The 71377-nt window shown below is 37.5% G+C and overlaps 5 protein-coding genes and 1 long non-coding RNA gene across 10 annotated transcripts; 3 read left to right on the top strand and 3 right to left on the bottom strand.

The window, feature by feature from the left end:
• Positions 1-5527: 5527 nt before the first annotated feature.
• LOC145233920 (uncharacterized) lies at positions 5528-10797 on the bottom strand. Its single transcript, XR_013861211.1, has 2 exons — positions 10530-10797; positions 5528-6155 (listed from the first exon to the last, which is right to left on the bottom strand). It is a non-coding gene; the product is annotated as an uncharacterized LOC145233920 (long non-coding RNA).
• Positions 10798-17994: 7197 nt separating this feature from the next.
• LOC145232580 (complement C5-like) lies at positions 17995-48679 on the bottom strand. 4 transcript variants are annotated; one of them, XM_080097239.1, is made up of 38 exons: positions 48584-48679; positions 45674-45821; positions 45215-45461; positions 44470-44540; positions 43465-43607; positions 42452-42592; positions 41896-42049; positions 41252-41446; positions 40809-40922; positions 39908-40048; positions 39379-39489; positions 38812-38968; positions 38329-38447; positions 37379-37589; positions 36889-37017; positions 36466-36679; positions 36104-36238; positions 35127-35229; positions 34588-34737; positions 34121-34282; positions 33420-33653; positions 33002-33114; positions 32622-32758; positions 32072-32199; positions 31395-31519; positions 31072-31165; positions 30440-30549; positions 29985-30072; positions 29431-29592; positions 28576-28699; positions 28055-28203; positions 27531-27677; positions 26672-26831; positions 26174-26358; positions 20284-20446; positions 19854-20060; positions 18912-19131; positions 17995-18593 (listed from the first exon to the last, which is right to left on the bottom strand). In XM_080097239.1, the coding sequence occupies exons 2-38, from the start codon at positions 45713-45715 to the stop codon at positions 18458-18460; spliced, it is 5421 nt and encodes a 1806-aa protein (XP_079953365.1). In that variant the 5' UTR covers positions 45716-45821; positions 48584-48679; the 3' UTR covers positions 17995-18457. The 4 variants fall into 4 exon arrangements, with proteins under 4 accessions (XP_079953365.1, XP_079953362.1, XP_079953364.1 ...); XM_080097236.1 differs by lacking the exon at positions 48584-48679 and adding an exon at positions 48368-48493; XM_080097238.1 differs by lacking the exon at positions 48584-48679 and adding an exon at positions 48368-48493 and having other exon boundaries at positions 28588-28699.
• Positions 48680-50864: 2185 nt separating this feature from the next.
• On the top strand, positions 50865-51948 carry LOC145233405 (succinate dehydrogenase cytochrome b560 subunit, mitochondrial-like). Its single transcript, XM_080098125.1, has one exon. It carries the CDS (start codon positions 51168-51170, stop codon positions 51687-51689), a length of 522 nt encoding a protein of 173 aa, XP_079954251.1. The 5' UTR covers positions 50865-51167; the 3' UTR covers positions 51690-51948.
• Positions 51949-51979: 31 nt separating this feature from the next.
• LOC145233402 (SET domain-containing protein 4-like) lies at positions 51980-55284 on the top strand. Its single transcript, XM_080098123.1, has 8 exons — positions 51980-52040; positions 52099-52242; positions 52298-52399; positions 52602-52965; positions 53026-53215; positions 53896-54014; positions 54534-54771; positions 54841-55284. Exons 1-8 carry the CDS (start codon positions 51992-51994, stop codon positions 55066-55068), a joined length of 1434 nt encoding a protein of 477 aa, XP_079954249.1. The 5' UTR covers positions 51980-51991; the 3' UTR covers positions 55069-55284.
• LOC145233404 (KICSTOR complex protein kaptin-like) lies at positions 54801-57283 on the bottom strand. The gene has a single exon (XM_080098124.1). It carries the CDS (start codon positions 56457-56459, stop codon positions 55209-55211), a length of 1251 nt encoding a protein of 416 aa, XP_079954250.1. The 5' UTR covers positions 56460-57283; the 3' UTR covers positions 54801-55208.
• A 3930-nt stretch (positions 57284-61213) lies between these two features.
• Positions 61214-64557, top strand: LOC145233727 (uncharacterized). 2 transcript variants are annotated; one of them, XM_080098501.1, is made up of 11 exons: positions 61214-61455; positions 61518-61578; positions 61661-61754; positions 61845-62005; positions 62349-62468; positions 62587-62643; positions 62706-62799; positions 62859-62995; positions 63064-63174; positions 63253-63408; positions 63607-64557. In XM_080098501.1, the coding sequence occupies exons 1-11, from the start codon at positions 61412-61414 to the stop codon at positions 64228-64230; spliced, it is 1659 nt and encodes a 552-aa protein (XP_079954627.1). In that variant the 5' UTR covers positions 61214-61411; the 3' UTR covers positions 64231-64557. The 2 variants fall into 2 exon arrangements, with proteins under 2 accessions (XP_079954627.1, XP_079954629.1); XM_080098503.1 differs by lacking the exon at positions 63253-63408.
• The last annotated feature ends 6820 nt before the right edge of the window (positions 64558-71377 follow it).

Raw genomic sequence — 71377 nt, 5'->3', positions numbered from 1 at the left:
CATCTAACGATATAAATAACCGATCGGTTGCTGTGTTGGGCACCTTTACGGGGGCATTAAGTCTAGAACCAATCACCTCGTTTCCTTGCGCATCTATTGGATCTAAATCGGTAAGATCTATGCAAATGGGACTCAGACAACCTACTCGTCAACAAGACGCTACACCCCACGCATGGTGTTATTCTCTATTGATGCCTTTTACAGGGTAGAACGTATGTAAAGTTTCCATGACAAGCTCCTATATGGCGGTGTCAACAAGAGGGGTGGAGTAAGGTACCGCTGGAAATCTCCAATGGAAGATGATCAACGGTTAAGACAGCCATAAGTTTACGCACAAAACTGTTGTTTCCAACATTATGAGACTTCGTTGTATTTTCAAACAACATATACTCAATTTTTTTAAGCAGGGAAATTACACTTATTATTCATTTTTTTACTCAGGAAATTACAAATGGCATATCGTTAATTATTTTGTTCATGATCTGGGTTATGCGCATAACCCTTACGTGGTTTAAAAAGTATTTTTTAAACAAACCGAATAAAATACATTCGATGTAAATTCAATGAGTTTCTATCTGTCCCAATTACAAAACATGAGGGGTAATCACAAAAACTAATCACAGATGAACACTTGCATTTACAAAACCATTTCAACCAGTACTTCAGCCCTTGATCGAACAGATGCGCTACAAAACTTCTGTGACGGAAAATTACAAAATCACGACGAGCACCATCAATATAACAAGGATGTGCTAGCGTGTTTACCTTCAATAATTTCAATTACCAGCCACGTTACATAACCAGGCGATGAGGATCTTTTCAAGCACCCAAAACGCGCGTTTATCTCAGTAGCAAACCGACAAAGGGACGAGTGCTTTTGGTAACAATATCAAACACCAAATGACAGGTAGTCACCAAAGGGGAACAGGCGCTTTCGATGGCACTTTACTTGCACTGATGTCCAACTTTTCATCGTAACCAGGGCATATTGTGCTGCGCAAGAGCGTACGGATACAATCACTTGAATTTTGATAACAGTTTTAGTGAGCAGGTGCAGATGTTATGTTGCGAACCAATGACGAGGGCCCTTCAGTATTGGTACGTGAGCGGAACAGTAAATTGGGTTATTGTGAACAGGCCTCAATGGAGCTCGAAGGAAAACAGAACAACTTCTCCCTTAATCTGTTGACACGGTTCCCAGCGCCTTCCGTTTGGCCGAACACGTGTATGATGTGCGCGAAAACAAACACACGCATCTCAAGGTCAAATGTCACCATTTTATCAAAAAACACGCAGCTTGGTGTTTACTATAAACGAAGCTGTACTAAAAAAAATCCTTACGTTTAGAAAAGCCAATTTTCGTGAATTGTTTTGACATGACTGTGGTTAAAACCGCGCGTATCGTGCAATGAATTCGCAACCAACACTATTGCAAAATAAGTTTACACGTCCTACACAAAGTATAAATAAAAGAAGTAGTCCAATCCATTGTTACGCGATAGAGCCTCCTGGATGCCAGTTTGTGTCCAAAATAATACAGCAGGTATATATAGTGAAAAACACATGAATTGTCTGATTTTTACAAACTGCTGGGCTTTAACGCAAATTTGATAGGCCAAATCGAATAAAACTTTTGGGTTCTAACATTTGAGCGTAATAATTTACGTTTACATAAAAAATAAGCGGCCAAATTTACATGAAAACAAGCAATTTAGCTTTAAATAAACTCAACTCAACTTTGGTCCAACACAGATAAAGATGAACCGGTGAGAGACAACAACTCTCAATGCTGCACTTAACATTGGAGTGTCGACAAGATTGAAATTGAATCACAACACTCGACAATAGCAATAAATGCTGTCAATCATTGTGATTAAGTATGTTTAATCACTTACGTATGTTCTAGAGTCGCGTTACCGGATTCAAATCCACTGTCGATGAGTTGCTAGTGAACACAAGTATACACATGATACGCGGTTCGAGCCTTATTTTACAATGCCATTATCGATGGATTTTATTTCTAAATTGAATTTCAAAATAGCAATATATTTATATCCGGCGAATGCAACAAACCAAGAAACCGACAAAAACTAACAGACCATGCAATTTTAACAAACTACAAAAACATCTTGGAGTTTGGAAATTTGTGACTAAAAGTTGAAAAACATGCTGAGTATAATGCCGCCATAGGTCACGTGACTAAAGTTAGGCGACACAAGCTAAATCAACAAAAGTTCCGAATGTTTGTTCCACGTATTTTTTTTTTGCCTAAAATACCGATAACTGGTAATAAGACATTTACCATCAAAAAATGAAAATGGTTTACTGACCGTTAGCGCCACCTAGCAGCACAAAAACACCCTTGACCAGTGGTTCTCAAACTTTTTCATTGTCGGGGCCAAATGGTATTTTTTAAGTGTGTAAGGAGCCGCAAAAAAAACGAAACCTTCAGAAAGTCACTAAAGATTATTACCTTGAAAGCTAAAATAGCAATATTTGGTGGTTTTCCGGGGTTTGGTGGGAGCCGCAAAATAAGTAGTTGGGAGCCGCATGCGGCCCTGAGAGCCGCGTTTGAGAATCACTGTCCTTGACGCTAGACAGAACTAAAGCGCAGATTTTGATAAAAAAAAACTACAAAAATGCGCTTACGAACGTTCAGTGTTTGTCATGCAAACAGGTAAATATGAATTGTCTTAAAGAAGCAAATAAACATAAACTGTATTTCTTACAACAACCTAAAACATAGTTTGTTTGTTTTTTATTTTAACAAGTTAGCCATTAATCAGACAATAAATAAGATTAGAATTCATCAGCCATCAACCTATGTCAAAAACTTCAAAAGATTCGAAAAATTCTTAAACTTAAACATCGCGTATAAATGGGTTTGTAACTTTCCAAAACTAGAGTTACTTACCTTTTATTTTCTATCAGCATTTAACAGTCACATCTATCACATAACGCGTTTGAAAAATGACTTAATTTTTGAACAAAAAGCTGCTTGACTGCTATTTAACTTCAAACTCTGCAGCCAAAACCTAACTGAACTGTAGCCTACTGTGGGACTAATACATTGTAGACACAACGCATTCGATTTTTGCACAATGTGGCATCTGTGACGTAACTATGGGTAATGTTTTGCTTTTATTTACGGCTATCATGTCTTTGTGGCAAAGAAAACAATTAAAAGGGTAGGATGGAAATAAAAAATATATATACTCTGTCATGGTCAATTAAAATAAGTTGTGGCAATTTGTCTACAAAAACGGAAATTGATTACCTGATGTCATAGTGGTGTTCCAAATAAAGCGAAATATTTAAGTTGAGCCTTGAAGGAACAGGAAAGTTGTAAAACTCCTGTAGCTCACTGACAAACACACAGACCGAATTCTAAGCTACACTCGGTGGTGGGATTCCAATTTTTGTCAGCCGGTTCTATCACAAAAGTCATATTTTTCAGCCTGTTCTATTACAAAAAGCCATATACAGTAATCAGTAATGCTAAACGGTTCGCTGATCTCATAAACTGTCGTGAGACGGTTCTATAGAACCGGTGCCGGCTGAATCCCACCACTAGTGATACAGCCGCTACACTGTAGGAGCTATCAGCTTCAATTCAACAGCTGCTATCTAGGACAGCTTTCAGAATATTGCTTTCAGAATAATTTGCACGATTGTCAGGCACTGTTGATCAGAACAAACAGCCAATTTTCCTTTTGTGCCTCCAACAGTGTTTTGCAGGCACAAAGTAAACCTTTGTCTAAAGAAATCATTTACAGTTTTGGTTTGATGCCACCTTGTCGATATCACACGGAAAAGGGGGTTAAGAACATCGATACATCGAATTGCATCATAAGTTTAAATGGCTAGTTTCAACACATTAAATGGAATACGGTTAATGTTTGTTTGATGCGAGTGAAAATACACTTTAATGGTAATAATTATTACGTGCCATTATTCATCGGCATTACATGACAGAACTAGTCATTCACAGCAACTGGAAACTATGTCGTCACAAGATGACGCTCTGGAGCAAGATTCAGTAGGATTTCTGCACATTAATTTTTTGAAGATTTTGTTTGGTTACAAACTATTAGGGTCACAATTTAGTAAATACGCTTGTTTGTAAATTTGCGAAAATGCCTTTAAACGTGCTGTTTGTTGGTATCTACATTTTACCCCTCCTAGCTTTGAAGAAAAGATATAAAACAAATTTCCTGAAGCTATGTTTGTCTTTTTTATGCCAAAATGACGTTTAACTAGCTCAGTGGTTCTTAACCGGGGTTCGACATCGCCGAATCAGGGGTTCGACATCGCCGAATCAGGGGTTCGACGAAGGTCTTTTTGAAGTACAATACAAATACTCGTTTTTGTCAAACTTTAGGGTCTATAGTCGCTTAAAACGGCAATTTGTATTCGCTCAATATCAAAACAGTGGAATATTAAACTTAGGCAGGAGTGTTTTAAACTGCTCTAAATATTTTTGTGGTACTAAAAAGAGTATTACCAGCCATGTATTACCAGCCATGACTTTTTGTACGCCTATTGTGTGCCAACAATGCGAACAAAACAGGTACCACAAGCATCACAATATAGATTATGACATCGTAAATACTTAAGATTGATCTTCACACTGTGCAGCTCAATCTATGCACCGAGCTAGAAATTATTCTGGGCTTTTTGGGCGCTATTAGATGGTAAATAAATGATATAAACCACGTATTTTAAAACAAAAACAAGCAGGTAAATGGCGGCCGTTGGTGAAATAAGAATCTGCCGATGCGGCCGTCCCAGCAAAATGGTTCTGCACCCCTGCACTAAGGTTTCATTTTCTTTTTTTGACGTAACAAAGAGCATTGTTCGAAGGAGAAACACAACGAAATTTTTTTGGCAGCAAAAACTTATTACTTCATCTTTTTCATGTTTGTGCACAGATGCTAAAATGCTTAATTTTGGTAAAAACTAAAAACTACCGGAATTAAAGCAATCATGAAAAAAGTTGCCAAGTTATGATGTCAGAATTTAACAAAATTACAAACAGTAACTGTTGCCACTATGTGTGAACAAAAACTAATTATGACCAACCAAACAAAATGGGTTAAAAACCTGGTATGTAACTTTGGGGTTCGACCGAAGGCTGAAGAATATCGTAGGGGTTCGGCCGTTATAAAAAGGTTAAGAACCACTGAACTAGCTTGACCTTTAACAAGGCGCTGGTCGCTGATGACGTCAATCTACCAAAACACAATTTACCGTCTTCTACAACCGGCAAAGGTTGAGGAATGTCAAAACTACCACAACCTTTCAACTGAGTTCACAGGCTGATGGCACAATAAGCCTGACGCCTTCCACGCTAATTCCTAACCTCTAACTTGCCAAGTTTGGACAAGCAAGTCAGCTTGTTCAACCATCATTGCGTTTGGTAAATACCTGCATATTTTTGTGGGTATATTTTTGTCATGTGCTAGATTTTAAATATGTAACTATATTGTCGAACTTTTTCTTGACAGTTATTCTTTTCACAGACGACTAAAGCAAATATTTTATTGACAAGAAACGATTTGGTAAAACGGCAGAAGAAAAGTCGAAATCGATTTACACATTTTCTTTTCAAAACGAGCTTTATTCATATTTTGTAACTTTGGGGTGAATAATATCGAGAGTTAAGCAAAGTGCGCTGAGTCAAACTTTAAATAAGTGGGACATTTTTTTTACTGTTTACAATAAAACGTAAATAGGTTTATAAACATAGCAATTTTGATTTTAAAGACTATGCCGTTTTATGCAGGCATACTACTTTCTATTGTACAAGACTGTGGCACAAATGGCTGTCGAATGTACAAGGAGCGTTCATGCAGGGGCCAAAGTTGAAATAGGCGGATATTTGTATAACGAGCTCAAACAGTCAAATATATATACACAGCAATGTACACTTAAACACTTTTGAATATTTTTGTAGTGATTTGAAACAGGGTTTAGGCGCAAAATGCTTGGGCAAATATGTAGATTTTTCAAGAGGAACTTTAAATTGGTAAAAACAAGTGCAGTGATGACAGAAGGCTGTTAGTGAAGTTAGGAGAGAAAGAAAGACCATCCTCCTTTACTGCAAAAGTGCTTGCAACGGCGGCACAGCTTGACAAGAAAGTAATCACTTCGTACTGGAAAACAAAAATGCAATCGTAAGGAAAATGGCAAAGAATCACAAATGCCCTTGTGTTCAAATCCAATATTAAACAGCTTGATTGAAAACATTATAAAAACGTAAACATAAATAAAACAAACTATTTTGTCATTTTCCAAGCAAATAAATTATGCGATCGTAACAGACCGTAGAATTCGAAGACGTATAAATTTCAAATTTTACCCATTGCTTCCCGCTCTATTAAGTCAGTGAATGAAAATCATTTAAAATTAAGTCAATTTACATATTTCCATCCCATAATTTATTAGAATTACTTGTTACAAGCGGGTATTTTACAAACAAATTAAGATTATTGCAAAACTTTGGTAAAACAAATTAAAACTTACAGCAGAAACCCACATTTAAAATCAAATTATTGCGTGTGTGGGTTAAAAGAATTCAGTTGATTCGGATATTATTACATGATTATGCACAAAGATGAGCAAATTTCCGTTACTAAACCGCACAATCCTAAAATTCCCATTATACAAAGTAGCAATTAGAAGTTCTCAACCAAAATGTGGGTTTAAATATTGCGCAACTCTCCAAATACAATCGCAACGCGCCAATCGTAGAGCATCGTGGGATAGGCTATACTGATGGCTTTATGGAAAAACCTTATGGACAAAACATATTTATGGGCAACATATTTGCAATAAAAGTGAGTTTCATTATAGGTCGCAGGTCAAAAAGTCCTTTTCGTTTTGTTCATTTATCTATCTTATTTACTCTGCAGTCAAGTTGGTTGAGTTTGACTCGTAACTTTAATTAATGTACACACCAAACTGTCCCCATGCAATCTATCATACTCATCGACGTTCAACTTCGTAGCATACAGTGTACAAAACCGGATCTGGTTCGTTTGCGCGAAAGAATATGTCGATCGTGTTACACTGGCCATTACAACAAACTGTTGCTTTGATATGGTGACTTAACAGTCGTATGACGTTACAATGCAAAGCCCCTAAACTTACTGACATCGTTTTTGAACACTTACTTTCAAAACAACATACATGAACGTTTTTGTTTCGAAGCTTTTACTTATTTTGACTTTCCCAAAACTTTGTTATATTTATTTATAAATTGTCGGTTCAATCCTGAGGAATATTCATGTTTACCATACCGTCCTTATTTCTAAAATTTGTCCTTATTTTGAAGGGGATTTCTTAGATAAAACTATTGTTCTATTTCTGAGAAACGTCCTATTTAGTCATATTTTGAACAATTACAAGTCAAATACCTGCTACAAGTAATGGTAAACCTAGAACTGAGCTGTCGTGAGATGCACGAAGTATTTTTTACGAATAAGGAGTTGCTGAAACAGAATGTTTCAGTCAAAAGTATGGCATGTGATATGTCATGGCTCATATAAATGCAAAGATTTGTTCAGAAACGTTTGTTTTGTTTCGTAAGAAAAAAAATATTTTTCGGTTGTCCTTATTTAAGGGTCCATATCGATGGCAACCCAGGGTATGTGCATTGGTTTGTTTGCAAAGAGAGTAATTAGTTTCCCAAACATCAATACACTGCATAAAATTACCATCAAAATTGCACTTATGCAGTCTGCATGCCGTTTGAGCATAAAACAAGAGCTCGTTGATAAAAATGTTGCGGTTTTGGCCTGTTTGTGTTCAACGTCGCCGTCGGCGAACACAAGAAACGTGAATGCAAACGCCACGTCTGGTAAATTTGTCTGCTTAGTTTAACGCAGGCGATCACAACCGCTTAAAACATGAGTGCGAATCTATACGCAACATATCGAGCACAACACATACTGCAAATACAAACAATTTAATCAGTCTTTAATTTCTTGATGAAATGAATGGTCCAAGGGTCATAACAAGCACAAAACGCTTTTATACAACAACATTGACTTAACTTAATGAAACTACGCTGTCCTGCACGGGTTATGTTGACGTAACAATTAGCTGGACCAGGTAAACGTTATCAGCAAACTTGCAATTGCCCCTAAACCCTCGCTCGACATCATCTGTTTGTTACCTACACAGACGCTGATAAGAACATTGGTTTCGCAATATATTGTTGATTAAACTTTGCTGCGTCAGGGCTTCGGGTCTGGAATGTAACGGCTAGTGATCCAAACTTATACCGAACCATTAAACGTTCAATTTCAGTCCTATATTTTTTACCCTAGAATGTTGTAATGTAACATACTTAAAATTTCCAATAGTTTCTTATGCGATTACGAACATATGGGTATACAAAATATACAAAGTGAAGCTGATGGTTAATATTTAAGACAATTATACTGCTACAAAAGCTGGACGTTTAAGCCAAAAAGCAGTATCTAGTCGCATTGAAGCTGCGTAGAATAAAAAAAAACATTTAACGGGTTTTCAATTTGGGTTTTCCACGCACACGAAATGTTATGTAATTTAACAACATGTTTCAAATCAATATTATTCAGACCAGAATGACAAACTTTGAACGTCCTTTTTTGACGTGATGATTAATGCTTGTTAGTTGGTTGGGATACGTTGTTGAGTCGGGAAAATATTTGGTCGTGGTTTGCAGTTTTTCACGCGGCAACCGCTAAACTAACATACACCGTAAGGTTGCACAACCACCAAACCTGCTACACAATGTATGTGGGTTTCAAAGCAAATATTTTGCCCACAACCGTTAGGAGTTGTTTTTGTATCAGTTGTGAGAAGTCCTAAAAATTAAGTTTCACTGGGTTTGTTGTGCTATTTGTTGCTCATACACAAATAAGAAACGCGGTTTAAAGTGGTTGTTTGGGAATGTCTTACCAAGTCTTGGGTCAAATGCTTACTTTCAACCATAAAATTACGGGAGTTCAACACAAGATTCTGTCCCATCATTGCTTAAATTCATTGGGTGAAATCGGTAAATTGTAAATGAAAAGCCAATAAATCATATTTTTCTTGGTATTGGGTTGATTTTTTTTTTGAGTAAAAATACGTCCCTAATATACCTAAATAGCAACATGCTTTATTATATAAACGTTTAGGCAAATGCTTATTACATTGTTAGTAATATGCGTTGATGAGGTATTTGGTACTTCATGGTAAACATTTAACTATGAAGATGATAACTTTTTGTAAAACTTAAATTTTATTCTTTGTTGAGCTACTTTTAAAATCGTGTCTTGTGTATGTCTTTCTTGGACGTAATGATATTTCTTGCAAATCGCAATATAACCCAGTTTCGGGCTAATCTTTCAATGTTGAAATGAGGGCTTTTCACATTGTAGTTGTCAATTTCCGTCAGATTCGCCACCATATTTGGTCACTGGAGAGCTAAGCAGCTGCTGCTGCTTTGAAAAGCAATTATTAGTTGCAATCAAAGCGTTGACAGGCGAGAGCTTTTGGCCTTGCAGCGTAGTCAGGACTCTCGTGGATCTCAGTAACAAGCGATGATTTCACAAACAACAGGTAAGTGCATTTTTGTGGTCAACGACGATTTGCGGAACGCTCGCTCGAAAAAATAGATAAGTTTTTTGTTGCTGAATTGCTGATGAACTTCAAGATAAAATTTGGTCAGAAATTATCCCTTCATCATAATGTTTTGTGGTTTAAACATCACCGTTTTAGGCAATTATGCAATTAGGTGTACAGCTTGTGAGGCCTAAATTCTTATTACAGTTACGAGCTGTCCAGTATATGGAGATTTATAGCCTGTGATACATCACTGTGACCAATGACTGCTAATTATGTTACGTTACTTGGCAACAAAAGTTCACTTTCTTCAAATTACAAGAAAAAACAAACAAAGCCGAAATTGGAACAAAAACACATGTGTTTTTACTGCAAAAAGACCCCATTTTAGGAGTTAAAAAAGTTCACACTGTAAAACAACAAGTTTTTAGTAGTGGGCCACAAAGTTACAAAATTTAAATAATGTGGGATCAATATAGGTTTTGGTTTAAAAGTAACCAGCATTTCGCGCTCAAACCACACAACGAATTTAATACCTGTATAATATAGCATCATCTTATGACCATGGATCTGAAGTAATAAGTGTGTGATAGTGGTGATGTCGTCATTTTTGAGTTTTAGAACCACATACGTGAAAAAATTGCGCGTTACAGTAAAAAGTTTGTATTCTTTCAGTTAACTCTTTGGTTTCGGATTGTTTATTGTTTGTATTGGGCAAACAATTAAAATGACAGGACCAAATGTCTCGTTTGATGTAGTCATATGTTTTCACTTCGCAATGAGTTGAATGATTCATTAGCGTTTAATGTATCATTAGGTTGCAGATTTCGTCGAAGCAAGTTGATACAATCAAGATAGACCTAAAGACTAAAACTAAAACTACCCTTAACGTTGACCTATTAAGCCGAATCATGAGAAAGTGTCAAACTTACCATCACGCCTAAGGCGAGTGTATCCGCACCTTCCGCAAAATCTGCAGTGTTTGTGTTTCATTCTTCGTGCATCCGTTCTCATATCTGCAGCAAAGAAGTCTGCTGCCAGTAGCGCGACCACCAATACCAACATCCAATAACTTGTATTCATTTTGGGGCACCGCAAGACTTTGTCACAAGGGTCTTGGTTTGCTTTTAGCTGGCTACTTCCTAGCTTTGCTAAGTCAACAGTGGAGCCTTGGCGGTTGGATAGAATACACAACTATATACGGCTCTGCAAACACAGAAAAGATTGTACGTTAAACAGTTGCCCTGTGTTTGTTACACAAGCTTGTGTGCTGGCACCCTATGTCATGGGAATAGTCTTGAATTTGTGGTTTGCTGGGCACCTTGGATTAAATTAGTGGGATGCGGGTGACTGTTCTGAAACTTTGACGAAGCAAAATCGACTAGTCTGTTTTTTGTGCCAAATATGCATGCCTTAACAATTTGCAAAAATAGAATGCAAATTTGTGTTAACTTGCACTATTCGATTCAAATACCAAATTTCGTGTTGACGTAAAGATGCTGCACAGCTGCGCTGCCAAAACAAATTACTTCAGACCTCAAGTTCAATTAGTAGGGGCTCAAAATCCCGCAAGAGTACTTGATAAAGTTCCGATCACTCAACACGAAACACTAAAACAGCGCTATAGCGCACTTGTCCAAAACAACATCTTAACAAATGATGCGTTAAAAGTCTATTTCAAGTCGTGTGGTCCACCGTCCCATTGAAAGACGGATTTCGAAAAGGTTTTAAGCTAGGGTGTGCGGGGCCCTAAAAACTTCCAAAACACATTTGAGGTTTCAGAATGACAAACATACGACATTCTATTAATAGTGTTTTAGACAAACTTTGGCTCGTTTTGTTTCTCAATGAAGTACTTTAAAAAAAATTCATTCAGACACAAATGAACGCTGTAAAAAATAGTGACAATTGTTCTTTAACAGCATATATTGTGACAATATCTGTTGTTGGTATTCGTAAAACACGACACTAACAAGCATACAACGTAAAAGTTTCACAGCACAACTCAAAAAACCCAAAAGATATGACCTTGGCTCCCAACGCAATTGTTTCATTTTCCTTATATGTCCTTCAGTCTAAAATCGAACTTTTTTGACATTTAAAACCTGAACTTATGTACGCAGATTGAACTTTTTTGACATTTAAAACCTGAACTTATGTTCTGTGCTAACTTATTGTCTCACGCTGTACATTCCATATTTCTGTCACAGCATTACAGTTTACCTATTAGTGTGATATCAGGACTCAGCAATGCCAAAATCTTACTATCTCATAAACCACATGTAACTTAGTTCTGCTAGCATGTACAGCGAGGAGTAAATAACCGTCTGGGCAAACACGAAAAGAACTCAACCGAGTGCTTCAGCAGTGATTTTCAGAACGTTTATTGACATTCGTAACCACACATTTGTTTTGACCAACAACATTCTGGGCCTAACATTAAGTCGCGGCTGAGACTAAAAAGGGCCGACGCGTTTAGGCAGGGGTCACGCAACTTTTTTAACAGCGGGCCTGATAAGATTGAAAATAACACATGAGGTACACATGGGATAGCAAGACCTACAATCTCATTTACAGTCAAACAGTATTAAAGAGTATATTAAAGAGTATCTCTCATATCCTCATTCACAGTATTCTATTCTTCCATCACTAATGAAATGCATTTGTTTGCGCACAATAACGAAGACAATACTTTTGTCTTGTCTGTGATGTAACAAATTGTCTTTGGATCATTTTTGAGTACTTTGAAACTAGGTTAAATTAATCCTACACGTTGTACCTTTTGTTGGTGAAAACAAAAAAGTACCATGTACCCTTTACTTATTCCCGCCTATAATAGCACATTCAAAAAATGGGCGTAGAATCGCGATCTATATCTTTTAAACCTAAGCCATTAACTTTTCGTACGACAGAACACGTTTTCGGTGCAACTTATAACTTCAAGTTTCGCACTCTGAGCTGAGCCTCACAACTGTCCAACCAAAATGACTTCCTCTGTTTTGCGAATAGCAAGTAATTTCACTGAATCGAAAAAAATTTGCGTTCCGTATTAAGAAACGTCTTTCAGAGGCTTCTAAGGAACATTCTTCTAACACCGATTCTGTGTGAATGATAGGCCTGGGAGATTTAATTGCTGGTTATCAAGCAAGGCCGGTCCGCTGACAGAATTCTGCGGCATTGGCCTCAAGACAAGCCCGAGCTTAAATAGACTTTCTTTTACCGACTCAAATTGAATTGACTTTGAAGCGCTCAAGCAAAAGGCCCAATGACAACTTTTTCAGAGCTTTAGATTCTTGGGACAGGTGAAGCGTGACGAGTAAGTGCTATTTCGCAATCATCAATCTAACCGCGTCACCTCATTCGCCGAATGACGATACTCTCGACTTGGTGGTCGCACCTGCAAAATGTACCTTTATTCTCTATTGCTGACTTCGGGAATTTTTTTCTCATGTATATTTGCGAACAAAAAACTGACAATAAACGCATTTTTGATACCTTTGAAAATTAATAAAACAAACACTAAAGTTGTTCTAAATGTTGCAGACAAAAAAGTTACCGGTTTGTATCTATCTTTGAAAAAATGGTTTTAGTGTCAAAAGTATATCAACTCGAATAGATGTTTCAAATATGAATTTAAAGAGTAATCAGCCACCAAAAAAATCTTTAGAATTAAGTCCGGGATAAGTTTAAACCCAAATTTAAATTTTTGAAAGCAAGTAAAAGCCATAAGGTCGATTTGGAAATTATCAACCAGCCAATGCCCATATAAGGCAAATCGTTAAACGACATTTTATTCGCTACAAAATCGAGCCACATACTTTGGTGGCACTAAAACTGGTCATCACATCTGATGGGTAAATCAACATTTTAAAGAGAGTTCTGTCTAACGACCTTAACGTTTTCGACAGGACAAAGTCAATGATCGGCGGCGGCTGCAAAGGAGAGTCGACGTTCCAAACCATTGAGCACTCAAGAACACTTTAAAATGTCACTCAGGGCTGTAGCTCTTGAACCAGCACATGCTAAACACTTTAGACTGCCAATTATCGCTTTAGCATTAGACTTGACGAAGGCGAAGGTGGCCTTGTGCAACGTGGGTGTATGTAACTTCAAGCTAAATTGGCCTTTTCATGTTAGCATTAAAAAAATTAGGAAACCGAACACTTCAAAACGTTGCGATCGCAAAATACTTAGTCTTTTTTGTTCTACATATGGGAGAATTTTAAATGTGTCATATCCGTTACAACTCAGTAACACTTGACACTTTTCTTAAGCCGAATCCAAAAGTTTTGCGGTACATGTAAATTCTACGACTTGTTCGTTGCATTTTTGTTGTAATTAGCAATTTCTTATTTAAATTTAAAACAGGTATTATACATTTCGACAACGTATGCATCAAACCTTTCGTGTTTGGTGCTTTTGCATGAATTTTTCGCTGTCACAATCAAAGCTACAAAGTGGGTCCCAAATTGGTTAAACCGGACATGAACAGCAACGTACACGCGCGAAAAATGCCTATACCCGATTGGTTTTTAAATGACTCCGAATTATGCCCGAAAGTTAATTTTTCCAAATTTAAATTACGAGTCCAATGAGGCAAAATGTGAAAATAGGCCCGAATAAAGTGAATGTTATGCAAACTGAAGCCCGAACGTCGCCCAAACCTTAAACGGACTCATAATAATGTACGTATCGAAGTGATGCACTAAAAAACTGCCTCAAAAACATTCAGGCTGAAACCGAACGAATCGAAAAATCTCTTAACGTCTACTGAATTTGACTAAACCCATTGACAATCTCATAATAGTTAGACTGTTCAGGAAAAGAACGTTTGTTGTTTACCGTAATGCACGGGGTCGAGCACCCAAGTACTTGAAAACTAAGCACCCCCATTTTTTAAAGAATAAATAGTTTATTGTAAACAAATTCGTGGAAACCTGGCGTATCGTCCGTCGACAAATAAACATATTTTTCCCAAAATCAAAAACAACCAAGTAATCAGTTAGTATGACTAATCTGTCGTTACGTCGTAGCACTGTGATAAATAGTATCTAAGCGTGTTACACATATCACAGCACGTAGTTTGGTCCATGAACTCTCACATACCACAAACAGTTCCGCTTGGATATCATACAGAATGACATTGTGTTTAATGGATAGGCTGGCTGATACAACCCAACCAAGCGTTTCACATCATATCAAATAAATCAGTCTTCTATTGTACGCCTTGTTGGCCGATTCATAATTTGTCACGCGCACTACGCTTGGTAACCCGGCTGCAAAATGTAAAACACGTTCGCATACAGCCACACCGGTAACAGAACAACTCCTCATGAACTAGGCCAGGCTAATTCGTGGAACATGACGTCATGGGTACAGTGCATCGGGTCACGTATCTCATAAGAATGTTTGGAAAGCAAATACATTTTTCACAATAGCGCGCACTTTGTACAAAGATTTGCGGAAGGGTATACAACGTTTGAAATATGATTAAACGGACTGTGGTTTTTAGGTTTTGTTTTTATAGACCCAAAAATAGGTAAACTCAATTGAACTTTGCCGAAATAATTGGGTAACGGGCGTAACGAAATACCATCTTGCATTCAGGCGCCAATGAAAAAAAGAAAAAAAAATGCTTGTGTCAAAAACACCTCTTGGAAATATCTAACCAAACAAATAAGCATTTCCATACATTTTTGTCTGCTCCGATTTTTGAAAAACGCTCATAGCAAAGGCTTGATGATACCTTTGAAGGCAGGGAATTTGCCCGCCCCCTAATTCAGTTAATCCAATTCACCTTTAGTTTGGTAAAAGTACGGAGTTTTGTTACCGGAAAACATCATTCATTCTGACAGTCAGATTTGCGTTCTATAGCTTTGTTATTACAGCAGTGTATATGCAAGAACTCTTCATGTCGAAATGCGGTTAACTTAACGAAACCTCACTGTGGGTATGAGCCTCAGTCTAGGAGGCTCATACCCACAGTGAAATCTTTAACAAAGGGTACTGTCAATAAATTTTATGGTAAACTTATTTAAATGCTTTGTGGCCATGAGAACAACTTGTCTATTTTAATGTATTCCCGTCGCGTGCCTTTCAATTTTGGTTCCCTAAATAGAAGGTTTGACTGAAACCGCAAAGGCGGCGAAGCGACAGTGATTACGGCTGTCAGAACCATAATTTGCTTGGTATCAATATAGACGTCAAATCTGTCTGCCTGCCTGCCACCCACACCGGCTAATCTAAATCAGATTCTGGCTGCGGGATTACGAAATAAATCTGCGCTACTTCAAAGAAACAGTTAAAGCGAAACGTGTTAAAAGTCACGTAAACCGGATATCATAAATGGCACAAGTTTAACATTGATTCCATTTAAATCAAGAAGATTATATGTTTAAAATTGTAATTCCCTTGTTCGATTTTCTCAATGTCCATGTATCGCAAAATAACGTATCTAAAGTTTTAAACCAATAAACTGACCGCCGTAAAGTTGTTTAGAAAATTACATTTTCGCTGCCAATGTTTTATGCAGAGAAACAGACTCAGTTGCAGAAAGATGCAAAATTTTCCTTGTTAAACTTTTTATGCATAATTTTCCAAACAACAAAATTTGTGCATAAAGAGGCTCACGACGATTTCCGTGCTAAAGCCAATGCTAAGTCAACAATCAATTAATCATACTAGTAGAAGCCGCCTATTTTTCGCTCTTTGGTTTAAAAAGCCCCACAGCAATCCATCAAGATTGCAGTACAGCAGTAACAGTTTAATTACCTCTGCAAAGTTTTTGCCCTAAAACCAGTTCAAAAAAAAACTGTTACAAAAGAGGTAAAATATATATCACCATTAAGCAACGCTTTTGGCATGTTACGTAAACGTTAGTTTGATTTAATTTTGTAATCTCCCACCGTCGGTTCGGCTATTTCGCTATCATCAAGCCTCGTGGCCCTATGTAGCCGCCGGCGCCAAAGGTTGTACCACAAGCTTCTACACTTTGACATGTTGGGTATCTTTCTGACACAGCACAAGTTCGCGGCTGCACGTCCGCATCGAGAATCTAATCTTGCAAACTGATACGACTAAGGTCATGGCTTTCTGAAACCGAAGCATAATCCCTAAGAACGTTAAAGAGCAACACAAAAAATCGCTATTAAATTCGGCTAAAAGTTTAGATGGATTTTTAGATTTTAGCACACGTTAATATGATAGGCAAATTCTTGTGCATTTTTACGTTAAAAATGATAACTGAAACATATCACTGACAATCGATCGCTAAAATTCGAGACAAGCAAAATCTGTAGACATAGTTGTACATTGCTTCCTTAGCACTGGTAATGCATTTAGGATCAAGACAAATTTGCACACGATTTTTAGAAATTACGCCATCTTGAGTGAAAACTACTATGGGAAAAGAACAGCCGATTGGTAAAAGGTCTGACATGTGTTCAAGTAGATGCACTTGGCGTTTCAGTAACCTAATCCCGCTTGATAACTTTCACAGACCACAGTCTAGTACAATTATTGCGTCATTAGTAGATAAATATAGCATCAAAAGTGGTATGGGCTTGGTTGGTAAATGCTTATAAAAATGACGAAATACCTCCGTTTTAGAGAAATCAAATTTTGCATAATTTGCAAAATAGCAATGGTTGGTCTATAAATTAATGTATGTCGGTGTTGTGTCAAACTGCAAACAAAGCATGTTTTTAACCAATTCTGTCCCAATTATGTATTAAATCACACTATACCCCTCTTTATCAAACCTTAGCTGAGGTAAACTACTAATTAAATATTTTCGCATTCATGGATTTAAGTTTCTCCAATAACCATAATCGAACGTTAGTTTTGTTGAAATAAATATTTGTAAAAACCATAGTTCGGAAAATTACGGTGAACCATCTTTAATGGAAAAACTTTATCGTGGTCAAGACACAGAAAGTCCTTGTAATCGATTAGGTGCCGGATTAGATAAGTAATTTGGTTAATTACTTTAAAACGGTGAATAATGACTGAATTAACGGATTTTCGTAGAACCTTAAAACATGTTTTCTCCTATTGCATGACTTTTCTGAATGATTAAGATTTCGAATCAGGTACTTGATTTATGAATAACCGATTGGTGATTGTAGCAAACCACCAAGTTAAACCTGTTACGCAACTTACTAAAATCTAAGAAGGTGATAGCGCTGTCTATTTTTGATAATTTACATAGTCTTTTGACTTCGATTTCAAATTGCAAAAACCGTCAAGAATTTACAACAAAATATTGAAACTCCTGCATGACCAAGCAGTATAAAAACAGTACATAAGTTTGTTAAAATCTTGGTGTTTGGTTGTTATTTACCTTTTACCACAAATGGTTAAATATTTTGAAGTTTTGCTATAAATTTGTGACAAGAATTTCGTGTTTGTAAAGCAAAGATGTACTTCGAAAACATATTATTGCAGGCAAGAACGTGCAGAAATCAATGCGAATTAAAAAAATTCAAATACACTGAAAAACTTTGTGTTTGGTCGTTTTTCTCTTTTACCGCATATTTTTGAAGCAAAGTTTTGCTACAAAAAAATTGTCACAACAATTATGTGTTTTAGAGCGAACGATGTGGTATGAAAATATATTGTTACAGACAAAGAAGGTTCGAAAATCAATGCGCATTAAAAAAGAACATTAAAACATCTTCCTACTGGGTCTGGAGTAATGACTTATTTTGCTTCCTAACATTGTAAGCGATTCATGTCCAAGATAGTTTCCGAGTTTTGAACAAACTTTCAAATGCGTCACAAGAACGAGTGCACAAAGATAGTTAACAAACCCGTTTCGCGGAAAAAACAAGCAAGTATAAAAAACAACTGATATAAAAGCTTAACATGGCATAATATGTGTGTAAAAATCCAAAGAGTTCCAAATAGATCGTTTCGGTTCTGGACAACTTCCACAATCCCTGTCCTTTGGCCACCATTCGATCCTGGCTTCATGATCAAGCAGGTGTTTGTAGACCCTGCCATAATAATTTTTATTAGCCAAAGCATGAATTCACAAATCAAAAAATAATAAACAATTCAATGATGGCATGAGCATTTGCCGAAACGTTTAAAAAAAAAGCATGTCGCTTTTTTACGTCTATTTGGGCCGTTAATTTTATCATTAAACTTATAAACAGATCCATATATAGTGTTTCAAAGTTAAAAAAATCAGTTTTACCACAATAAACTACGGCAAATAATGTGGTGTTTCATGATATACACCCTGAAAACGCTTACCCTACAACCAATCCAGCTATATTCATACACGTTAACGTACGAATCCATTTACTCACCCGTCAGTGCCCTGTACCACCGTCTTCCCAGTCACGTGATATTCACGGTTCCGCCTGAATTTTGTACCTTCGTCACATTCGCCTTTTACCCAAAACGTGTGGTTTTCATTAATTCTGATGTCAGTAACTCCGGTGCTTTTAAAGTTGTTGCGAATATTGCCATCAAACTTAATCCATTTTCCCTCGTCAACTGGTTCGGTTACCACTCTTATTCTGTACGCTGTGGACAAAAGCATGTTTTTTTCAGTTTTAAGATTTAAATTTAGTAGTGTATGCAAAACGTGCTAGAGGTTGTTACGCATTGTTTCACCTTTGCGAGTAGTTAGTATCCAAATGTACTTTGTGTGTAAACTAGAAGTAGTTTTTTGGCTATAAGCAGGACTGCCATCGATCTAATATATTAATTCCGAAACATATTTAATATATATATATATCGCATTTTAAAGACAGTTGGCTGACTGGTTATGATCATAATTCGACCTAACCTAAACCTAATGATGACGGGTGATTCTTCTAACGTATTGTGATTTTTCTATCAAACGGATTTTTCGGAGAGTTGATACAATAAATAAAATAATTACTCAACTTAAAACTGGCCTTGTCATCTAAACTAGCTACTTTACTGTGTTAATGTAGCTAAAAAAAGTCTTTGTGTTCAGAATGAGAGCGGGCATTTATAATCCACGGTAAAATAATAAAATGCCTAGTTGTTGTTACTATGACAAATAAGGACGCAGGCCCAAATAGAGAAAATCAAAATATTTAAGACGTTGTGTAACTTTATTTAAACAACATGCCAACCCCGGTTGTAAGTAATGTCAAAAATGGCTATATTGGGGGTTCTTATAAATTTGCCTGTAAAATATCTTTCGAGTGAAAGTCTTTATATTGTTAAATTAAAAGTTACATAAATTATTTAAAAATAACGATTAAGAAATCTACCATAAACAGTCGCGGCATCACATGTGGCAATCTTTCTGTTGTTTCCACTCAGTGCAGCCGAGTCTTTCTTGCTCAGGAACTTGGGACACGCGCTCCCTGCTGCACATGCGCACACGTCACTGGATGACGTACTTGTGACGTCATCGGTGGAGCACAAAAGACTAAGGGACGATTCACGGAGATGGTAGAAAGTCGTACAACGTTGTTCTAAACAAAAAAGGGTTTCAAAGCTGTTTAATGTGAAATACGAACTATTCTGGTTAATCGCATTTCGAATAAACTAAAACTCCGAATAATCGCAAGAAAAAAATTGGCTAATTGGAAAAGTGAATAACCAAAAATCTTGTACTTGCCATATATTGCTGGTTTAAATCTCTACTATAATTTGCACAAAAGTCTTGAAACTCAGTTATTGGATAAATTGTGCTACCTGGATGTGCTGCAGGATAAACGCTGACTGGAAAATCAGGAAAATATTGATCATCTGTTGAAGTCAGTCGAAACTTGATATCTCTTCCACCAGTTATGTAGAGCAGTACAGATCGTTTGGTAAGCCGATAATGATCAATCCATTTCTCAACAGAATTTGATAACTGACGAACAAAAGAAGAATGCATTGACTACATTGCGACGCCTATAAATGCAACAAGGCCATTTATTGATAAAGTCTAGGCGAGGTTTTTATCACCGCCAATGGGAATTAGAATGCTATGTTAGATTTGCAAGCGGGTCAAAAATTAGGGTCAAAACTAGTGATGTACCGAATCGGCTAAATTTCGATTCGGCCGAAACCGAATATTCGGCGGTTTTGCCGAATAAATTCGGCCGAATCAACCGAATCATTTATGACGTCACGCGAAGTCGTACGCTACGGGTTTGACATGAAAAAATGTTTATCTACCAGGCAATTAGTGCAGAATAGTTCTGTTTCGTCCTCATTTAAGTTCTGTGAGGTTCACAATTGCCTCAAGAATGATTGGCAACCTGCCAATGAATTACTAATTTTTTTGACTACAGTGGGAAAAACGACAATGTGTTGAAAAAGGTAAAAATCGACGCGATTTTCGTTATGTTTGGGCTTGTGAAAGATTGCGTGGAGCTTAATAAGCAGCAAAGACACGTTTTACGCTTCAAATTTGTGTTCGTAAAAGATTCGGTTTCGGCCGGATCGCAACAAATTATTCGGCCGAAACCGAATCTTTGCACAAATGAGCGATTCGGCCGAATAAATTCGGCAAACCGAATATTCGGTACATCTCTAGTCAAAACCCAAAATGACAAGCCCACAACACCCAAACCGAATGTTTTTAAATAAAGCCCAAATTGGGCACGAAAGATACATAATCTTTAAAAAATATAAATATACATAAAATTTACATGTAAATTGTTGTGGTTCCGCTTCATGTACTGTCCTTCAGGCAGTAATCGCGTACGCGCATTCCACAGTCACGTGATTCGTTAATTGTACCGCATTCATTACTATTTTGCTTGTGGTGATTACTATTCGTGTGTGCTATGTAAATTGCCAATTATCCAAGCTATAAATGCTTGTTTCATTTATTCGTTAATCATTCTATTTTACTCTTCGAGCGAACAATACAAAGAAATACAACAGAGTTAATTGGCGACGAGGACGGGATCTACCAACTGAACACGTTGTACGCAGTTTGGTATCGAAGATAGTTCTTTCGAAGATGGAGAAAATTGCAAAGCTGATGCAAGAACAACTACAAGAGCAGCAAAGACGCCACGATGAACAAATGAAGCTAATTCTCGCCTTAGTTGAGAAAGCCGGTTCCAGTCAAAACGCTGCACCTTCCGTTGCTACGCCAAGCTTTGCCTCATTCGACTCAACATCGGAGCTGTGGGACGACTACTGGTCGAGGTTTACAACGTTTATACAAGCACATGCTGTACCAGAAACGAGGATGGCTCAAGTTTTTCTCACCAATCAAACCCCTGTGACGTACAAGCTTCTATCCAATCTGGCTGGTCAAAGCTCTCCAGTCAAGACTGTGAACGATCTTTCAATCAAAGAAATTGAAGGTTTCATGAAGGAACAGTTCGATCCGAAAAGGTTTGTTATACGGGAACGCTTTAAGTTTTGGAGCAACATGCAACGCAAGCCCGGGGAAACAGTGCAAGAGTTAGCTGCACGCATTCGTCACGACGCAGGCACGTGCGATTTTCCTTCAATTAAAGACCCGCTGGACGAAGCGTTGCGTACAAGGTTCATTTGCTCTATAGGTAACGAAGCAGTGCTAAAGGCAATCTTCAAAATCAACGCCGATGAGTTGACATTTACACGTGCTATTGAAGTTGCAATGCAAACCGAAGACGCTGCAAAGGTTGCAAAGGAAACCGTGTATGGAACTCGCGGATCGGTACACAAGGTACGGGATGCAAAGAAAGGTTTCAATACGTCCACACCTACAATTGACAAGTTTAGAAAGAATACAACTTGTTACCGATGTGGAAAACCTGATCACCTGGCACCCGATTGCCGTTATAAAAGAGCCACTTGCAAATTCTGTAAACGTATAGGCCATTTGGAAATTGTTTGCAGAAAGAAACAAGCGTCTGTTTTGCCAGTTCAACATGTAAATTCGCTACTTTCGATGAAGCCAGAAGCAGATATTAGTCCAAAACTCGAGGTAACCGTCAACATAAACGGTAAAGCTTGTCTGTTAGAGATTGACACAGCAACAAGCGGAAATTTTATTTCTGTAAATTTCTGGAAGAAAATTGGGAAACCGAGTTTGAAGGAAACCAATCAGCGTTTCAACTCTGCAACGGAACATCTGGTGCCGATACTGGGCGCATTCGAAGCTGAAGTCAAACATAGGACAACAACATGTAGTCTTACGATGTTTGTTTCCGAAATGCCGCATTTAAATTTACTTGGTCGATGTGGAATCGAGGCGTTGCGCATATCATTGGACAAGTTACTTTATCGTACCGACGATAAGGTAAACGTATTATCTGACGCCAGCAACCAAGCAGACGCATCATTACAACGTGCTTGCAAAAAGCTTTGCGAGGAATATCCAGACCTTTTCAAGGAAGATTTGGGGTGTTTGAAGGATTTTGCACTGGAAGTAAAATTCACCAAAGACGTAAAGCCTGTTTTCTGCAAGCCAAGGCCTGTTCCATTTGCTCTACAGGATGACGTCAATCAAGCATACGATGCTGGCATCGCAAAAGGTATTTGGACTCCGGCAAAATTTAACGAGTGGGGGACTCCAGTAGTTCCTATACGAAAGACACCACTTCCCGCACAAAGTAAAGCCAAGATACGAGTTTGCGGAGACTATTCTGTAACAGTTAACCCGCAGTTATCTACACACCGCCATCCACTTCCTCTTCCAGAAGACTTGATGCGCAAGTTGCGTGGTGGTTACGGTTTTACAAAGATTGATTTAGCTGATGCCTACAACCAAATCCGGTTGGGACCAGAGAGCCGAAAGCGACTAGCTATTAGTACACACCGTGGGGTGCTACTGCAAAATGTTTTACCATTCGGTATAACATCTGCTCCTGGTTATTTTCAATCAATCATGGAAGAGATTACAAGCGATCTACAAGGTGTTACAGTTTATCTCGATGATCTTTTAGTTAGCGGATCAACGGCTGAAGAGCATGTTTACAATCTTCGCCAACTTCTTCAACGGCTTAACGACAAAGGTCTACGCTGTCGTTTGGAAAAATGTAAATTTGCGTTACCTCAAGTGGAATACTTGGGTCATATTTTGTCAAAAGATGGCATTTCCAAAGGTTCTAAGGTGGATGCCGTTATTAATATGTCATCACCAAAAGATGTCTCAAACTTACGTTCTTTCCTTGGTTCCGTTCAATTCTACAGCAAGTTTCTGCCATCACAATTTTCCAGCGTTGCAGAACCACTGTACAGACTTACCCGGTCAAACATTGCATGGGAATGGGGTCCTAACGAGCAAGCTGCATTTTGCAAAATGAAAGAATTGCTGTCAGCTGATACAGTTCTGACACATTTTGACCCTACTTTACCTATTGGCATTTCCTGCGATGCATCAAATGTTGGAATTGGAGCAGTTTTGTTTCACCGCTATCAAGATGGAAGCGAGAGACCAATTGCCAACGTATCCAAATCACTAACTAAAAGCCAGCGCAACTACAGCCAAATTCAGAAAGAGGCTCTCGCTATAATCTTTGCGCTGAAGAAATTCTACCAATATATATATGGTAGGAAATTTATTCTACTGACAGACCACAAGCCACTGCTGGCATTATTCTGTCCTAATAAAGCTACGCCTGCTCTAGCTGCAAATCGCTTAGCAAGGTGGGCACTTTTTCTTGGCCAATTTCAATACGCCATTGAATATCGAAAGACATCGCAACATCAAAATGCCGATGCACTCAGTCGGTTACCAGTTGGTGAGGATGCTGACTTCGACAGGGAGGAAAGTGCACATGACACCGACACTGTTTGTGCAATTACCAGTCTTAGTTTACAAGTGCAACCCACCGATTCAGCGTTACTACGAAAGGAAAGTGGAAAAGATCCAACCTTATCCAAAGTCATGCGTTTTACGAGAGAAGGTTGGCCATCTACTATTGCATACAACGATCCAGTTGCAAAGTTTCGCAAGGTTATGGATTCGTTGAGCACCAGTTATGGGTGTCTACTGTATGGTTCACGGTTGGTTATACCGGAATCACTTTGTTCTGCTGTTCTTCAGATCCTTCATCAAGGACATTTTGGGATTCAACGAATGAAGCAACTGGCAAGAACTGCAGTCTATTGGCCAAATATCGATGACGACATTACTGTTCTTTGCCACAAGTGCCAGACTTGTGCTGAACATCAAAACGCTCCGCCAAAGGCACCTGTACATCCATGGATGATGCCGGAAAAGCCATGGAGTCGCTTACACATCGATCACGCAGTTAACTTTCTGGGAAGTAACTGGCTTGTGATGATAGATGCTCACTCAAAATACCCGTGTATACACCAAACGCAATCTATGTCATCGAGAACAACTATGGAGTTGTTGGAACAAGATTTTGCCCATTTCGGTTACCCTCATACTATTGTTTCCGACAATGCGCAAGCTTTTATGTCTGCCGAATTTCAAGACTTCTGTAAACAAAGGGGCATCGTTCATCTGACCGGAGCTCCGTACTTTCCTGCTACAAATGGCGCTGCAGAACGATTAGTGCAAACTTTCAAAAAGGCACTTAAGAAGTCTTCTAAACCTCCTAAAGAGGCGTTGCAAGAGTTTCTACTGCAATACAGGCGTATTCCAAACGCCAGTGGATTTTCACCAAGTGAACTACTTAACGGCAGACAAATTCGGGCGAAAATAGATACTCTGTTGCCTTCGCCAGCACACCTGATGCAACGTAAGCAAGTGCAAGCAACACGAAAACCCGTGAACATCACTTCTTTCAACATTGGAGACCCATGTTACGCTTTGTATCTTGGTCCAAGACGTACCGAGGATGCTCGCTGGGTTCCTGCCACGATTATTAAACTGTGTGGAAGTCGTACATTTCATGTTAAAGTTCTTCCACGTGGTCCAAATTGGAGACGTCATATCGACCAACTACGCGCTCGATACGCGTCCGACGAGGATTTGGAACCGGGAGCGGAAGAAAGTATTCCGCAGGCTCCTACTGCTGGTGCAGATTCAGACATGCCACTGAATCGTAGCTCTCCTTCATTCGGTCCCGACAATCCACGACGAACTAAGAGGTCGCGTAAACCTCCCGAGCGATTTCACTTCTAATCTGAGGGGGGATTCTGATCTTCGAAGGGGAGGTGTTGTGGTTCCGCTTCATGTACTGTCCTTCAGGCAGTAATCGCGTACGCGCATTCCACAGTCACGTGATTCGTTAATTGTACCGCATTCATTACTATTTTGCTTGTGGTGATTACTATTCGTGTGTGCTATGTAAATTGCCAATTATCCAAGCTATAAATGCTTGTTTCATTTATTCGTTAATCATTCTATTTTACTCTTCGAGCGAACAATACAAAGAAATACAACATAAATAATTATTAAACCAATAAATGATAAGTAAGCCGCAGACAGTGCACACTGTTTCGACCTATAAGGTCTCATCAGTGTAGCTGGTTGTTTTTGCCCAGTTTCCCTTGTGGTTTATGCTTAGTTGTGTCAGTCAACAGAATTGGTGAAACAGGGCTTTTCAACACGTTACTCCCAACAAACTGGAGTGCCGTTAGATGGCTACACCAACCAATACAAAGAAATGCAAAGATACAAGATGTGATCAGCAAAATAAATCTTTATCTTTGTTACTAACTGATCGAAACTTACCATTTCAAGGTCATCAAGGAAAGGTTCGACACCGGATCCCAAGCCCACGTCCACTACATAAGTGCTTATCCCATCCTCTTCACTTGTAGTTGGGTTTATGTAACTCACGTTAACATCGAGAACGTAAAGACTTTTACTTATCCGAGCTTGCGATGATCTCAACCTGGCTGTCCCCACAGATGAAACTGCAAAAAAAAGTTTAACTTAAACCAATACTGAAGAATAATAATATTTTACCACCGATTTGTAAATGACTTTTATTTGATTCCTATCTAATTTTGTGAGCTATTCTGTGAGGAAATAAATAACAAAAACAGGTGTATGCTTTAGTTTTATCAAATTAGGATCTGAGAATTACATCTATTCCGAAAAAAGGCTTTAATTGATACTATTCCTCCTGTAGGCCAAACAGTTTTTAGTAATAAATCTCCTTAACAAGTAAAACCTGGAAGCATCTGCTAGCAACTTAAATAAACCAGCATTGATTTTTTAACTTACATTCAGCCAGTGGTGGAATATTCTGGGCTTCGACTGACAGATCGTACGGGCAAACACTGACCACAGACTGAAAAGAATCACTGGAGTCAACAGATGAAAATGTTGAAGGTCGTCCGGCTGACCTTACGTTAGGCGTTGCAACGTTGTATTCCATGTCAAGCTACAAAATATGTGACATTATTTAAACATTTAAACCACGTTTGGTAAACATTTTATGTCTGGCAAAATACTCTAGGCAGATTTTCCGACCCTATGAAAGGTAGGAGCTAAATGAAATGTAACCAAATATAAAAAATATTTTGGGTGTAGCTGAATAGTTTAAAGACATAATTAGCAGGAATGTAAATAAAAGTGTTTATTTAAACACGTGGTTCTCACTCTTTTTCTGGACCGCTTAATTTTTAAATAGTTTTATACCGAACCCTAAACAGGATAGTTGAATTAAAAATTCCCCTTTCCTAACAAAACTTAAATATTTTTACGGACAATAATGCCAGATTATCAGTTCAGAGTTTCAAGCAAAAAGTATCTTATATGGTAAAAACATTTACGCAAATAACATAGATTGTACGTTTAAAGATATATTTTCCAAACGATTTTTCCCCTGCCCCTTTAGCCCATTTCAATTTTTTCACGGAGTTCGAACCCACGACGCACCCAAAGACGAATCCCAATGAAGTTTTTAGGTGCCCTGCACAATTCGGATAAGTTCACCTCTACTATTTACGATTGCTAATGACACCAGGTGGACGTTGGCGCAAAATTTGACAACCACTGGTCTAAACACGTTTTAACGACCTAAAGAACTAAAGACGGCAAATAATAAGATGTTAAGGAAAAATATAAAGTGGGTAGTTACCTCTAACCAGGCTTGTCCACGGCCAACAGTTGTCATGGAAACCTCGTTGTTTGTGACAGGAAGCGAAACACGACTCTCGGTCGCCCCCTGGCGTTCGACGTGGTCAGGATTGATGACCACTGGCGCAGAACTTTCTGGATTTTCAAGCTGCAAAAGTATTATTTTTAGACGCAATGCTTGGTATTTTTTGTCTTTATCTGTCAATATTAAGTGGACAATACTAATAACAAATGTTACTTACAGTTTACACAAATTAAATACTGATGGTTAAACAAAACGTCTGTAAAGAATACAGATATGTCAAAACTGATAAACAACCTTTATTTTCTAATGCAAATTTGTTTTAATTCGATTTAAAAATAAATACAATGTTTTGTCAAACTAAAAACTTAATATTTTACTTTAAACTTGTTTCAATAAAATTTAAAAGTAAATACAAAACTGAGTTTGTCAAAAAATATAGATGTACTTGCAACAAAACTACTATAAGGAAATATAATATCAAAAATTAAATATGTTCTTACTTCAACACGGAGTGGACTGGCCACAGTATTTCTTGCCACGTAAGCGCCTAGTGCTTGCATTGCTGCTATACCGTCCCGCAGCGTCACCCAGTGGTTGTTCGCATCTCGTTTTTTAAACAACCAGTTTGCATACTTCTCACTTGAAAAACCTTATAAACGATACAGCAACGTGTGATTCTTGTTTAAATCTAAGTGTGTATTAAAGGCCTATGCCAGCCAAAGATGTGTAGCATAATTCTGTAACAATTTTCAATTTTGAAACACACTTTAAAAGCACAAAGTAATAAGTACATCTAAATTGAGCAGTCGCGGGGGAAAAAAAAGAATTTACAACTTAATATGAGATAAAAACGTGCCCCAGATAAGTTTCTTCGCATTTTCAAATTAGCCTTTGAAAAGAGGAAATGTCTACAAATCAGGAAAACATAAAATCGCCATTTTTACATTCGATATTGGTAAAGTATGTTACTAAGTTACACTTCCAGTTAGGCATTTGTAAAGTCAATACACAAACGTTTTACCGACTCGGCCACCTCTTAACGCAGTTAGTTGTAGTTGGTATGCGGTAGCTTCGACTGTAGCGGACGCCATCTGTATTTCCTGCTTGGCTGTTAAACTTCCAGCCGCTGTACTCCTTCCGTTCGACTGAACGTTAACACAAAATAACCCCAATTAATTTATTTAATTTTTGCAATACGTATGCATGACTAATTTCCAAAGCATAGACCCCATTCTCAATCTGTTTACCTGATGCATATAGATCGTTAATCCTAACTGAAGATATTTGTTAGGAAAATCGTCCAAATTATCGCATAATCCGGATAATTGCATAAAAACGCTTGACAAAATGGTGATGCTCTTAACCAGATTCGTCTGTATTAATTCTTAGTTTATAATTACGTTCGTATACGAAATAACACACATTAACAACTAAATTTGTAACAGAAAAAAATTCTCATCATTTTAGTTTGCAGCTACATTAAAGTGTATGCAAAATTATCTTAGACGCTTGAAATCAATCATCCAGAATTATATCATCAAGTATCAGTATTTTTCAGCTTACTACTTGTGGCATTTACATACAAGCTATTGGGATCACAAGTGCTAACGACCCACTACAGAGGTGGGATTCATTTTTTTTTTTTTCAGTCGGTTCTATCACAAAAGTCATATTTTCAGCCGGTTCTGTTACAAAAAGTCCATCAACAGTAACCAGTAATGCTATCCGGTTCGCTGATTTCATAACATTTCATGAGACGGTTCTATAGAACCGGTGCGAACCGGCTGAATCTCACCACTGCCTATATAACAACTTACTAATCAGACTCCGAAGAGAATTTACTGAAGCGCATAATGCTGAAAAAGTTTGCACTCACGTTAATGTACCACGTGACCACCGAATCGAAAGTTTCAGTTTGCCGGAAAGTGAGTATGGTTCGATCAAGTGTGGGAAGAATACGGGAGCTGCTCCCCGACGTACGAAAAGTAGCGAGTGCTGCCGCTGTTAAGGTGATTGGACTTGCAGTTGTGCTATGGATCTGTAAGATAAAGAGATTTATTACAAATAAAGCTATATTAACACCTCACGGCGGACCTTAAATTTCGATAGGTTGCGCAATAATGAATTGTTAATTTAGCGGCTAAAAAAGGGTTAGGGTGAAGCAAGTTTTTGAAACTTTTGCATTAGGAACCTAATTTTCAAGTTAGTTGTATTGAATTTCTAATGGCAATGCCTTACCCCAACCCTAATAGCCCTAACCGTCAGATTTTTTGAAATATACTGTTTTAAATAGGTTTTTGTGCTCTTTGCGTCACCTATCGAAATTTAGCTAAATGCGGCTGCCGTGAGTTATGGTGTTAGTAGATTTCTTTATTGAAAGGGGTAAAGTACGAATTTGCTACTGTTACTACATTTGCTAACAATACTTACCCTTCTGAGGTGGTAGGCGATAAAGGAGTTTCCCAAGCGAAGAGAAGTTCTTACTGCTCTGTCGTTAAGCTTAAGTACTCGCTTTTCCCTGCCAAAACATTGAGGTAAATACTTAAATGTTAAAAGACGAGAAGAGGGATTACATAAATGTTTATTGCATTACATCGTTCATAAGAATCAGCTGTACAAAAATGCCAGAGTCATAAACCTGAAATTAGGTCCGTATATATGTTTTGTATTGCCATTACTACAATTATGAAGGAAATTTAAAATGTAGGATTTAGTAGAGTTAGTTTTAATTTCACGAAAAGGTATTTAGCCTACGTCTACAAAGACCAAGCCTGCAACCTTAGCACGAACAAATAGTTATTGATTTAGGCACGAGTTTGATTAAAAACACAATGGAAGTTGATTAAAACACAATAGACAAAATAACAAACTTTTCGAGACATTACCTGTCGATTTCGTTGTCAGTGCTGATTGGTTGTCTTGTTCCGCTTGACCAATCAGTGTACGCTTTACGAACCGCGTCCAATTCTGATGTTATTACGGAAGTTCTGTAAATCTGTCAAACAATACAAAGTTTGGCAAAGCGAAAGAGATCTCTAAAAGGTCGCAAAATCTTAAACGTAAAGATACATCCCCTCTAAACACAACTGCCACAAGTATAATACAGTATAAGCACAGTATAACGAGTATGACAAAAAAACTATGTTTTTTCACATTGTAAACGAAGTTATGTATGCATTTTAACCTAGGAATTATTTCGTACAGCGTCGTTGCAAATTTTTGGTTATAAAAATTCAAAAACGTTCTTATTCTAAATTGTATTTGTGGCTTTAAACCAGAATAATAAAAAACACTATCCAAGCATATTTGTTTTTTTATTATATGATGGTCTGGCTTGGCCATTAGATGCTCACAAACAACAAGTGTCTGTATTGCTAAACGTTTACTTGTAAGTGTGGGTTTTGTCCATTATGTTTTTTACAGTAAAGTACAACTAAAACATTTTTTACGAAAACCTAAATTACTAAAAATTCTCAAATGAAATAGTATTTGATACACAAGATTAACATTCCTGCACCTTTCGATCCAAAGGTTCATTGAAATTTGGAAGCCGCAAATTTCTCTTGGAAATTCTTCTGCGTTGTCGGCAAATTTTACGATCCGATTTTTGCCTGCGTATCAAAACATAGCAAAGGATAATGATACCGTCCATTATCACAAAACACAGAGAATTCGTTATCACCACAGCCGTGCTAAAAAAAGAACTATGAAAGGTAATTACATTGCTTCAAACTGCTTTTTACTATTCTTTTTGGGGCAAAATAGTTTTAGTTTAGAATGTGTGTTGTATGCAATTAAAATGTGAGTCCAACAGTGCTAATATTTGCAATTGTATTTTACGTGATATCGCTGCAAGCAGATCTTCGTCTGCGTGAAGTTGCCACTGGCGACCCTGCGTAGTAGAGAGAGCGACGCAATTTTACTTGATGTGACATAACGTAGTTCAAAGAACCAGTCAGAATGTTCTAGAAAAAGATAAGATTTTTCGAAATAAACAAGACCGTCAAAATACAGGCAAATATATTAATCGCTGATGCATACTAAATCCCAAACCGTAGCTTGTTTAAAACAGTTTGATGTTTCTGGCATATTCCATTAAAACGTAAAATTGAAATTATAATTGTTTTTAACTATATCGTCTGAAGCTACCTTCTAGATATGTTTGTCATACAAGCTAGAGTTGTAACTCAGGCTAGGATTTTCGGGTCGGATTTGAGCTGAGTTTGGGCTTTTTTCATCGAACGGACTTGTGTCCGTAATTATAAAAAAATTACCCAGTTAAGTGGCTAGTTGGACTTATCCCAATGTCATACAGCCCTAGGAGTCGTGTTAAATCCAATGTCTATTGTTACATTCTGTACACTTGTACTTTTGTACACTGTTAAGTTGCCATGTTAATCAAACTTCTGGGCTTAAACGGGCTGTCACATTCGCTTCGGGCTTATACTTTCGGGTGCTGGCTCGAATTTCGGGCGAGCTTACAACTCGGCTACAAACTACTAACAAAAATATTTTACTTGGTCTGGGTTGATTAACTGCGCTGTTTCCACCAGCAACCGCAAGGTGACGCTAGTAAGCCATAAATCCGGTTTCGAAGCCCGAGTTGGTGAGAATGAGAATCCAATCAGTGGCGGTCTGGGCTGTGCTGCAAAAAAAACGTAACAATTTTACTGCAAGTTTAGTAAATTACAAAGCATATGGAAGGAATTATTTTCAAGATAGTCGAGTGGTTAGCGCAAGTGCTCTGTTATGAGTTCCAATCCCGTTCAGCTTGGTTTTAACCAACAAAGAAAGACAAAAACGTTAAACTAATTAGTGGTCACCAAGTGCAAAAAATAAATATAACTAGAAAGGTGGTCTTTCCACATATTTCCATTTTATATATTATATTTACCAACTAACTATACAGACCATTTGACTTACTACCATGATGGGTACCCTCTGGGTCAAACTTTGGGAGGATCAACTTTTGACAACTAACTTGTGGGTAAATTTGAATTATTTACGCAATCAGTAATCCACAAGTTTTGGCACAAAATGCTAAAATAAACTTGTTATTTTTTTTACCTGTGAATGGTTTGTCGGCGTTTCGATCGTGCATAAACGAAAGCAATCCCTCATAAGCATTCTGAGCTTCGGTCGTTAAACTGTCAATCTTTGCGTTGCGACCATTGAGCAAGTTGTTACGTCGAAGATACTCCAATCTACAAATCGGATTTGCATTTGAGTATATGGGCATGAGTTGTAAAAGTAGGCTTAAAGCAATCAAGCAAAGTTAGTCTAGTCTTTATAACTAAGTTAGTTTTGTTACATGGAATTTGAGAAGGTCCCAGCAAAGCCTGTTTTCAAATTAAGAGTTACATTATTTTCTGTAACCCCCTATGTTCCACCCAAATTTTATCGTTTAGTTCTCCCTTGTATAAGGAGTATTTATGAGGAATACTTACTTAACAGAGGCGGATTGCAGTGAATACAAATACGGCGCAATCGTTGCATCATCGTCGTTTGGTGTCGGACTTTTAGTGGCAGCTGAACTGACTCCGTGCAAATGCATAGTAGCCTAAAAAGTCACAAGTTGGACACGATATATTGCTTTACAGCAGTAACGTTTTTATAGGTTATGCTGTACACTTACTGACTTTTGAGCTAAAACAAAAATAAGTAATCCAAAGAATTCTGTGTTATAACATAGAAAGCTGTATTATAACATAGTATGAAATGTTATAAGCAACATTTTAAAAAAATATCTGCTAATAAAAAAGCTAACATTTTTTAGGTTTCGCTCGATTTGAGAATCAATAAAACTCTGATCAAGTAAAAAACAACTCGGATGCAAAATGGTACCTGTAATTAATAAAACCTTACCTTTTCCGTTCCTGGTATAGCGTTCGATGGAAACCCAAGTTTAATTTTCTTATTAGTTCTAGTGGTAGTCGAAGAAGAAGGTCGTTGTCTGCGTTTTCTTGTCGTTTTCGTGTCCACCAGTATCCACTCGACCTTTCGCTGTTTCTCGCCCTCCGGAATCACTTGAAGAACTTTTACAACTTTGTCCACAAACGATGGTTTTCTTTCACCGTGCTGTCTCTTTTTTAAAATAACCTGGAAAACAAGGGCAGTGTAGCATATATTTAAATGATAGTTTTCAGTTCACAAAAAACCATCTGTGCTTAGGATTTTGGAATAAACGTTTTTTGGAGTACCTTCATATATTGAATATCCTATAATTTCAAAAGAATCATTGGGTTTCACCCCAAGCAATGGATTGAGAGGTTCCATTTTAAAGTTTTAATTACCAGTAGTTTGGCCATTTTAAAGTTTTAATTACCAGTAGTTTGGCCATTTTAAAGTTTTAATTACCAAACTTTGGCAATGTATACGACTTAACGTTGAGAATAAAACCCATATTGTAGAATACACTGCGTTATTTTTTATAACAGATTGACCAATAGCACATAGACATATTTTAGATGACTTTCACAGTAAAAATGTTTGTACCTACGAGATTAAATGACAAAACACGCTGTGAATTTTGGTTCAACATTTGATTTTTTGTATAAGTGTTTTACCTTGACTTTTAGATCTCCGGTTATAACTGGTATAACAGTAAAGCGAAGGAATTCAGAGGAGGGGATGCCGCCCGAGGAAGGGTTAATGTTTATATTTTCCGGCGAGCTTCCGGGTGTTTTACTCCCGCAAAGTCCTTCTGTTGACTCGATGTCGATTGTCGCCTGAAGTCAAAATGCCTTGTTTATTTTTTGGTCAAATTTAAACCCATTACGCTACCATAAACGTATCCCGATTGGGGTATTTAGTTTAATGTCTAATAAAAGGTCAAGCGTTTCCAGTCAATTAACCATTTGACCTCCTATAGTTTTGCTTATGTAAGGTTTTCAAAATTTTAAACAACTTGTGTGTCCTTTATGTCATATGGACCCACTGTAGCTATCCTGTGTTTTATAATATCATTTAGTTCATAAAAATCACATTAAAAATCCTCAATACCAACTTTGCTGCAAAATAATTTAATACTTACAGTAACTCTGCTTTCGATATAGCTAAACACTGTAACTTCCACCGAAACTTTTGTTCCTCTCACTACAGGCCGAGTTGGTATAGAAACCTCCATAAATATTGCATGTTCGACGTTGAATACAAATGGGTCCATCACACACATACCGTTCTCCTGTAACAAGTACAACTAAAGTTATAAGTTTCAAGAATAAATTATTTTCGTAGGCCTACATGAGGATCTACGGAATAAACGCAGCATATATATATACATACCTTGTTGGTTGTAAGCATACATATTCGTGCAAATTAAGGCTAATTAAATATGACAGAAATGGGTCCTAATTATAAAAAAAGGAACAAAAAGTCCGATAAAAAGTACAACTTTGTGCGTAACAGACTTGACAGTTTCAAAATACGATTTTTGTACACTTTACTGGAAATCAAAGTGTTTGAAAATGTCGAGGCTCGGCTCAAAATCAGTATAGCCTTCTTTAAGGACTTATTTTAAATCAGTGTATATCTTGCAATACGAAACATATCTGGATCTGCTACGCCACCTACCGGGGACAAACTAAACAGACCAACCGACCACGAGGTGATGCTATGTGGAAGTGGTGGAATCCTTGGGCTGCTTGTTCCGTTCAGAGTTGTATAACCTCTTGATCTACAAATTAAACAACAACAGGAGTTAAAAAGAAAATTAATGAAAATTTCTCGTTTTTTTATTCGAGACTTCCATTTTTTTCCCCCTGGCATGAGTAGTTAAGTTGTTTTGGTATTTCATATTATCACATTTACTTCAAAGTGCACCATGTCGTTAAAGAGGCAAGAAGGTGAAAAAGTGTTTCCCTTCTAAAATCTTTCAGCAACAGGCAACCTGCGACGGGCGGGCCTGATGCTGCTTGAGCAAAGGTTGTGTGGCCCGCGGAGACATTTGGATTTTAAATACTATATGGCCAGCTAAACCATTTTAGTTCGCGTGAAAGGGAGGAATACCATTTCATATTTTGTTGTTTAAGCAAATTAATGCGCCCGGGGCTTTTTTCCTGCAACCAAACAATGCGCTTAGAATCAATTGCAAATTTTACTAGATGTTGTTAACTCAATGTAAGCGTGTTTGTTACTCAACAAGGCAGGCCTAATGATATTTTGAAATATATGAAGGTGTGCCCCGCCGTCTAAATATGTTAATTGTATATCACATATATATAACCAATCAGTGATAAGAGTTGCACAGCCCATTTTAGGTTAATAACAAGTCGATAATCAGTTAAGTTGAACCTAAATTCATAACTGGTGTCAGCCCTGAAGCGTCTATTGACCAGCAATCACGCCATACTCAAATGTAGATCACAGTACACCTGGCCCATTGAATGAATGATAAAGAATTAGCCTGTCACCAAGCATTCCCATATGGCAAGGCGTAGGCTAGAAAAATCTAGACTGTGGTGGGATTCGAACCCTGGACAGGAGTTTTTCCGGTACTCGCACTTGACAAAAACACATTCAATTCAACCCTTGAAACGATTTTAACTCACCCAAGTCTGAAGTCAACAGAAAACCAGGTTTCATCAAAATCTCTTCGTAACCACGGTTCAGTTCTCTGCACTTCGATCGGGGTTCCGACCCTGTTTGACCCCGGGACGAGAAAAACTCCCCTGGCCCTGATGTCACTGCACAAACCAACACGTCATTGTGTAAAGTTTAAAGGCACAGGTACATACTTCAAATTACATACTTTTTTATTCAAAGAAGTTATTTAGGTATTTTAAAAAACAGCAGCAATTATTTTTTCGAAAGCCTTCTAAGAACTTCTATTATTGGTCAAATTTACATACAGCAGTATTACTTTTTGTCTATTTTTAGATACAGATTTGAATGACATATAAAAATGACTTACTCAGATACACATCTTTCCACATTATTGGTGTTTTGTCTTCGACACTGAGCCTCTTTACAACACGACATAAATGCTTTTTCACATTCTTCTGTCAGAGACAAGGACCGCCTGCGTTCTTCACAATAGTTTTCGCCGCTCGGTATATTCACAACGCTTGATACGTCCAACGAGCCGATCTCGCAACATTCGTAAACACTTCCATAGTATCTTTCGGCTACACAAAAATAAGTTGTGGACATAGAAATATTATTTTGTCTTGCATTGTTACTCCTACGTCACTAGGTGGTTGTTATGGGTTTTGCCACATGCCGATATAAATTAATATGACGTTAAAAAACTGAAAACAATTCACTTTTTTCAATGACGTCATCGCAATTACTTAAATGTGACGTTACTTAGCACACTTTGTGACGCCATTCTTACCTTTTTGTATCATCATCTGAGAATCTCCAAACAAATCTCTTTTTCTTCGACGTTTCGCAGTGACATCACCACACGTTGAACTGCTCGCATCGATGACGCCATTGGTGACGGAGGAGGCAAGAGTTCGACCTGCAGTAATTGTATTACTGCACTGTACGGTATTCTCAATTTGATGATAACTATGTACTATGAGCTAAAATAGAATTCCAAATAATATGAACATAAATTCATAACTGGGATCAGCCCTGAATCGTCTATGCAAACCAGCGATCACGGCCCACTAATTTTTAAATCACAGTATTCGAACCCACAACAGGAGTGGGTTCGAGTCCCACCGCAGGCTAGATTTTTCCAGCCTACGCCTTGCCATATGCTGGTAAATACTTGGTTGTCGGCTGATGCGGTATGGTGCCTTCAATGGGACTGGCGTAGAATTCCAAATACTTACTTAAAAAAACTTATTTATTGGCAGCCATAAATTAACACTTACCGACGGCATTAAACGCATACTGTGGTGATGGAATAGACAGGGATTTGCATTCCAGGGAAAATGAGCGGAGGATGTTAAAGGTGTTTGACCTCGAGTTGGACGAAGAACTCTCGTTTTCACCCAAGAAATCTTTCCTCAGCGACAGAGCAGCGACATCGACACCAGTGAGGCCGACATAAGCCGATGGATGACCTCTGACACCGATTTCAAGCTTAAGAGATAGTAGGTTTCTTTGTGGTAGGTTGCAGTAAGCTCGTTTATTTTAATACTCAACAGAAAAATATTGCTTGGGTATATGGACCATTAGAATGATTTGATCAGCTCTGTCACATTTAAATATCAACAAAAGACAAAATATAATTGTTTAAATTTAATCATGACTATAACGGCCCAAATAGACGTAAAAAGCGACATACTTTATTACAGAGATCGGCAACCCTGGCACGCGTGCCAACCTTGGCACGCGAGGTGGTTTTTCATGGCACGCCAACAGATTCGCGTGTTTATATTGAAGTGACAGTTAAACCCGTTACACTGCTTGTTTATAGTTTTTATCATGCCATTGTTATAAAATTCAGCCTTACGTGCACAAAACACTCTGGTTTACTGATATCTGCTGGCACGAACCACTATTATTTAGAAAAACGTTGGCACGCGAGGTTAATTTTTCATGTCGTTTTTACGTCTATTTGGGCCGTTATATTCGTCATTAAACTTATGAACAGATCGTGTATGAACAGTGTTCCAAACAATCGTTTAATTTATATTGTTTTGTTGATCAAAAAATATATACGCTCCTTATTATATGTTTACAAAATGTTGAAAGTAAAATCGTTGAAACTTGTTTGCTAAAGATTTATGAAAAGCTTTACGTTTCAGGAAAAGTTATGCACCCAGCTCTATGCATGCTACCAACTATCATCTTTCAATGTAAAAAATGGAGTTCTTACCTCTTGGCCTGGATAAGGAAGTAGGTCCCCAGGAAAGTTGATTTGCAGTTCTGGATTTGTTCCTTGACAAGTTTCCACCACACGGAGCACCGCAGAGTCAGCAGTGATGTAAGATCCTCCTGATAAAAATTTAATGTGTGCTGCAAAGCGTTACCTACATTCACAAACCATGGCAGTATTGTGAAAAATGAGCAACTTTTGGCAAGATAACACTATTTGAACGTTTGCCGTTTGCTTTTGTTATATCTTTTGACGGAAAACATAAACCACTTTATTGCACAAAATAGCTGAGATAAACTTAAACTTATTACTGGGACCAGCCCGTCCTGCTGCAGACCAGCAGTCTTGGATTCAAATCCCAGCGCAGGACATTTATTTCGGTTTAATTCGGTTCGGAAGGCGGTTAAATTTAGTATTACAACTTCAATAGGCCTGGAGCGCAATGAGTGTTGGAGAAAACCATCAACTGACAAATGTACAAACCTGAACTGATCGGTGTGACGTAATACGCAGTAATATGAGAGCGTGGCGACATTTGACTGGTCACGTGCAAACGAATTACCGCCTGATTTTCGTTAGCAGACACGACGACCTTGCCCTCCACTAAAACGTCCTCCTTTGCCGTAACAGTGTATACAATCTGCAAATAAAGGACTTTTTAATAGTTTCTGCCTATAACAAGCAAATGACAATTTATCTATCCATTAAAGAGGTATTAAAAAGAACGCTGATATATATTTAAAACTTTAATATTTAAGTCGCAGAAAACGATTTCGACCAGCAGATTTTATTCAATGTAAGCTGCCTCAAGCAATTTGTTTGTCTAGTAATCGAATTGTAATTTGGTCGAATCGATTAGGTGATTTCCTTTTCTAGTGTAAATTCAAATCAATTATGCAAGCAGTAATGGCGTCAAACTTCGCAACGAAACGCACAACGTTTCAAAACAATTCCGTTTCAAAACAATTCCGTTTCAAAACAAATCTTCAGGTTATTTAGATTTCTACTGCTTTTCATTTACTGCTAGAATCTGTAATATATTTTGCTTACTGTTCGTTGCCTAGGTGACGGGGTAACGTATACTTCGATAGCGGCTGCAGCGTCAACTACCAGATCCGATCTTGGAAGAACGATCTGAATATGTTCATCATATGCTGATGTCTGCAGAAAAAATATATTGTGAATCCCTTCCAAAAGGAAAAGCGAGTACCATATGTGCAAGCTCAAGGTGGTCCACGCCGTGGCAAGCGGGCCGCATAAACACTTTGCATACATTGATTGAGTCGACTCTGGTTGGCATAGTCCTAAATAAGACGCTAATTATTATCATTGCAGGTCAATATGTGTCTGGGCTTTTGTGATGTAAATCCATTGATTTTTTGGATAACATTTTGGTCTCAAAACATGCAGTCGAATAAAATAGTAAATTCAGTCCTTCAGTGCATATGAGTATTTCTACTTGCGGCCCTCTAATTACGTACCAAATGCATTGATTTTGACAACAAGGCTGATTTGTTTAGCTCCTCAAGATCCGTTTGCAAAAACACTGTCACTTGTAACTAATTGATTACTGACAAACCTGAGGATTAATGAATTTTTCAGCCGAGGTGGGATAACTTTGGCCGTTCGACGTGTACACTCCAGTGGCCATTATTAACATCGCACCAGCGTTTGTAGGGGAATCGAAATGCACCAACAACGACCCGTCGTCATCACAAGTCTGAACCAAAAAAATAGTTTGAGCTTATTTAGGAAAACGAAATATAAACACCCTGTGCTATATTTTAAAACAAATTGCCTAAATAAGCAAAATGATAATAAGCTGCAGACAACGTTTCAAAATGTTAACATAATTTTGTTTTTTCGTAACTTTTGTTAAAATATCCACTTAATTCCTCTAGTTCCCTAATCAGTTAAAAAAATTCTAAATTTCTGACTTTACTAACACTGCGGTATATGAAGTAGTGATGCACATAATATGCTAAATTGGTTTCAGACTGAAACCGGATATTGGGCAGTTTTGCCGAATAAAATCTGCCGAATCAACCGAATCGTGTATACCGTCTTGCAAAGTCGTGCGCTACGATTTTTAAACAGCTTGTTCTAGTACCAGGCAAAGTGGCAAACGGTGTTGTTATAGTAGCAAACCAGCCTTTTTTAACAACAATTAGTTTTGGTTTGGTATATATAGGCAGTACCTGAAAAAAAATGATAAAATTTTTAAACACAAAAAAATGACAATATACATATATGCAATGAAGTATTCGTTTCAGTTTAGCAATCACATTCGGACATAAGAAATAATAGCAAATTTTTGATGTAGTGCATATGTGAAATATATTCGAGAAAACTACATATTATTTACTTTTAAGCAATCAATGCCTTGGCGCCAAGGTGTTCAAATTTAAAATCGAATATTTAATTTCAGTTGCAAGGAGTCCAAGCTAAATGAGTCACCAGTCAATAAAAAAGGGAATTACCAACTGGTTGTCTTGGTGGACTTGTATAGTTTGGCCATCCGTTCGTACTGCTGTAGTGGCAAGATTCACACGAACATTAGGAGCAACACTTCCATCAATGTACTTTGCTGTGATCTGTAAATTTAGAGCAACAATGCAAAAGCGTTACCTAATATGCGTCCTGTACAATAACGGTTCTATACAAGTGTTGTTCAATAGCATATGCTATGCGTCCCTAGCTACTTTAATTTCTTCTGACAAAAAAATTTAAAACACCAAATAAAACGTGTTCATTACGTAAACACGTAAGCTAAGCGGATTTGAACAGTAGATATTTTTTTTAAGCCATGCCTTTTTCCCCTCAATATCATATTCAAATTAAGCATAATAAATTGATTGTGCAAGTATGTAAAACATTCATCATGCTTAATTAACCAAAATGTACAGATCAGACTAATTATCACCTGTAATGTAAAAGTGAGACCAGGTTTATAATATTCAGGTGTGTAGCCGAAACCCAGCACAACAGGGGTGCTGGTGAACAGGACACTGCTATCGTGGATTGTGCGCGTATTTCCTTGTGCTCTGTCTGTCACAGATACTTCGATCATAAGTCGAGAGTTTCGCGCAATAAGTTCGTTCACGGAAACGCCGTTGGTCTGTAAAAATGCCAGAACGAGTCAAATTATGCATCAAACCCGTATTGTTTAAACCTAAACCCCGTTTTTGATTTGTATGAATAAATGCCATGCTTAACAAAGTTGATTTAGGAACAAAGCAAAGTATATTGCAAAATTTTCAAAATCGAGGCTCAGTTGGGGGAGTTACTGTTGTCAAAGATTCAATTTTACCACAATTGTTCATCTTCCTTCGTGCTTAGCTTATTTAAAAATTGTAATTGCTGTTAAAACCCTTTCTGTTGAAGAAAAAGATTTTGCAAAGTGAAAATAAAAAATCTCTTATATACAGAACAAAAACGTTTACAAACATTCGAAAGACATATTCATTGAAAACAGACATAATTAAGGAAGTTATTGTCTGCAGCTTATTGAACATAATTTGTAAATAAAAATGCAGTATATCTTCTTCAAATAAATACTAAACTCACCAGAGTAGCGATCGATTCATCAACGACAAACTCTCCTGAAAACGAGTTTCTAGTGATGATGTGCGTTGTGCGGGTTTCGGAACTCCCTTCAACTCCGACAGGTACCACAAATCGAATATGAGCCGCTCCTCGTACTCGCTCACCATAGATATAACTGTAAAAAAGGTGAAATACTCCTCGAGATACAGCACAGCTACATAAAGATTAAATGATTAGAGACCGCTAGACTTTTTATTGGGGCTGAACTATTGAAAAAGATTTTTTAAGATAAAGTGACACTTTTGTGAAATCGTCTTTGTTTGCTTTTTTGTTCACTACATAATGGCCGTAAATTTATCTAAACGAGTAAACGCCGCAATACCACAAGTGAAAAATACAATAAAATTCAATACAAAAAGGATTTTTTACAAAAAAAATACGAAAACATGGCCAACAGAACTTAAAATATTTTGAAAGACTGAAAGTTTTCGAATGCATTTCAATGTATAGTAATACTAATTATTTACAGTTTGCCTAAATACCAGATAGTTTGCCTAAATACCAGAAAACGGTTTACCTTGCAGATATTCGCATCTGAAATCTTGGTTCGTGAGGCAAAATAAACGGGTTGTTTGGTTCGACTTTCACATCAAAGGTTGGCAACGTGTAGTCTTGCACGAAAAATGTCGACTCAAATTGAGTTTGGTCTACTTGACGGCTACAAAAACATAGGCAAAAAAGGCATATGTTAAAAGGTCGGTACATACCAAATTATTTGTTATAAATCAAAGTAAGTCTTACACGGCCTATTGCTACCCAATAGCGTACAATAATGCCCTAGAAGAGTGCCACATGTGCATAGTGTTTTAGCATTAACAACACAACACAATGATTACTTAGAAAGTATTGTATTTTTTCGTATGAATGCAATGCCGGTAATGAAAGCATTACTTGCTGTTGGTACAGTATATGGCTAAAGGAAGGCCTTGAACAAGATGTGTATTACATGATTGACACCTTCCTGTTTCAACTCTTTTCATGTACATTCATTCATAAAATTAAGAAGCCGGTTTCAGGAAGCCTACCGTACGCCATTCATAAAAAAATATATTCAGCAAAGTTTAGGAAAAGATAGACGAAATATCCTAAATAAAATCATTAAGCTAAATAAAAACGTGTAGTTGAGGCATGCCTTTTACATTAAACAGTTGTATTGGTTTTCTATTTTTTCTGGATTAAAGTGTCCTTGTAATCTAAGTATGCTGTATTAGCGCCATTTAGACTTGTGCAAATGTAAAGAAAGGATTCTCATAAGACCTTCTTTGAGATCGGGAAATAAAAGGCAATTACCCCTTTGCATCCAATTTGTTTTTACCGCCAAATATTTTTGGCACATGAAGACAAAGCAAGGGTCTGGAAAAAGCTATTTTTTTCTCTTGCAAACTCTTTTAACATTACTGAAATCATTGAACCATTGAATTGCGTTGGTCTCAATTCACCACAAATACGATACACAATTTCACAATGTGCATGATGCAACATTTCAAAGTCCATTTGATGTCCATTCATTTCAACTATATTTGGACTTACTTGTGAAATCGTGCACTGATTTGCCATTGACCAATAGGTGGTGTTTGGGGTATCTTAAAATCCCTTGCAAACACACCGTTGCTTGCTGCTTTGTTTTTCTTCCATACTTCAACTCCTGCCCCACCAGGGGTTGGACTTGGGGCCTAAATATGCAATAAAAATAAAAAAAACTCTTAACTTTAATATGTGTCAAAACATGCTTTTACAAGTAAACAAAAAAGAGCTAAAAAATTTAAAAGATTGCCACAGCCTGACAGTGTTTACATTTGTAGTATAGGGCACATGTGTATCTCCAGTGGTGAGATTCAAATTTTTTTTCAGCTGGTTCTATCACAAAAGTCATTTTTTTCAGCCGGTTCGGTTAGAAAAAGTCCATTGACAGTAACTAGTGATGCTAACCGGTTCGCTGATCTCATAAAATGTCGTGAGACGGCTCTACAGAACCGATGCGAACCGGTTGAATCCCACCACTGCTATTTGTGTATGAAAACAATAAAACTTATTTATCGTTTCAACCTATTGAAAGTTTTGCAAGACACGCTCAAACTAATTCATACGTTTAGCAAGTCAAATACTGACGCATGTCCGTTGATGGAACAGTATCATACTATGGTCAGAATTATCTGAGGAAAAGGTCATCGAATGGGCTGAAACACCAATTATGGGTATCGCGACTATATAACTCGAATACTAAGCCATGATTTGTAAACAAGGATTTGTATAGCATTGGTAGCCGAGACAGCTGGTAAAGAGGTAAATGCAGCATATCTGTATGCCGTCATGCATATTTTATGTATGCAGGTATTGGTAATGCAATTCAATGCGCTGGCACCAACATTATAACGTCCCGAATGGTAATCGACAAGCAGGACTCCATCAAAGCAGAACCTTTATTGCATTGACCGAATCACATTCGTCGTAAAGTATGCAATATCCAGTAGAAGGCAACCTCGTACAAAACGGTCAAATCATTGGATCCCTAGGTAAGTCAAACGTAGCACTTACGTAAATAAACATGGACATCGTTGACGCCAAAGGTTTCAACTGATCATCAACAGGAATAAAACGAATATTGACTGCAAAATAAAGAATATTTAAAAATCATTCTAACTATCTTAAAACGCTTGTCTTAAAAGAAGCACTTCGGAAATGTTAGCAAACGCCAAAACAAGCAATTTTCCCCTGTGAAAAGGCAAAAAAAAGAGACATTAATTAATTCATAGTTCGTTTTAACTTTATGACAAAAACTTTTGCCAAGACGAATATCATTTATTTGCAAGTTAACATTTTTATAATAAATGCTTGCATGGCACTGTTTCAGGAATGGTTATGCATTATTACTTTAACAACATTGCTAAAAAGTTTTAGTACCCTTTCTCGGAAGCTATTGACTAAGCCAGTGGTTCCCAACCTTCCATGGACCGTGGCCCCCTAAAAGTGTCATTTTTGCCTCGTGGCCCCCTTCATGTAAGCTTGTAAGTCCTGTGGCCCCCTTAAAATGTAAATGGCAAACTCGTGTGGAAATTGGATACTAATATCGGCTTTAAACGCAGGTCGAATAGAGTAAATAGGGTCCGCATTCGCAAAAAAGTCTCAATATAGAGAAATAGTATGCAAAATAGTGGATTAAATTAGGAAAAATTTTAGTGGGTGTTTCTGGTAAATCTACACCTGTGGCCCCCCTGAACACAGCTCGTGGCCCCCCTGGGGGGCCATGGGCCCTGGTTGGGAACCACTGGACTAAGCGTACCTGTGTCCCCAGGTCTATAAACCGTTCGATCAGTTTGTATAAAGATGTGACCCAATTTTCTAGCTATAGGTACAGTCTTGGTGGTCCTCCAACTCCTGGTCGGGTTTGCCTCCACCGAAACTTCAATGACACATTCACAAAGATCGTCGGTGTCTGCGGCATCGCTCCCTCTACATTGATTGGTTGTTGGTGCCACCGACAGGGGAAAGTGGTGCGTGTCGACCGAACTGCTCACGATAACACTTCGCTGTGAACAAAACGAATGGTGTTTGACATTAACCTGCAAATGGCTTCTTAAGGTAATCAATGCTATAACACCACGTGTATCACGTACGTACTTGACTAGAATCACTTTCAGGGTGCTACGGTATGTTTAGCGCAGAAGTTTGAAGACAACCAAACAATCAATTAACGGGCTGACAATTGCCAGAAGAGCTCTCTAAATTTGAGCAGACTTACTTGTTGGTTAAAAATCACGCCACTATCCGTTCGCACTGACATTCGGACAGTAAAATGTCTGCCCACCACTGCATCGAACGTTGTGAGGATGACGTTGTGAGTCGTATCGTGACGTAGTTTGGCAGGGAGATCAAAAACTACATCGAGGCTACAAAAAAAACACATTAAAACCTGATTTCTACATATGAATTCATGTTTTTTTAGTTGTTGTGTGCTAACGCCAGGAAAATTTCCACTTCATTTTTTTAACGCAAATACTTAGACCAGTGGTTCTCAACCTTTTTTCTTTCGTGGCCCACTTTCATTGCACAAAAATTCTGTGGCCCAGTAAATTTTTATGAAAGAAAGAAACAACTATAAAGTAGGTTCAGAACAAAAAAAACTACAGGACATATTTCAAACAGATAATAAGCTCAAAATATGTTAATGCAAAAAATCATAAAACAGCACTTTCCCTTCTTTAATCAAGCACTTTCAGTTATGACTGAATAATTGGACAATTGATATTCTGCTATTATCTGGCTTTATTGTAATCACAAAGTAGTTTATTACATCATAAACATACGGGGTTGCAGAAACTCAAAGTAACTTCATACCATAAATAGAATAATTCAAATTAATTTACATTCCTTCTCAATTCCTCCCCAAGCCATTATTCTTGTAAAATTGAGTGTAGTGACACAAATGAAAATTCTTAAAAAATGCTTTCTATTTTTTTTTGGTCTGTGGCCCAATCAAAATGCTTCCATGGCCCACCAGTGGGCCATGGCCCACTGGTTGAGAACCGCTGACTTAGACAGATAGCCTAATTAGATTATTTTTGACCTCGAATTGAAACGAATTGAAATGAAATACAGAATTACGTTTAATGGTTTAAATCAGGTTTATTGTGATTTTTTGATGTCTGGACTAGATGGAGACGCGTGCTGGTGGTTTTACTAATCCAATGCCTTTGGATTTTAAAGCGTATGTCCACAAGCGAGAAAGGCTTTTAAAAGGTTTATGCCGGGTCGTAAAAAAATTAAGCGAAATAACTTTTTTTGACACATTTTTACAAAACACAACTACAATTGCAATAAATTGTAGTTACAATTGTACATTTAAAAAAATATTTGTAACCAATATCCTGTCGCAACAACGTAAACCATTTCCAAATAAATTATGGGACAAAATCACTCCCACCCTTATTATTGAGACGTTATGGTTCGTACGCATATCAAATAATTTAGCGTTTACACTATATTTCGCCTTTAACAAAACTCCATATGAAACTGGCAATTTCATAGGAATGCAGTAGTTTGCGAAACCGTTGAACAACTTGCCCTAAGAAACGGAAAGAGTCGTAATGGCTCTGGAAAGGAATTGGGATCACCTACAAGACCAGGGGTCACCAAACTTTTTTCACTGCGGGCCGGATAAGTTTAATAATAGTTTAATAATAATTCGTGCGGGCCGGATAGTTTACATGCCCTAGCGCCGTCTTTGCGAACTTAGACCGCAAGGCGATTTTGATAGGGGCGCCAAGATATGGTCTTTCTATAATCTCATTAAAATCAGGTAATGCGACTATTAAATTGCATAGTTAGTCTAATCTTACAAGCAACGCTTGTATAATACGTCACAAGTGACCAAAGAAAGCAATCGTTTGCGCACAATTAACACTTTTAGTCTTGTTTGTGACGTAACAAACTGGCTTTGGGTCAATCCTGGGTGTTGTAATCCCATAAAACAAGGTAATATCAATTCTAAATATCGCGACAGGAAAACTTTCGTAAGAAGTAGATCAATTTTTAAATGTTACAAAGTTATCAATGCGATTTGACAAACCAAAAAATGTGGTCGCGGGCCGGATCCGGCACGCGGGCCGTAGTTTGGTGACCCCTGTACAAGACGAACATCATAATGAACATAATCCCTTAGAGTACATGCTGATTATATCTACTGTTATGAATAATGCATCTCAACAGTGTTTGTAGTTATACATCTTGTTTTGGGGTTGTGTTTGTCAGATTGGAAAACGTGCAATTTAATGTATTCTCTGTTTATTTTTAAAATTATTCTAAAAAGGTGTAATATAAAAATCAAACTGCGGCGATTTGTTTGTGCTTGTAGTGGATAAAAATTACAAGTCGGGGACTTTGAGCGCCTCCATTGCCCGAAGCTAGCTTTGCTTTTAATCCGTTCTTATCTTACAAGTTTGTTGCAAAATCTGCAAGCGCGTGTCATTGAGCTACACAAATCAGCCGCATGTTTATTGATGTGGAGCTTAAGTGACACAACAATGGCACCAGTCGATACTTTCATGTTTCAATGCACTATACCTGTAATCTCAAGGGATTTTTTCACAATATCAACAAAGGGGCGATCTATACCACATCAAAGAAGCCACACAGCCAGACAATTAGCAAATGACGGCAAACCACAAGCACGTCGCTTCAAACATTATAATTGGCAAAAATTGATTTGTTGTATTCTCATGTGTAAAGACAAACATTGCGTTCATTCACTGTATTTATGCTACCGTTTCGTTAAGAAACATGTCGTAGCCAATTAAGACCATATATGACATAGTTTTGAGATAATGAACGAGTATTATACATATTTTCGGTTGTGTTGTGAATTCTCAACAAACTGTTACTTGCAAACAACACATAGCACATCTAAGTTTGATCACATTTGGTACCAAGTACTTACCCTTTCGCACTCATGAAAAGTGCCGTTACCAGACACAAAACATTGCTTGTCTTCATTCCTTCAACTTATTCCTTGCAAATTATACTAGTTAACCTACCACTAAACAACCTTGAACTCGTTAAACGGCGTACATTTGAACAAATACACTTTGTAAAATAGGTAGAACCACACTTTAACATTACAAGACGATTCATACAAATTCGGTTGTGCACTCACTTGCGTGCATGCAAGAAGCCAGGTCAAAACTAGACTTGATTACATTTGGAATCACCCCAGAAGCACACAACTCTCTGCAACGCCGTAATCAGGTAGCCTGTGCCACAAGAACTGCAACCGATCACGCACTGCTTGTTGAACAAGGTTTTTTTATTCAGGTCAGGAAACGCAGAAGGTAAAAGCTGCAAGAAGAAGGGAGTTGCGTCTTGTGCGTCAAAGCAGCGAAGTTTATTGCTTCACAATCGAGTCTGTTGCGTGCTTTCCAAATCGGTGCACGCATTCTATAGCTGATAAATAAAACATATTTACGTCGTATGGTACGTTACTTGAGTTGGTACGGTTTAGTTTGTTGCCCATATTAAGCTGTACTCTGTAGGTACATATGTTTTAGGTAAGTAATAATAGTGAATTGGAATGGGCAAAGTCGGGTATTAACGGCTGACGCATGTTAGTCCTTTTCAAATTGAAAGAGTTGGAATTTTCATCAAAAGTTCATGACTCTTCAGTGATGTTATAAAAATCTTAAAATGCCCTGAAAAGGTGTCAAGAACATTTATTTAAACTAAATTAGTTGTTAGCTAATCAGTCCAATTTAGAAATCGCATATTTTTAATGTTTTAAGCCAAATGGTATAGAAAGACACAAATTTTGCCCAAACATTTAGCTCGGGCTGTGCCACTGATTTAACCTTTATTACATATGATAAGTCATGCATCCCTGATTTCACATCATTGACAAATACAGGCGTTTTGTATAGTTGATTTTACATTGCTACTTCGCATATTTCTGGTCGTGCAGTTTTTTTCCATAATACCACAAAGTTTGAAAGCGTCTAGCTGGAATAGTTCCTATGATAACCTAACATTTAGCTATGCTGTTCTAAGAAACAAAGGATAAACTGCTTTTTTGATTTATGAGGTAGCCTAATTAATGTAATTAATGGCATTTCTGACGTTGAGCAATGACGTGGTGTTGCTGCTATCGGTGCTAGTTGCCACCTGCTACGGTTTACGAGCGCCTAGCTGCAATGCGTCATCAAGAGGGATTTTTTTGTTTCCGGGTCATATTGCACCACATTACTTGGCATGTTTCAGAATTACCTCATTGGGATTTTCACCATGTTTTTTTCTATTCTGCATTTATCAAATGATAGGTATGTGGATCGCCTTTTCTCGAGACACGGGTCATTGATGACGTCTATTTTGGCGCGTGCTGGGTTGTGAAAATGAAAACGAAAAACATCTTATGAAGGTAATATATGCCAACTAATTAAATTAACCAAAGTTCAGTTTTTACCCTTACGTTGGACCACTGCCGATGGATGTGAAATTCAAAATCATTACATAAGCCAGGGGTCACCAAACTACGGCCCGCGGGCCGGATCCGGCCCGCGAGGTCATTTCATCCGGCCCGCGACCACATTTTTTGGTTTGTCAAATCGCATTGATAACTTTGTAACATTTAAAAATTGATCTACTTCTTACGAAAGTTTTCCTGTCGCGATATGTAGAATTGATATTACCTTGTTTTATGGGATTACAACACCCAGGATTGACCCAAAGCCAGTTTGTTACGTCACAAACAAGACTAAAAGTGTTAATTGTGCACAAACCATTGCTTTCTTTGGTCACTTGTGACGTAATATACAAGCGTTGCTTGTAAGATGAGACTAACTATGCAATTTAATAGTCGCATCACCAGATTTTAATGAGATTACAGAAAGACCATATCTTGGCGCCCCTATCAAAATCGCCTTGCGGTCTAAGTTCGCAAAGACGGCGCTAGGGCATGTAAACTATCCGGCCCGCACGAATTATTATTAAACTATTATTAAACTTATCCGGCCCGCAGTGAAAAAAGTTTGGTGACCCCTGACATAAGCGACAAACCGATTAAGTTAACTGCATATGCAAAACCGCCAACCATGTTCCCAAAAAAATGTATATACGAGTAGGCTATGTTGTAGTGTAGTTGGTTCCTAATGTGTTGTTTAATTCTTTCTGATACGTCTGCTTGGAACCTGGAATTCAACTGATTGCAGTTTTTGTGAAAGTGCTCTTAGTGCTTGTTGTTGATGAGATTCTAAAACAGTGTTTCTCAATGGAAACCATTTTAGGTAGTTGCGTTTTTTCTAAATTGCAAGGATGGGTTTGAGTTCTTTAAAATGAAAACTAAATATTATGCTTTTTCTTGCGTGACGAGTTACCTCATGCATGTCGAACATCGAGATCATCACGTTCTCAGTTCTAACTTCAGTGCTAGTTTAGCTGATTGCTGGCAAGAATTTTGACTTATTATGTTTGTTTGTCTGTGGTCATTTGCATATGGAAGTGAGGTAAACGTGTGTATTGTTCAGACGTTCGTTTTTATGCAGTTAACCCATGCACTTAATGGTTTAGAATTATAACTTGTGCGAGTGGCGTCTTGCAAAACGATACAGTTTTGTAAATGAATTTAGACTTTTTATTTCATTTCCACGTATTTGTACATTAGTCAATGTTGCCACTGTTGGTGTACTAAGTTCCATACGAATACAGTGTGTTTTCCATGTTTTATCAGAAAAGCAATAGGTGAAAACTCGAAAATGACCCTGTTAGCCCGAATTGCACTCAAACAATGTACAACTCTGGGCCGACAAAAAGCACCAGCTTTCATGTGCATTGCTAGCAAAACAACAGGAACAGCTCAACAACAAATTGATGACTATGTTGCAAGAAATCAAACAAGGAACCGTCCAACGTCCCCACATCTGACGATCTACACTCCACAACTTACATCAATGCTTTCCATAACCCACAGAGGCACAGGAATTTGGATGGCCACTGCCACAAGCTGTTTTGCATTTGCAACTTTGCTCAGGCCAGAAACTGTTGATTCTATGTTGGCTTTTGCCAGTTCTTTGCATGGAAGTATGTTGGGATCAGCAGTTTTGTTTGAAGCAAAAATGACTATCGCCTGGCCCTTCATGTTTCATGCCTGCAATGGACTAAGGCATCTTATATGGGATCAAGCTAAGGGTTTGGGCATCAAAGAAGTTTATACTTCAGGATGGACTGTTTTGGGACTGAGTACAATACTTTCAGTCCTTATGGTTATGATGTATTAACATATGTAAATCCAAAAAGTACCTAATTATGTTCATTTTGGAATTGCATGCTTTTCCTTTGTGACAAAACTGGAATGATTTGTTGTTAATACTTTCAGAGTTCTTTCATTTATGTTCAGCAACATATCAGATTTATGACTTCTGATATTCTGTTCAAAAAATGGCTATTGCCATGTGTATTTAATGTGTTGTTCACATTTATGCTGTTTAGCTATGGCTTAAGACATTTAACATGGTGTTGTTTATGTTTTGTGCATAGCAAATGCAGATTACTGTGTTTAAACATTAATGAATAAAGTTACATGACAAAGCGAGGAAGAACATCTAGAAAAAGATGTCGTAAATTAAAAGGTAATTGAAAAAACACACAAATAGCAATGTTTATGTCATCTTTCTTACCTGTTATTAGGAAATTCTTATTTCGTTCCAAACCAAGAAAATGTCTTGTTGCGATGGATGAAAAAGTCCTGGAACTTTAAATGCAAGGAACTGTGTGTGGCAGAATTTCACTCCACTGGAAGAGGACTCTTAGCAAAAAGAAATTTTAAAAAAGGTTCAATCTGCAGTTTTGGTCATGTGGGGTTATACAATGTTATTTTTATTTTTAGGAGATGTGATCATCTCTGTACCTAAGGAGGTCTTGATTGGTGTTAGGCAGGTCTGTCAAAATTCCAGCATTATAAAGTTTTTGTTAGCTAAAAACCCATCAGGTTTGTATAAAGTATGTTTTGTTGCATTACGTGTCTGACCTGTTTAGTGGCATATATATATTTCCGATTGTTTATTTGTTAAAATATGTTTTTGCGTGGTATATGTTATATTTGTGGAGCATATTTTGAGTAAAAATTTGTTGCTAATGTGAGCGATTTTTTAACGTAAACCAAACAAACCACTGAAAAAAATGTGTTCTAGGGTTATCAACAATATCTGGTGTGGAAGCGCTATGTATATTTCTAATTGAGGAGGTGCGCCTGCAAGACTATGCAAGGAAACACAACAAAATTAGCATCAAATGGTCACCATACATTTCATCTTTGCCAACAGTGTTTAATCATCCAGTCATCTGGTGTCACTCATCTATAATTTTGTTACCTGAGTCCGTCCAAAAGAATGTCACTAATATGCAGTTGGATGTGTGCAGACAATTTCAAGAAGTTAACAAGCTTTTAGCTGAAGCAAGAAACTGGGGATTAGAAATTAATTTACCCCTAAAAATACTAAGTAGTGACTTTACTTGGGAGGAATACACATGGGCATGGTGCTGCGTTAACACCAGGTGAGATTGGCCTTAGTTTGACTGTATGTTAGTCAATGATGCAAACTTTGCTATTCTTAGGTGTGTTTACTCCAGTCATGATGTACAAAAACAAACATTTGTTCGACCGAGTGCTGCTGATTGTTACTACTTGGTTCCTTTTTTGGATCTACTCAATCATTCCCCAAGTGTGCAGGTCAAAACTGGATTTAACAGCAATAATGACTGTTTTGAAATAACATCAATGTCTAATGTCAAGAAGCATAACCAGGTATGAATACATTCAACTTTATTGTTTTCAATTAATGATGTATAGAATATTTGTTTTTCCAATTTATTTAGCCAAAAATCTGACCATTTTTACAAAGTTCGGGTTTAACTCCATTATTTTTTGCAATTTGGCTGAAACCAGGGGCGTATCCAGAAGGGGGGGGGTCCAACATTTTATTTTGGGAATTTCCCTAATGACGTCATTATATCGCTTTGGAAAATTTCCCCCACAAAAGTGCTAGACCGCACGAGACTGAATACGTAATTGACAGGTCAAAATGCCACTAAATTGTCCTGTCGCCAATTTTCGTTTTCTGGTTCAAAACGACGCGTTAAGCGGCAAAGCGCTTTGTCCCAAATTGTAAGCAGGCCCAAACCCGAAAGTACCAAAACCGAAACCCGGTCCAATTTTCGACTTTGGCGGTTTCTATACCCGTCCAATTGACAGAAAGAACAAATAATTTTCGCGACAGCTTCGTAGTTTCCTAATTTCGCCGCTGATATCTAGCTTACAAAACTGCAGCTGAAAGATAAGCGTTACTGTCAGGTAAACAAAATCTCACATAAAAAAACGGGACCAACTTCTAAAGAACTGAACGCCTTTCAGAAGCGGTCATCCTACTGTTACCCCAAACGCTAATGTGGTGCATCTCTATTTCAAATAAATTTTTGTTTTTGAAGGTGTTTATTAACTACAGTGCTCATGGAAATGATGTGCTACTTGTGGAATATGGATTTGTGTGTCCCCAAGAACCAAATGAGAATGATGTGATAAGGACTAGTATAAAATCAATATCTCAGTAAGTGCTATTGACCTTGGTCTTGTTGACAAGAGAAAGTCATGACACAATGGCTTATTACACCTTCATCATGTTTGTATTGTTGTTAATAGTTGTAGACCTTAAGACATGGTGCAGTAGAACTTAAGTTAAAATATCCTGATATGCGAGTGTTTGAACTGAACAGTAAATGACCCTTCCACAGACAGCATGGTCATCGACAATCACTGTTTATTTAATTCAGTAACTAAATATAGAAAGTATTTTCCAAGCAACGAAATCTGCTGATAATAATCTTGGAATATATATATTTTGCTTAATGGCATTTTCAGTTCCGATAAAAACCACATCCTGATGTGATGAACCTTTTGATCTCATTTCGTCTCATTTCCCTGTTTTAACAATGTTAGAATTTCTGTCCTGTGTTTCTTTTGTTTTGATGACTTTGACTCATTTTTTGTATGGGTTTCATTAGGCTAACTTTTGTACTCATACAAAATGATGTTATTTGTTTTTTTGCTTAAGAATTTTGCTTTCTAGACATCTTCCTGGCGGAAAAGACAAAATGGCAACTCTTAAACAAATGTGTGAACTTACAACATTGTGTGAAGATTTGACATTTCAAAACACTGGGGCATCATGGTCACTGAGAGCAGTTGTAATGTTTCTTGCCCTTCGGCAAAATTCTGGCACTCTAACAAAACAGGAATTGAAAAGTATACTCCATGAAGTTTTGCATTCAAACCTTAAGTCTTCATCATTTAACCTTCTTTCCAAGGTTTGAAATTATATTTTAATATGTTGCCCTTCACCAGAATGTTTTACTTGTGTAATGTTTTATTTTCAGAACAATGCACAGGTCATTTTAGGTCAAGTTTGCATATCGGAAATGGAAAAAGTGAAAATAATGATAGAAAAATGTATTCATGTACAGCAAAGTATGTGTGATAGTAGCACTCTAAGTCGACAAGTTAACTCTGCACTTGATCTATGGGAAATTTATGACAAAATGTTACAAACTTGTTGCAACATGATTCATAACACAGACGTTTTTTTAGAATTTTTTAAACATTAAATTATAATAAAAAATTGAATGCTGTTAAAAAAACTCTTGTACATAGCTTTTTAGGTATTTTCAAAAGTTACTAAACCACAATTTTACACTATTTCTGTTTTTAATATGTAGCTAAAATACACACAGCAAAGTAAAAGGTGTTACGATGATTTCATGTTAAGTTTAGACTTAATTTTGTTTAAGACGCTTCCTATATTAAATTGAAAAACATGTACACCACTAGTTGTTAAAACCATCATCTCCTTTATACCATCGCCAGTCATATCAAGCAGTTTAACTTTGAGTATTGGATGAGCCAGTCCTCGTGACCAACAAGGTGAAACAGAAGAGTATGCCTCATTTGGCAAGTTGTCCATATTGTATGCGAGCAGTTTTTGACCATATGTCCCAATTAGTATCTCATAGCGTCCAAAGATGTGATTTTTAGCTAGTGCACATGATGTAACTACATCGTATGAAGAACTGTTAGCAAACACAGTGGGATTGTTAAACCCTTGCTGTGGAAGATTACGGTACAACATGGTAGATTCACATGAGCTCACAACACAAACATGAACATCTACCACTTTGCCCTCCCAGTTTGTAAAGTAATTTACAACGCCATTACCAGCATTTGAAGGAATCAGCATTAACTGTATTTGTGATATTGGGCTATCATGTTCAATTGTCCAAGACGCTTCAATAGTGTTAGCATGACTGTTTACTAAAAATGCCTGAATCGCACCATTTTCACACCCAATGACTGTTATTCTCCTGTTCTCGTTCACATTGCAAATTTCAAGGTAAGTTGGTATTTCAGGTACTTTACCCAGCTCGGTAAAATATTCTTCTGCGTTTACTTCAGAAAATACAGCCTCATTTTTTCTTTGCGCATACACATGAAAGCTTTTGTCTCCACCTGCCAAAATAAACACTGTTCTTTGCAGCTTATCATAAGGACACTCGACTTTACAGTGTGTCAGTTGATATGGGGTGAAACTTAAATCATAGCTTCTACAGTTTTGTGCCACATTGTCCAAAATCCATTCCTGACCAAAGCACAGATCATCGCCATAATTGCAGTAAATGTTAAGAAAATGTTCATTTGATTCATTACGGAATGTAACACCTATAATAAGACCTCTTGCAGCACAAGCAAAACTGTCAATTGAAATAATACAGCATTTTCCAGGAATATATGTAAAAGAAACTTCTTTGCTGATGCCTTGTATGTCAGGAAAGTTGCTTGTTTTAAAATATTTGCATGAATATATTTTTCCCTTCGTCAGAGCCACCAAAATTGTGTTGTGTGTATTGTGGAGGCCTTCAATACATGTAACTCCGTATATGTTGCTTTGAGATGGCAACCGGTCAAAATTGCTTTCATTGTATGTTGCACAGTCATCATTCATAATAGTTTACAACGGTAACTTTCGTAGTTTGTGCAAACGATATTTCAACAACTGCCTTTAAATAAGTATACTCTACTATGCTTGCATGCTGCAGCAATGAGACTCAGCTAATGAGCCTTATAGTCACGCTTGGTTGCGTTATCACCGTGACTTTTGGGGCCTAAACCTGGTTGAACAACAGGAAAAATGCACACCCCAAACATTTGATTTGTTGTTTAAACAAATATGCTTAAAGAAAACTTTGGAAATTCTTGAGAAATCGAGCAATCCCATGGCCATCGGTTCAATCATAGATAACTTAATTCAATTACGTAAAATAGTTTCGTTACGCTTGGCTTGAGTAACACGGACACAACTTGAAAGTACCAACAGCGCCAGGCGACAAAGTAGGCAAACTGGGTTTGTTTTCCAAGTAATGTCGTTTAGTTCGATCACATTTCTGTTTTGCTGACAAAAGCTTGACTTGTGTCGGGCAGTAGAGTTCCTCTAACCCAGGGGTTCCCAACCTTTTTTCGATCTCGTACCACTTCGACGCTTTGTACTGCCACGCGTACCACTTCTTGCAGAACAACTTATTTAATCGAATCATATTTTATTAAGAATAATAATATTGGCCTACTAAAATAACACTAAAGCAAATTTAATGATATTTTTGCTTTTGTTTACTGTCCACCAATTGGCTGAGCAATCATTTGCCGTAATCAACGCCCACTGTCCCACAGCGTTGTACGGCTTTTCAAAGCAACTGTGCTTCTTGTTGGCAATTGACATGACCTGTAGTTTGTAGATCGTAATGATACGAAACAACAGAAATAGTTACGTAACAATAAGAATAGGCTTGAGGAATTTTTTTTATAAACAAAACCAGATAAACAAAATAGAAAGTTGTGAATCCAAATTTTTGTGAAAAAAACGAAAGCTACTCGCGTACCACTTAAAAAACCACTAGTGGTACGCGTACCACCGGTTGGGGACCCCTGCTCTAACCGTTTCATTGTGAACTGTTCGACAATTCCAAAGGCAGTTCGAACTGGAATCTTCGGTTATGTCCTTTTCACATTTCCATCATTAAACAGTCTTCCACATGGCATTGTGGAGTTGCCACCATGCCAAAAGTTATCAGAGGGATTAGCCAAGTGACGAAATACCAGTGGTAAGTGAAAACAAACAAAATGTTTATTTTTGTAGTGAAAACATGTTTTTAGATGCAAGACCGGTTTTTGAAAAAAACGGTATGTGTGCTTGCAGTCTTCCAAAAAGGTTGGCTTTACTACAAAACTGCAACTTTCTAATGACTTGAATTTCTCCAGTTGCAGGTATGCAGAATTTGACAAACATGCCCGTTTATGATGGGGTTACTTAATGACTGAAGTTAAGTAACGCCTTAAAACAAATGGTTCACCTCCAGAAAAAATGGTGCTACTTTTCTACCACCAAAGATATTAAAAATACTTTTTCACGGGCCGCTTTTTAGCACAAGCTTGAGACTATATTGACTAGAAAAACTTGCATTTGATGATCTAAGATTGGAAAAATTCTTACGGCCCACCGAATTTACAAAATTGGCAGTGATCTTCATCCAGGCTTTGAAAGTGACAATTTTGCAGTGATTAACAGGGAAGCAAGACTACTATTTACTCACCAGTTTTCATGGCAATGAACCTTCTTCTTTGTATTGGTCAAAATAATTGCCCTTTGATGTCACTAATGAAACAACAAAATATGCACTTCCCCTATTTTTTATGTCTCAAAACAGATGTTGAATATCAGGACCTTGATCATACAAAAGGATAGGCTATACATCAAAAGATATTCAAGAAGCTATAAAATTGATTGGAATACAAACATTTTATGACAGAAAAAGTATAATGCAGAAATAAACGCAATTGAAACTTCATTTAAACGTCAGCCATCTCAAGCGAAACCTCTTGAATGCAAAATTGTACTAGGCAGAAGATTTCTACCAAAACAGACTGTGGAGAACTGTTTGTGATTTCCATCGAGAACAAGTATGGGAATGTTGGGTAAAAAAATGTAACTGCACAACACAACAAACATCCTAGTGTACCTTCGAGAGAGATCAAGCTGAACAACTGAGGGGGGCCCAATAATAAATTTGGACTTTTTTGAACAGCATGGAGTATTTGTTAGACAGAAATTCACAAAAATGTTTTACCTTCGCATGGTAGGCAGAAAAAGAGGTACAGTTTTCTTATACCGGTACATTTACTACATTTTTTATTTTAATTTGGTAAAACATAAACTTCATCACCTTTAAAGATGCGTTTGGCCGTGCTGTGATCAAAAAACTATTGACAAATAAAACCAAGAAAAGAGTGTAGCCTAAAGGAAAAATCGCCCAATACAAGAATCATTGTCAGGTCTTTATTAATATCATCCTACATTTTTTTAACAGTAACCGGTATAAAGCCAATTTGCTTGCAAGTATTAGGCTACAGAAAGCACAATTGATGATGTTCCCAAACATTTGCACGACAGAAACCAGACTTTTATTATAGGCACCGCATGAAACAGATTTTAAATGCGGATGAAGTTTTGGAGAACAAATATCTTTCACAAGAAATCAGACATTTCTGATCAAATGAGTTGGTTTTAGTCAAGTATTATGTGTCCATTTGGAATGAAAGTCTCTTCTCATCTTCAAAAACTTCATTCCCTGCAAACATATATGTATTCAACTATGAAACACAATTCAGGTATAGAGTGAGTACAGCTTTCCTAAAGCGTACATTAATTCTTATACTTGACTCAATGTTTGCATCCGGTTTTGAAGAGTATACCTTTACTTCCCCGCAACCAAAACCACACATGAACTATACTAACGTTGTAAGTATGGCCATCAACATTGTCTAATAAGAGCTTTAAGTGGCTGTCCTACACAGACTGCGTATTGCGTCGAAAAACGGTCCGTAATCTGACGTGCGTAAACGGACCGAGTTTACGTTCCGCAAGTGGCTGCGTTTGATATACACAGGATCCGAACGATGGGACTTTCGCTTAAATGCGTCCCACTCCAAATCAGTTGCTTGGCTGAAAAGGGTGGGTATTTGATGAAGGAAGACCGCTAATTTCTTGCATTTTGGTCATCACGGTGGTGGTGGGATTTTAATATTGCTGAACTCGAACATATCGACCAATTTAAGTAAATCAAAATGTTTACAATTAACATTATCCAACCGACCCTTCGCATTTTCTGGTGCCAAACTTTGCTAAAAAAAGATGGCAGTACAATAACAACGCTAGTGGAAACCAAATGTCACAAAATGTTTGTATTTTTTCCCTGAAACACACTTTTAAAGCAGACACAATAAAAAAGTACATAGGTAGCCTACTTTGTATGTGTCAAAGTAACACACAGTGCATATGAGCAATGTGTAAAACCATGCACGTTGACTTGCGATGTTTACCTGTGCAGGTTCACTTATTGTTGAGCTGGAAAACAGATTTGGGACATCAATCGTCTGGTGGACATGCGGTTTTTTGCGCTACCAGCGAAGCATGTTGTACGGTAGCAAACCAGGCGACAAAGGAGACATCATGAATAATACCTTGATTTTTTCCTCCAGGGGATAAGCAAGGCAGTCTGTGCCTCTGAAATGGTCGTCGATATTTATAGCGAAAATATCCACATACTCACGTCATATAGCAAATAAAGTTCCTGCTTTTGTAGATCCAAGCTTCCGATTGAAGACAAGCAGATTTCGGCGTAATTATTTTCTGGCAATAATGTTAAGGCCAATTAAGTTGCAGCCAATGTCTGGTGCTCTTCACAAATGAAGCTGGTGGAGAGTTTTGGCTTCTACGTAATTTATAAATTAGGAAAGAAATTTACATATAGAGCCAGCTAGGGTAATGTTGTGGCGAATAAGGGGTTTCTCCTTATAAGTCTTTAATTCAAAGGGTAATACAATGAAAAACTACGTTTCGCCCTCGTTAAAACACATGTAAAACCTTTTTTTAGAGAATCAGTCTCTGTATCGACCGTTTGATCCTTCTCGCCCATTTTCTTGTTTCGGGATTCATACAACATCAATCCTAACAAATCTCTTCACCTTCCGATCAAGCGGTCTTAAACCACAGCAAGTTATTTTTACCAGTGTAACTTGCTTAATTTTCAGACAAACCTGAGTCATTTGGCAGGGAAAGCGGCCTCAATTTCAGAACAAGCCATGAGCAAGCTGACTCATTAACTGAGCAATTTGCCTTATATCCAGAGCCCTTTCAAAAACACTGCCTCATTTACCGAGCAAAGTGTCTCATTTCATGAGCTGAGCACCCAAAAACTAGTGACGAAAAAGAAAAAGTAACAAAATGCGAACAGTAATCGACATTACTTCGAAAACCCCGACTTTGTAGTCTGCTTGTACCGCCGTTGATATTTTTCGTCGTGTCAGTCTTATTCAAGCGTGAAGAAACCAAGCAGACCTTTTCCGTAATTAGACTCGATGTTGATAGGGATTTCTCAAGAGTGTCGAAATTTTTCTTGAAGTATATGTTTTTCAATAAGAAGCAAAAGTTTTTCTGCAGTTTATGTTTTTCCTGTTGTATTTTTGGGCAAAAAAGTTTTGCGCATGCTACCAAATCGGCAAAAAAGTAAACAGTAACGCAATCAAGCGTGACTACTGACTTACTGGTTGTGGACAGGAAAAAAAACTTGGCTTGCTATGCTTCGCGGCAACGCTCGTTGCTGCAAGCGCTCTGCTGCAAGTGTGAAAAAAACGTAATAACTTTTTGTTTTTTAAAAAAGGTTGTACTTACATAGGATAGTGACGTCATTACATCCTAAGACTGAAAACCGCCGTATTGCATTTTCAGAAGCAGCCCTATATGGACATAGATTGTCAACGTAGTGCAAGAAGATACTAAAATACTGGGGTCCATTAAAGTAAAATAACTACAGGAAATATAGCTGAAATAAATTCAAAAGAGGCATGGAGAAGATCGTAAGAATAACTCCAAAGGAAACGAAAATCATGTATGTTTATTGTACTACAGTATTTTGTACAACAAATGTGAAAATAATTTATGTTGTTGCAGCGTTGTAACTTCAAGTTACTTGGATGAGTTTGATTTTATAACATCTAACAAAATCCAAAAGGTTTGTATTTGATACATTAAAAATGACAATCTTGAATGTACATGTGTATGTATTAACCAGCAACATATGTTTATGGTCGCAGTGGTTTCAATCTAGAGAAAGTGCGAAGAGATCAATTCAGAAATTTGAAGATACCTTTGGTGTGAAGCTGCATCTGCCTCTAAGAACAACACATGGTGGGCCTGTTTTTAGTCTTCTTTTTTGCAGTTGATACTCAGTTTATACAAATGTGTTAATCCACAAATATTTCTACTTGATCCTTGTAGACATTGACAAAATAAAAGTATACTGGAACAATGAAACGGATGTTCCGTATATTATGGTTCATAGTGATTGCTGGAGACCCATTAGCCCAGAGGAAGTTGCGGACCCTCAGCACTCTTTTGTAATTACTATGGTTGAAGTTATCACATTTCCAACCCTCAAGGTATGAAAATTTAACAGTGACATTAACAGAAGTGTTATGGCCATTGGTTAAATAAACTTGTCTTTCAAGCTATTTTATTAAAGGCAATAAAGTTTGTTTGATTTCTGAGATTATTTAAGCTGTATATTCAATAAATACATGTTGTAACTTAAAAAAATATAGCTTAAGTTTAATTTTTCATGTTTATGTGTGTGATGATTTTCCATATTTTAGCATGTCACTTTTTGTAATAAAGGTTGTTATGTACTTTGTTGGAGTCATATAAATAGTGTTCAAAATGTTGTTAAACATCAATATTTTACTGAAACCAAGCCTTTGCTATCTCTTTTCTTCTTTTACTTAGAACAACTCCAAATTCAGGCGTTGGGTTGTAGGTAAACATATCAAGGAACAGATTTCAACTGGAAAGCTAAATCAACAGACAGCATTTTACGTAAACTTTTTAAGGGTTCAAAACAAAAAGGTTTGTTTAATAATGAGAATTAAACACTATTGTTTTATTGACATTAGTAAGCCTAGTATTTTATAAAACTTTGTTTATTCCTTTACAAATATTTTCTTTGTGTTTTTATTTGTTACAGACACCACCAACAGAAGTACCCGGGCAAATAAATAAAATAGATCAATCAAATATAAAGGTATTGAATGTTTATTAGTTTTCTATGTAGCTTCCTAAACTTTAATAATATTGTTTTTCTAGTGGGTTTCTACAGTTGAAGAGGCCCGTAAAGCAGTTGATGAATTTGAAATCTTGACATTAACCAAATTTATTGTAGGAACAAAAAAGTGCTATGGTATACACAATATTTTATGTGCTGTTGAATATAAAATATATTTCTATTGTTTGGCATAGATATATCGAAAGGTAGTATACACTGGGACAATTTAGTTCCGTATGTCATCAAGCAATCTTCTTGGCTGCATTGTCAGCATGGAATAGATCGTATCAAGAAACCTAAAGAAAAGCAAGAGTCACTCATTTTCGAGCAGGTCTACTTGTGCGTTTGCGTACTACTTTAACTAAATAGATTGAAAAACAGTATTTTTGTTATTCATAGTTGCTTGACCATCCCTATCCTGCAAATCAGATGTTTAATAATGGAACAAAAAAGGTTAACTGCAGGGCAAAAATTCGTATACAAGAAATACTACGATTTCCCCAATTTAAAGTAAGTACTTTTCCCAAAAAGTGCCTTGAGCAGTCTTGGGGACTTGATACCAGCATTTATTTAATATGCTTTGTCAAGGCTTACACAAATTCTCAATACGAAATAAAAAAGATAGCTGCAAGTATTCATAAAGCATTGAAGGATAAAGATTTAAGAGAGACTCTTCGCATGGAATGGGCTTGCAGCGTTACATTTCCTAGCAATGATGATCATTCTGGTCATGTTCTTGGAGAAGTATGTTATGGAAATTATTACTTTTGTTGACTTGTTGTCACTTTACATAAATAGCTAGGTAAATGTACCAGGAGCATATTTAGTAATGTATTTTTAAGGACTTACCTCTTGTCATTGTTCTCTCCACAAACTTATCAAAAATGATTGTGTATGCGTTATACATGTTGCAATTTATCGTATGTTATTTTATTACTGCAGTCCGCCGGATTAATCCAAAAGGTTGATAAAAGGATCATCGCAAAAATTTATGAAATGGTGAATTTCGGCATATGCAATGTGGTGGAGGTCATAAATGGTGTAGAATCGTTCGTCGTACATGAACTCTTCAGAGATATGGAACTTCCATCACGTACAAATCGAAGATTTTTCCCCCCAAGAAAAGTGGTACATAACCACTTTTACAAGGCAATTACTAAGCGTCGGCTTGCCGCATCCACTAATTCGTTGGTTTTAGAATGTATAAAGTCAGCGGCTATAACTCATGAAGATGCGCCAAGGCCAGCAACTATTTGCAAATTCAATGACCAATTAGATGATATAAAAACCATGTCATTCCATGTTACTTCTCAAAAAGCTTTGAAACAAGGAATCAAAGATCTTCAAGCCATCAAAGACAATATGGAGAAAACATGTAACTCTGATACTGAACTAAAAATTGCACCAAGTTCTCAACACAAATTGGTTGGAACAAAAAGAAGAGTGTCTTTGCCCAAAAGTTCCGATGAGCTTGCAATTAAGCGACTGAAGATGAACACCGTAAAAAATAGTTTTGTAGGACTTGCTGGCCTGATCCAAAAGAAAAACACCGACGACCACACATGAAAGTCCCATCAGGGTGGTAGACCTTTTAGAAAAGAAAATTGTAGACTTGGCAATTTTATCTAATAGTCATTCTTGTGAAAAGGTTGGGGACCACTTCCTTTAATGCACAATTGTTTGTTTTTTTAAATAAACCGTTTCTGTGCAAGCAGAAAAATAAGTAGAAGTGGTGTTATTTTCAAAGGTTGTAATAAATTTAAACGCCGTTCACAGTCAGCCCAAAGACTATTTATTCTCATATTAAAAAAAAAAAACTTTGCATCTATGATTATTCCCCAAATAGCTTTATCTTGTTTTTTTTAGTTGTCTCGTCAATAAAACGTAACTTTGTTTTGTTGTAATTCGGGAAGCGCTGTGGCACACCCAGTGTTGGAATTCATTTTGTTTTCTATCACAAAAGTCCTATTTTTCCGCCGGTATGTTACAAAAAGTCCATGGACAGTAACCAGTAACTTAAACCGGTTCGCTGATCTCATAAAATTTATTGAGACGGTTCTATAGAACCGGCTGAATCCCACCACTGGGCACACCCACTTTTTGTCAACAATGTCGGATGTGTTACAAAGAACAAGCCCCACGTTCATTAGCTGCTACGAATGTCGGCTAATCCAGGTGCAATCCAAAATTCAAAAAAAACGTCCTTTAATTGTTCAGATATCGGCTACAAGTTTTGTAGGTTACTGCTGTTCCGTCGTACAACATTATAATGTACAGAGTGATTTGCTTTTTGCGGATGGTTTTGGTGACACTATATGTACGCAACCCAAATAATGGATCTGCAGTGCGATTTGGATGGAAGTATGTGATTGCAGTCCTATATGTGTAAATTTGTGTAAGTGGTCTTGAAATTGGAGTATGCGTTCTGTGCTGAAAATTGTAGGCAAGTTCAGTTTTGGGGTCTGACAGTTTACGCCCAATATCTAGACTTGATGGTGTCATTTACTCATTGCCTTCTGTTGTAGGCCTGATGGCGAGAGGTGACGACTTTTTGCCTACTGTCGATAGTGCTAGAAATAGTCAAAATTACTGAGGGATCGTATCAAAAAACTGGTGTAACTGGATGATGTTAGAAGTTGTTGGGGATCTACAAGCAGGGCCCCGGAGAGGAAAAACTAGGGCTGGTGCAAGACATTTTGTAGGCTCTACTTAAACACTAGTCAGAACTAGATTGGCCACATCAAAAGGGAGACAAAACGAAAGTACAGTAAGTAGGTCGCTCCTTCACTCTTCCACCGTATTGGTATGCAAAATAAGTGTTGATCAAAAAGTCATTTTGGGTTCGTGTCTGTTTGCAAAAGATATTGAAACTTTCCTTGCTTTCAAAGTTGTACGATCAAAGCAATGTTATTGCACCAAAGCAGCAGTCAAAAACATTAATGACGTCACTGTTTTATATTTTGTGCTTACGTGGGTTCTCGCTGTGAAAAAGACCCAGCATACATGTGTACGTCATATAGACGTCGAATTGTGGTCACGACCAGTGGTCGCAAATTGGTACATTTTTGATCGAAAGTGCAAACGCAAAAGACGTCGATAACGGTCCCAAATTAAGACGTGTTTAGCTGGACGTCAATTTGACATCGAAATTCATTCGTTTATCTCCTTTCGGATGCCTATTCTGTGTCGATATTTAGTCGAAAGCCCATGTCCAAAAGAAGCCTGTTCTCGCCTATCGACGTCCATTTTTTCGTCTGTACAAGACGTCAAATAATCGCAGTAGTCCACCACCTTCGAATTAAAAATATTTAATGAAAGGAAACCAATATGTATGAAAAGAACGCGTAAAGTAAAATGAACAACATCACTGTTCCAGTTTTACTGGAACCCCACATGCAAAGTTCAAGCGGGCGAACTTGAATTGAAGGACAAGCGATTTCCTTTTCTAGCGGGCGCATGTTTCAAGCAATCACCAACTTCCTTTGTATATGCGATCTCCAGCACATTTGGATGGATTTCCCGCACTGCCTCTGCAAAAAAGGTCTTGTAAAAAAAAAAGCAAATCTATAAGATACAATATGTGACACATGCAACAAAACGCTAGAAAATGGAAAAGTTTGTTCCAAAACCTATTTGTTGGTCTATGATGTTTCACAGTCAGTCAGTCACACACTTTCGTGAAATACTGTGCAGTGTTTGGTACCACTACATTTAAAGTTGACCAAATATTGACTACCAATAAACTAATTTGGGTAACAAAGAGAAAAAATACATCTTCAGATGTCATATTGTGTTTTATAACAAAATTTTTAAGAATTAATTAAAATATATTGTACTACACAAAAGTACCTTTTATAAACATTACAAATCACTCTGTAATTGGCTTGCAAACAAAAATACTTATCAGGTTTAGCTGTTTTTCATTTTCAATCTGAAACTTTATCATTTAAACCCCTCTATATTATTGATCTTCTCAAGTTGAAATGGATCTGTTTGGGGGAGGTGATTTCGTCTAATTCCATCAATCTTTTGTGTAATGTTTTAGCGCATAAACAACACGTTTCTTTGAAAACCTAAACAACATTGTACTCATGTTCAAATTAACAAAAAACACAATAAAGACAAACACTTCTGCATTTTTTACCCACAAAACAAGTTTTACCCATTACAAAATAGCAGTGATGGGGAGACTCGAGTCAGTGACTCGACTCGAGTCCGACTCGAGTCACCTTTTCAAAAGACTTGACTTGACTCGAGTCTCAGTTGTGAATGACTCGACTTGACTTGGACTCGTCTTAGTAGAGACTCGACTCGGACTCGGACTCGTTATTTCATCAACAAAACGGAAATTTCTTATAATAGATAACCTGTTCAGTTGGCTTCAACCAAACATTAGCAGCAATTTACTGTGCGGTGCGAAGTTATTTTTGCTTAATTTTAACGTACGAAGTCGCTGCTACATTTTGCTAAACTTTCTTACGCTGACATTAAGCGTTGTACTAATTGCTTGGGTTTTAAGGTAATCGAATGCAGTACATGCCAAGGCCAAGTATTCGCTTTAAGCGCTTATATTACTGAACAAACGTTCTAGCGCATGCAGTAAAATATGAATTTTCGGTTTTCAAAAACTCATTTGAACAGGTTAACGTTCTTTTCCACACTGTTTAATCAGTGTCAATTAACAGGATTTATTAAAGTCAACCCTACTCTGAATTAATAGGATTTGTTCATTGTAATGAAGCGGTGTCCGTTTTAAGTTAAAAAGGGCGCGATGAAACATTCAAATAGATTAACTATCTAAACCTTTTTTCAAAAACTTTTTGTGACTTGCCTTGACTCGAACTGCTAATGACTTGACTCGACTTGAGACTCGAACCGCTAATGACTCGACTCGACTTGAGACTCGAACCCCTTCTGACTCGACTTGACTTGGGACTCGAACCCCTACTGACTTGACTTGACTTGAGACTCGACTGATGGGACTCGTTACCCAACCCTGCAAAATAGCTTTAAAACTCAAACTTACGAAGTTGTTGCATTGCAGTTTTTGACGAAGGCCCTCCATTTAAACTCAAATCACCAGCAGTCTTTACCATTTATTGTACTTCTTTTTTCTTGCCTCAATGGAATATTACCCATAACACAGTCCGTATATCCCTATCATTCGATGATGGTGAAAGCTTGGCAATGGCATTAACTACTTAATTCAATTTTCTACATCGCTTCCAAGTTCCAATACGCCATGAGCCCATATCCGCTTTAGACACAATACCGTTTTATCGGTAATAAAAAAACAAACCCTTTTTTCTTTCTCGCTGTGCTCGAAGTTTTCGCGGGAAAGAAAATACGTCACAGATTTTGAGCGAGAATAAAAAAGACGCGCCCAAATTAAATTCCTGACAATAAGTTTGATGGACATCCCGGCATAAACATTGCCGCGATAAAAGCTGTGACGGCGTCAAACATCAAATGATTTTTTCACTTGACTGCATCGATACCCAAGGGAGTAGCTGGAACAAAAGGCTTGAAATATTTTGGCGATGTGAAGAAAAACTGTTTCTTATCGCCGAAAATCCTTTTAACTTGCACTGAGTCTTAAGTACAGTGTTTTTGTACTCGCAAAGAAGGATTATTAAAAAACATCGTTGTCACGACACAACTTTATGCCAAGTTTTTAAAATCTACTAATTTTTTACCTTAATTGGATGTACTGCAAATTACCAAAAAATTAAGTCGAAAATCAGTTAAAATTTCTACGTCTATTGACGTCAATAACTACTTCATAAGTGACCGACGTAAAATCTACTTAATATTGGCCTTTATTGGACGTACTCCAAGTTACTAAAAAATGACGTCGAATATCAGTTAAAATTTCTACGTCTAAGGATGTCAAAAACTAATTTATATGTGACCGACCGAAAATCTACTAAATATTGACCTTTATTGGACGTACTGCAAGTTATCAAAAAATGACGTCGAATATCAGTTAAAATTTCTACGTCTGGAGAACGTCGATAACTAGTTTATATGTGACCGACGTAAAATCTACTAAATTTTGACGTCTATACGACGTCCAAGAATGTCCGAACAAATGACATGTGACTTGGCCCGTATTTCGACCAAATATGTAAGTCGAAAAGACGTCTAAACTTTGACCCTCTGGTTTGGTCTGATATTTACCAAAACTGGACGTCTAAAAGACGTAGTTATTGCGGACAGACAACGACCGAACGTCGAAATTTGTCGATTCGACGTCGCGATTACATTTTCACATCTATTCGACGTCGATAAGACGTCGTGTGTCTGCTGGGGAGGGTTACATGCAGGGCCCTGGAGAGAAAAAAATATGCTGGTGCAAGTCAATTTCTGGGCCTCCCTTTGAACACTATTTGTGTGCTGATGATCAAGCGTTTAATACGTTTATTCGCCAAAAGAACAATCAAAAGCAAGCTAGCCGCACTCATTAAACAGCTTGGACAATAACGTCAAACCTTTACAGTTTTAAAAACATAAAATTCTTTTTACTGCATGCACTATAGCGTTCGTACAGCAAAGTAAACGCTCAAAAGCAAATATTGGTCTTGACATGTACTGTGTTCGCCTAAACCAGGGGTCACCACAAACTTTTTTCAGCGCCAAGACATGGTATTTCTACAATCCCAAAATCTGGTAATGCGACTGTTAAACTGTATAGTTCAAGGGTCGGCAACCTTTTAGGCGACGCGTGCCAAAGGCTGAATTTTAAGACCATGGCATGATAAAAACTATAAACAAGCAGTGCAACAGGTTAAATTGTTACTTCAATATAAGCACACAAATCGGTTGGCGTGCCATAAAAACCTCCTAGCGTGCCAACCTTGACACGCGTGCCAGTGGTTGCCATCCCCTAATATAGTTAGTCTCATCTTACGAGCAATGTTTGTATATTACGTCACAAGTAACCTAGGAAGGCAATTGTTTGCGCACAATCAGCACTTGTAGTCTTGTCTGTGACGTAACAAACTGGCTTTGAATCAATCATAGGCGCGTTGTAATCTTATGAAACTAGGTAATATCAATTCCACATATCGCGACAGGAAAACTTTCGTAGGGAGTAGTTTAATTTTTGAATGTTACAAAGTTACCAATACGATTTTACAAACCAAAAAATATGGTCGAGGGCCGGATGAAATGACCACAAAAATATAAAATATATATACTCGGTATACCAACAAAAATACCTACAAATCGCTCAGTAAAGTTCTGCTATTGTTTGGTTAAAGCCAACTGAACAGGTTATCTGGTAAAAGATTTCCTGTTTTTGTTGGTATATCGAGTCAAGCCAAGACTTTTCACAGCTGAGAAGACACAAGTCAAGTCAAGCTTTCGAAAAATGTGACTTAAGTCGGACATGACACCCCATCACTGCTAATTTGTTTAAAATAATAACTGCTTTGGTGGTAATTTTCACATAGGTACGTACAGACCAATTAAAAATGTTAATACGAAGGGTCGAAGGCACACAGCAAAGTAAACGTCTTCACACACGCACACATAACTGCCGCTTTATCGCTTATACGTTAACAAATATGGTCCAATAAAGCACCTCGCTTACTACCAAAGCTGTGACCAAATCAAATACGTGTAACAAATGCTACGTCCAGAAAACTCACCAGCACTATGTAGTCAGCGCAAATGTGCATAATTCTTACCAAACAACGGACACAACTGTGGCACAATAAAGTAGAAACACCAAAAAGAGATCTCGCTAAAATTCGCGCATGCACCAACGTAACAATCATAAAACTTGTTGCATAGAGTTGCACTACAAACAAATCAAACTCCACATTCGGCGATCAGCATCAACATTTATTAGTTTCAAAACAATTTTAAAAGTACACATTTCATCACCCTGTAATCTCCAACTTAATAATTATGGGGCCCCCTAGACTATCATGGGCCCCGGTACGGCGCACCGGCTGCACGCCCCTCTCGTGGGGCCTGGTTACATGGACCCTTTTGCTGCACAGCTGCAATCAAGAACTATATCAAATCTTTTTACCTTCATGGAAACGGTAAAAGTTAGATTGTCTATTTTAGTTTCGACAATTTTAGGCCCATTAGACTGTTGTGGGCCCCTGCCCTGAGGCGACGAACTCGTGGGGCCTGGCTACAAGTGGGCAAAGGTTTGAAAAGGAATCCACCCAAGACGCCCGACCAATCCATCAAATTTCGGACATTAGTGCCGCTTCATCGTTTTGCAACGGACGCTACTCTTTTCGGATGGTCTTTGTTATAATATAATTATTTTTCATGGTATCACGCTGTTCTTGCGCCTTTCGCTCGTTGCTTGCATTCGTCATTCATTGCTCTGAAGAAGTCCTACCGTTCTGGTGGACGAAACGTCAGCGAAAATACAAGTTATGGATAGAAACAACTAGTATTTTTGTTTAACATTAACACCAGTTGAACGACATTTTTGTTAAATATGCAACCTGGTGGACGAAAACGCCTGTACAGCATTTTCTACAAGTGGGCATGTTGCATGGTATAGCACTTTGCGTCGCTTGGTTTTACGAATGAATTGCCTGTAAAATACCGAATAACCATTTTTAACTCTGATTGGGTACTTTTTTGTAATCCTTATAATAGTCTGATTATTACCGTTTGTGACATTTTTTTGCATATTTTATCTTAATCATTTACACAAACACCTTATATTGTCGTCAAAATG

This window comes from Phallusia mammillata, chromosome 6 (assembly GCF_965637545.1).
Source record: "Phallusia mammillata chromosome 6, kaPhaMamm4.hap1.1, whole genome shotgun sequence".
In the NCBI taxonomy this organism is placed as follows: Eukaryota; Metazoa; Chordata; class Ascidiacea; order Phlebobranchia; family Ascidiidae; genus Phallusia; species Phallusia mammillata.
Note: the sequence above shows the minus strand (reverse complement) of the source record. Positions and strands in the feature narration are given on the sequence as shown.

Bases quoted from the DNA above. Each gene is read 5' to 3' on its own strand.
- LOC145232580 (XM_080097236.1), bottom strand. From the start codon at position 48,423: ATGAAGACAAGCAATGTTTTGTGTCTGGTAACGGCACTTTTCATGAGT. The intron at 41,447-41,895 runs GTGAGTTTAGTA...GCATTTTTACAG, and splicing joins ATGAATCGATCGCTACTCTG to ACCAACGGCGTTTCCGTGAA. The intron at 20,061-20,283 runs GTAGCACAATTT...TTTTTTGTTTAG, and splicing joins TTATCCTGCAGCACATCCAG to AACAACGTTGTACGACTTTC.
- LOC145233405 (XM_080098125.1), top strand. From the start codon at position 51,168: ATGACCCTGTTAGCCCGAATTGCACTCAAACAATGTACAACTCTGGGC.
- LOC145233402 (XM_080098123.1), top strand. From the start codon at position 51,992: ATGACAAAGCGAGGAAGAACATCTAGAAAAAGATGTCGTAAATTAAAA. The intron at 52,400-52,601 runs GTTTGTATAAAG...AATGTGTTCTAG, and splicing joins GTTAGCTAAAAACCCATCAG to GGTTATCAACAATATCTGGT. The intron at 53,216-53,895 runs GTATGAATACAT...TTGTTTTTGAAG, and splicing joins ATGTCAAGAAGCATAACCAG to GTGTTTATTAACTACAGTGC.
- LOC145233404 (XM_080098124.1), bottom strand. From the start codon at position 56,459: ATGAATGATGACTGTGCAACATACAATGAAAGCAATTTTGACCGGTTG.
- LOC145233727 (XM_080098501.1), top strand. From the start codon at position 61,412: ATGGAGAAGATCGTAAGAATAACTCCAAAGGAAACGAAAATCAT. The intron at 61,456-61,517 runs GTATGTTTATTG...ATGTTGTTGCAG, and splicing joins CCAAAGGAAACGAAAATCAT to CGTTGTAACTTCAAGTTACT. The intron at 62,996-63,063 runs GTCTACTTGTGC...TGTTATTCATAG, and splicing joins AGTCACTCATTTTCGAGCAG to TTGCTTGACCATCCCTATCC.